The 62,006-nt window shown below is 39.3% G+C and overlaps 1 long non-coding RNA gene across 5 annotated transcripts; it reads left to right on the plus strand.

The window, feature by feature from the left end:
* Nucleotides 1-4,069: 4,069 nt before the first annotated feature.
* On the plus strand, nucleotides 4,070-58,659 carry LOC123568446 (uncharacterized). Of its 5 annotated transcripts, none has more exons than XR_010580612.1 (5): nucleotides 4,070-4,187; nucleotides 22,535-22,605; nucleotides 42,818-43,014; nucleotides 49,329-49,445; nucleotides 55,788-58,659. It is a non-coding gene; the product is annotated as an uncharacterized lncRNA (long non-coding RNA). The 5 variants fall into 5 exon arrangements; XR_006691821.2 differs by lacking the exon at nucleotides 4,070-4,187 and adding an exon at nucleotides 5,902-6,138; XR_012421813.1 differs by lacking the exons at nucleotides 4,070-4,187; nucleotides 55,788-58,659 and adding exons at nucleotides 5,902-6,138; nucleotides 51,186-52,993.
* The last annotated feature ends 3,347 nt before the right edge of the window (nucleotides 58,660-62,006 follow it).

The following is a 62,006-nucleotide window of genomic DNA, read 5'->3' on the forward strand; positions in this document are numbered from 1 at the left end:
GTAAGAGAAATTGGGAATGACAAAATTTGAAAAACATGGAGAGCTGAACCCCGAATAGAAGCCATCTGAAACCGGGCGCGGTGGCTCACGCCTGTAATCCCAGCACTTTGGGAGGCCGAGGCGGGTGGATCACAAGGTCAGGAGATCGAGACCATCCTGGCTAACACGGTGAAACCCCATCTCTACCAAGTATACAAAAAATTAGCCGGGCGTGGTGGGGGACACCTGTAGTCCCAGCTACTCAGGAGGCTGAGGCAGGAGAATGGTGTGAACCCGGGAAGCAGAGATTGCAGTGAGCCCAGATGGAGCCACTGCACTTGCACTCCAGCCTGGAAAACAGAGCGAGACTCCGTCTCAAAAAAAAGGAAAAAAAAAAAAAAAAAAGAAGCCATTTGGTAAGCTACGAAGCAAAGTCTAAATGGATACTCAGAACCAAAAGGCCAGGGGCACGAATCGAGAGGGAGGTCCTGGAGCCAGAATCAGAGCGAGAAGATGAGCCAGAAGGGAGGGACCCGAGCCAGGACCTGGGGCTGCTGCCGTGGCTGGCTTCCGTGTCAGCTGTGGTGCCGTTCCTCAGGAATAGAGCTGGGCTGAGCTTGGAAACAATGCAAAGGGGTCTAATAGGAGATCTAATAGGGCAGCTGGCAATGCCCTTAAACAAACAGACACAGCAGTTGTGACATGGCCTGAGAGCAGATGTGATCTGGTTTGTGATGAATTGGAGCATCTTTGAGACAATCAGGTAAAGCTGCAGGTGACCAATGTGGAATTCAGGAGAGAGGTCAAAACTGCAGACGGGGACATGAGACTCACCACCAGGCAGATGCGATTTAGGTCATAACAAGAAATGAGGTCATTCATTCAACGTTTAGTGAGAAGTTGCTATATATGAAGCACCTGCGCTGTATTCTACAGTCAGAGGCACAAAATGACCACATTCCAAGATGAGTAAATACTATCCCTGCCTTCCAGCAGCTCACAGTCTAAGGCAGCTTTAGGGATAAAGACGGCCCCAAACTTCACTGGGTGGGCAAAAGAAGAGTTTGCTGGTAGAAAAGAAGAGGATCGTGAGTCTATCAGTCACACATCCGTCAGGAAAACAGAAGCCAACAGCTGTGGATGGGACTGAGGGAGCAAAAGGGAGGAACAGTACTTTTGGAGGAGTAGGGAGAGGATCTCTTCTTGCCCAGAGGTTACTAAACTGCTACCAACCCAGGGCTGAAGCCCTCTCCTCTGCACTCGCCCTTCGTGTCTGGAATCACGGCAGCCACCCTGCTGAAGCCGCATCACTTCTGTGGGAGGAACTCAGGAGCCACATCACACTGTTGTTCTGGAAAATGTCACCAAGGCTGCCCGCACTGACATCGGCTACGGCCATGGTTAGAGCCAAGCCATCTGCTACTGTGGCTGCTGAATAGCCGGCCTCAAGCAGAAAAAAAATGCTGTCCTCCATCTTCCTACCCTTCATCCAATATCTCCCACCCTACGTCTTCCCAGAAGCCAGACAGTGTGAGAGTCAGGTCTATAGGTTTCCAGTCCCCCCTCATCTAGAAGGGAGGCCAGGAAAGTGGGAAAGGGCTGGTCCCAGCAGAAGAGCGACCAGTCTGCTCTCATGGCTTCTCCCCATCTACAAACATCGTCGACCCAGAGATGTTCTTCCAGGCATCATCAGTGAGCATGACCTCTTGCCTCTGCCTAACACTGTGCAGCTGTTGCCCACGACCACTGTTCTCTAAAATAAGGAGACATGAGTTTCTACCTGTCAGCATCTCCATCTCTGGGTGGCATGAATTCAAATCAAAATCCCACCTGCATGTTTTCTTTCTTTCTTTCTTTCTTTCTTTCTTTTTTTTTTTTTTTTTTTTTTTTTTTTTTTTTTTGAGATGGAGTCTTGCTCATCGCCCAGGCTGGAGTGCAGTGGCTCTGCTCACTGCAAGCTCCGCCTCCCGGGTTCACACCATTCTCCTGTCTCAGCCTTGCGAGTAGCTGGGACTACAGGCGCCCGCCACCTCGCCTGGCTAATGTTTTGTATTTTTTAGCAGAGACGGGATTTCACTGTGTTGGCCAGGATGGTCTCAATCTCCTGACCTCGTGATCTGCCCGCCTCGGCCTCCCAAAGTGCTAGGATTACAGGCGTGAGCCACCGTGCCCAGCCCATATTTTCTATCGAAAAGTCTCACTTGCAAAGTTAGCCAAATCCGCCAGCCCTTAGATAAAATTGTAGGAGAAGGTGATGAAGGGGAAAGAAACAGAAAGTGATCTGTTAGGATATAACCTATAGGGATATATATGCTTATGAATATAAATATGTAAACACATATACATGCAGATACACATAGGTATATATAAATACATATCTACCTATGTCTATATCTACAGCTATATGTCTATCTAGAAAGCAAAAAAGAAAATATGCATAGGTACAGCAGTCCTCGTTTCAGCAATTCGTCTTGAGGTTGCAATTATTGTATTTGTATTTTCTTTGTTGCATTACCGATTACATTATCTTGTTGCCCTCAGATGGTATTTAACTGGTTGTCGTTCTTTACCCTGGGGGAGGAAAGTGACCTAAACCTTATTTGTAAATAATCCGAGTCCTTACTGTCTTGGTTGTTTTTGACTTGCTGTACATAACTACTTTTCCTGGCAGGTGTGTTTGAGACACTGCAGAGAGTTTATCGAGGTCTATGCATATTCCTCCTTGGCCCCATTGTGGAGCAACAACTCTATTTTTGCTTGATAATTTGGAGAAATCCCCCAGACAACCCATTCTTTGCTGGACTCCTTTCTTTGCTGGACAATTCAAAACTGTGACGAGCCCCAAATGACAATGTGGTTGTGTCAGCTTTCAGCGTGGAGGAATCATTGTTGTTTCCACTTTTGCTCTTGGGAATTGGAATTCCATACCAGGATATCCAGAGATCCAGAGATGCACAGAAAAAAAAATATTTCTAGTAGCTTATTGGGAGTGGTCGTGAGAAGGATCCCTCCAACTTCTTGTCTTTGACTCCACAGATCAAAGCCTGCAGATTCTGTGTTCTGGGTTTGGGAGAGACAGAACCACCTGTTGGTTCCAAGCCTGTACCCCAATCTGTAGGACGGCACCCTGGACTCACAGGGAGCGGTGCCCTATAGCTGTATGTGACTGAGTTTTGTCAAGACATCACATGGTTTCTGCAGGAACTTCTGGGTGATGGAGTGTGTGGTGTTATCTGTGAAAGGGCAGACACCCACTGCTGCTCTATTATGCTGAAGTGGCTTCCCTGGTTAGGAGAAGCGTTGAGTGGGAGGATAGAGTGATAGTTTTTCAGACATTCTGAAGACTGTATTCACTATGAACATGGTGGCACTGGCACTGTGGGTAGGAGTGCTATGAGAAGGTGGCACTGGCACTGTGGACTGGAGCACTATGACAGGGTGGCACTGGCACTGTGGACGGGAGTGCTATGACACGGTGGCATGGGCACTGTGGACAGGAGCGCTATGAGAAGGTGGCACTGTCACTGTGGACAGGAGCGCTATGAGAAGGTGGCACTGTCACTGTGGACTGGAGGGCTATGACACGGTGGCACGGGCACTATTCACTGGAGCACTATCAACACGGTGGCACGGGCACTATTCACTGGAGCACTATCAACACGGTGGCACTGGCAGAGCAGCTGGAATCTGCTACATCTCATCTGGATCCGACTCAAAATGGACAGCCTTAGCGTGGCTCGCAGGGAACCCAAAAGTGGGTCTATTTTGTCTCCCAAATCCAAAGAGACTCTGAAGAGTTTGTGTTTTATTGTGGTAAGTAGTAGCAGGTGCACAAGGTGTCTTCGTCATTCAGGGGATATTCTGACATTTCCCTGAAAGCTAGAACCTAGAAACAGCTGGAAGGTCCAATCCCTTGTTTCCACCGGGCTTGTCACCCATCATCTGACTTGGTCTGTTTTGGTAACGTATAAGTAATTCAGTATGTCTTGAGATATGTATATATGATCTATTTTTACATATATATCCCTATATAGCTGCACAGATAAAGCTGAGTATAAGTCAGAAGATTTATTGTAGACTACACTAAAGAGTTTGCGATGTATCTTGAGAGTAGTGGGAGACGAGAATTTAAAAATGATCAGATTTGCGCTTTAGCGGGACCTTCTGGCCACAGTGTGGAGCATGGATGGAGGGTGTCAAGACCCCAGGTGAGTAACTGGCTTGGCTGTCTGTGTCAGACCTGAGGGGCCACAAGTCCCAGGAGTGTCCATGGGGTGAAGACAAATGGGCAGATTCTGGAGGTGTCACTCAATTATCACTAATTACCAGGCATTATTATTCTAAGTGCTTGGGGACGACATGATGAGAGGGGAGGATAGTATCCTTTTAGAAAGCTTACAGAGGTGGAAGAGACATGAATACAATCACTGCGTAAATTATGGTAAGGAGCTTTGCAGGAGAGGAGCCTCATGCTACAGAAACTCAAAAGGGGGAAGAAGTCTCAGAGAGATAATGCCTGGGGTCTGAGAGGGACTTGCGTTCAGCACATAGGAAGGACTGAAAGAGACCAGGGGCGTAGGGCAAGAAGAGGAGTCAGAGAATCTAGCAAATGAGGCTGGTGAAGGAAAGAGGGTGGGGCCACCCCAAACAATTGAGGACAGGTCAAAGATTTGTTCTTTATCTGAAAGCCAGTTGGAGGCCACTGAAAGATTTCACATAGGAGTATGTCTTAGTTTGCTTTGACAAAGGTGACCATTATTGTCACTGAAAAATGGAAATTGACTGTGGGAGCTAAGGTGCTAGGAGACCAGGTAAGCAGGGGTTCATTCAGTCATTTCTCCAAGGAGAAAGGGGATGGCTCCAGTCTTGGGGTTGATTTTCATACAAGGGAGGAAGTCAGCTTTATGTTGAAGTTTGAGTGTGAGGAGGTGAAGAGCAGCTGTACAGAAAATGGAGATGCAGTCATGGAAGGAGCGTGGTGTGAGGCTGGATCTGGCACAGGAAATGCAGAACAATCTGGGAAGAAAAGCCTGACTTGGGGCCCGGCAGGAGGCACAGCAGAGGGCATAGGATCATCCAGGAGATGTAATTTTGGGTGGTGGTAGAGGAACCCTCTGAGGCTTCACATCTCAGACTGCAAAATATGGCATGGCTTTTATTCGGAGACTGTGGTTTGTTGACTTCCCATGACATTAACAATGACAAAATCAACAGTAAACTGCAAAATGGGTAAAAAGTTACCAAATGAAAGTCATGCATATTGTAGACCTGTGTTAAAGTCACTAGCGTAACCTCGTAAGAATACATATGTTCTATGTTTGTTTCCTTTTTACTGCAAGAAAGAATATCAAGGAATTAAAAAGCTATGATATTTTGAAATGTCAGCTCTAATTCCAGCATTCTAATACTAAGAACAAGTTAATGGGGTCGTTTTGACATTATCATTGCATTATTTATTTATTTTTAATGAATAAACTTGATTTTCAAGAGTAGCTTTAGGTTTACAGAAAAAGTGAGGAGAATAGAGTTCTGGCATGTCCCCCTCTCCACCTCACCCTCACAGTTTCCACAATTGTTAACATGCTGCATTGGTGTGGTGCATTATTACAACAGAGGAACTCATATTGAAACATTATTATTAACTGAAGTCCCTAGTTTGCCTGAGAGTTTACTCTTCTTGTTGTGGAATTCTATGGGTTTTGACAAATGTCATGTAACTACCATTATTATACCATACGGAATAATTCCACTGCCCTAAAAATTCCCTGTTCTCTCCTAGTTCAGCCCTCCCCTCACCAGCCCTTGGCAACCACTGAGCTTTTTACGTCTCCATAGTTTTGTTTTTCCAGAATGTCCTATAGTTGGAATCATACCATATGTAGCCTTTTCAGATTGGTATTCTTTCACTTAGTAATATGCATTTAAGGCTCCTCCATGTCTTTTCATGACGGGATAGCTCATTTCTTTTTAACACTGAATAATATTTCATTGTCTGGATGGACTAGTTTATCCATTCACCTGCTGAAGGACATCTTGGTTGTTTCCAGTTTTGGCAGTTATGAATACGGCTGCTATAAACATCAGTGTGCAGATTTTTGTGTAGATAAGTTTTCAATTCATTTGGGTAAATACCAAGGAATACGAATGCTGGATCATATGGTAAGAGTATATTTAATTTTATAAGAAAATGCCAAACTGTCTTCTAAAGTGGCTGCACCATTTTGCATTCCCAGCAGCATGAATGAGAGTTCCTGTGGCTTCACGTCCTCGCCAGCATATGGCGTTGCCAGTGTGCTGGATTTTACATTTTCTTTGGTGAGGTGTCGGTTGAGACTTTTTGGCCACTTTCTGATTAGGCTGTTGTGTTTTCTTATTGTTGAATCTTAAAGGTTCTTTGTGTAACTTGGATGCCCATGATCAGATATGTGTTTTGCAAAGATTTTCTCCCAGTCTGTGGCTTGCCTTTTCATGTTCTTAACAGTGTCTTTTGCAGAGCAGAAGTTTTTAATTTTAGTGAAGTCCAACTTCTCTTTTTTTCATGGATTGTGCTTTTACATGGAATTTGTCATAGTGCATTTTTATATGGTTTGTTCGATTTGAAAAGAATTTTCTTCAGTGTTATTATCTGAATTTATGTTAATTTGTACAGGGTTGGAAATATACAAATATGCATGTAATTTTTAAAAGTGACAAAGTCATCTCTAATTATACGTTAAAGTTCTTTTGTCGTTTTTATAGATTCATATTATGTTATTTTTGTTGTTATCATTATTATTGTGCTTGTTAGTATTAAGTAGCTATTTTGGCAGAAAGAGCAGTCACACTCTTGTTTTTGCCTTTGCCATCCAATGCCTTGTGTCCTGTGAGCTAAAGAAAAATAACTTGTGTTTAGAAATTATTGATTTGCATCAGTTTTGTGCTTCAGCACAGCTCATTGGTTGAGGACTGGGTTAGTAGTAATATATCAATAAAGTCATAATAAAAATGATGTATTATTTTCTCAGTTTAAACCTGGATTGTATGGCCGTCCTGTGTTTTGGCCTTGAACTGTTACATACTGGGCATTATGTTTTATTATTTACAGCCCCGTGTTGTTTCAAGACCATCACAATCGCTGGTCTCAGCAAACGGAGTTTTGCACAGTGCTTCGCTTACACAGCTGTGGGGCTCCTTGCCTCTTACCCAGATGTCTGCTGAGATACTATAACATACTGTTTCCTGAAAGAACCTTTCCTGAGTAATCAATCATACGTAAAATTCTTCCTGTTTTCCCTCCCTCTGGCCCTTCTCTCTGCTTTTCACCTTTCTTGTCACCTCGGATGCTCAAAAGCCCTATGGTTTTTCTGCCGGCCTGCTTGGTGTCTGACTCTTCTGGGAAACATCTTCTCCGAGAGGGTGGGGAGCGCCTCTGCCTGGGACAGCAGGCTTGCTAGCGCTTGATAAATACTGAGTCACCAGTGTGCAAGCTACTTTGTCAAATTCCTTTTATGGGCTTATCAAGCATGTGTTTGGCACAGGCAATTTCTGTATGTTGGTTTTGGAGAATATTATAGTAATAACAGTACTGAACATTTCTGTTTGATTCTACTACCCACCTTGTGCATTAGGCCTGGCAGGTGGCTCTTTGTTCATTTCATAAATTAGAAAAAATTATTAATTTTTTTCCCCAGCCCAGAAGCTCTTCTTTTTGGTTCATAGTAATTTTCTAATACCATTCTGTCTAAGTTAGTGTAAATTTAAAACAGAGAAAGAAAAAAATCAAGGAAAATCAACACCCCGGTTATCAAAATATGTGATGTGCCCAAGCGGCAGAGACCGGTATTTCCATCACCAGAACAGTCTGACTTGGAGGGTACATTTCAAAAGCAATTGGTGTAGTAAAGGTTCCAAAATGTCCATCTGGGGAAAAACAAAATAACAACAATAACAACAACAACAACAACAAAACCCCAGTCCGACTCTGTTTAAGCCAGGATTTTACAAATTTTTTTGATCTGTTTTACTTAAAAACGTATTAATGTTCCTTGGATCTAGTCTTCCAAGGAATGCTCTTTATAACATGTTACTTTTTGCATTGTTTGTTAATTTGTTTGCTGAGGAAACAGACAGTTTTCCAGGCCGGCTGCAGTTAAAGGTGTAGGCAGTGCTGCTCTGTTATTTGAAGGGAGCAAGACTTCACTGTAACAAGTCTGGTTATGACTCATGGAAAAAACAAAAAACAAACAAAATAAAAACAACAAAAAAATCTCTCTTATATCACCCTAAATAAAAGCAGAGTACAGGGTATAAGGTAAATCACTAATTATTCTTATGATTTCCCCAATTCCAACTGTGAATTGGATCATATCCTAACCAGATGCAGTAATACCTGGGAATGTATTCCGGAAAACATGCAGAATGAGTGGATAACAATTTATTTCTCACCTGTCTGTCATGTGCAAATATCAGTTCTTTGGAGAGGCCTTCTCCCGTCTCTCATCTCAAATAGCCACTTCTCCCCAAGGCACTCTCCAAGCTCTCACCTTATTGTTTCATACTCACAGCATGTGACACTCCAGTAACTTTTAGTTATGCGCTTGCCATTGTCGCCTATCTACTCCAGGATAATTTCCTAGAGCAGTCCCGTTCACTCCTTTGTACTCAGCACCTAGAAAATGACCCAAAGCATGGCAGGGCTGTATAAATAACTGTGGTACACAAACATGAACACTAAGTTCTTGATTCAGGACACAGTTAAGCCACAACTTTACTACATGAATTTAAAATCTAACATGTGTCTTAACTGGGCAGAGCATGGACCGAGTACACCATGCAGATGATCAAACTGTGAAATGAGTAAGTCCTATGTCACTGACGTGAGCCTGTTGGGAACGATGTGTTTAATGTAATTTAAATGATTTTGGTTTTTGAGTTTATCACCTATTACCCCAAGAACCATCACCTTAGTTAGACTTACATTGAGCTGATTAGTTTTGAATAGGTTCATTTAGAAAATTTAGATTCATTTTAATGAACTGTGAGGATGGTTGCCTGTTTCAAGTAGATTCAATGGAATTTAAAAAATCAAATGATTAGTCTCTAATCTAGGTTATCCATTTAAATGAAAGGAGTTAAGACAACAAAATTCCCAAAAATTGTTTTGATTCAATTAGTTAAAAGGAACTTTATCAGACTGTTCACATTTTATCTATTTTGAATCAATCAGGGATGGCAACCATCAAGGAGAAAATCCCTCCCCCACTTATTTATTCCAAGTAGGAAACATTTGACTTGGTGGGCAGGTGTGTATGTAACTTGCTTCTCTTTGTGATAGGGACTGTGTGTGAGAGCATCTCTGTCTGCACGAGACGTGTGTTCGAGGTGGGGGGATATGTATGTGGAGCATTCTTTAAAAAAAAAATGTAATTGAGATATAAGTCACACACCACACAACATACAAATTCACCCATTTAAAGTGTTTATTTCAATGGTTTTTAATATATCCATAGATAGGTGTAACCAGCACCATCATCAATTTTAAAGATTTTCATCACCTCAAGAAAAAAACCCCATATGGCCAGGCGTGGTGGCTCATGCCTGTGATCCCAGCACTTTGGGAGGCTGAGGCGGGCGGATCACGAGGTCAGGAGATCGAGACCATCCTCGCTAATACAGTGAAATCCCGTCTCTATAAAAATACAAAAAATTAGCCAGGCTTGGTGGCAGGTGCCTGTAGTCCCAGCTACTCGGGAGGCTGAGGCAGGAGAACGGCGTGAACCCGGGAGGCGGAGCTTGCAGTGAGCCGAGATCGCGCCACTGCACTCCAGCCTGGGCGACAGAGCGAGACTCGGTCTCCAAAAAAAACAAAAAAACAAAAAAACAAAAAACAATCCCCATACATTTTAACCGTAATTTCCCTATCTTCCAATCTCTAGACTGCCCCGAGCCCTAAGCAAGAATGAATATACTTTGTGTCTATATAGATTTCCTGTTCTGGACAATTGATATGAATGGAATTACACAATATGTGGTCTTGTGTCAAGTTCATCTATGTTGACGCATGTATCAGGACTTCATTCCTTTTTACGGCCAAATAATATTATATTGTGTGGATATTCCATATTTTTTCTTCATTTGTCAAATGATGACCTTTTGGACTGTGTACACTTGTTAACTTTTATGAACAATGCTACTATAAACATTTGTGTTCAACTTTATGTATAGACATATATTTTCGTTTCTCTTAGGTATATATCTAGGAACAGAATTGCTGGATCACAAGGCAACTCTATGTTGAATCATTTGAGGCACCGCCAGCCTGGTTTTCAAAGCAGCTGGACCATTTCCACCAGTAGTGTGTGAGAATTCTAACTTCTCGTGTATTATACTTACCAGCACTTGCTATTAGTCAACTTTTTAATTCCAGACATCCTATTGGATGGCGGTGGTATCTCATTACACTTTGATTGGCTTTAATTTAATCTGATGACTAGAAAGTTCAGCATCTTTACATGTGCATATTGGCCACTTGTATACCTTCTTGGCAGAAATGTGTATTATAATCTTCTGTCAACTTTTTAGCTGGGTTATTTATTTTCTTATTATTGAGTTGCAAGTATTCTTTATATATTCTTACACCAGTGCCTCATCTAATACATGATCAGTAAAAGCTTTCTTTCATCCCGTGGGCTGTCTTTTCTCTTTCTTCATGGCTCTTTAAAGTGTAGATTTTAATTTTGATAAAGTCCAATGTATCTATATTTTCTTTTGTTGTTTGTGATTTTAATGTCACATGTAAGAATTATTTGCCAAATACAGAGTTATGGAGATTTACTCCTATGTTTTTGCCTAATAATTTTATATTTCTTGCATGTAGACCTTTGATCCATACTGAGTTAATTTTTGTTTATGGTATAAGGTAAGAGTCCAGTTCCATTCTTTTGCATGTGGCTGTCCAGTTGTCCCAGCCTCAGTTGTTGAGAGGACTATTCTTTCCCAATCAAATGGTCTTGGCACCCTGGTTGAAGTCTAGTTGGCCATAGATAAAGGTTTATTTCTAGGTTCTCAATTTGATTCCATTGATCTACACTGCTGTCCTTCTACAGTATCCCACTGTCTTCATCACTATTACTTTGTAATAAGTTTTCAAACCATGAAGTGTTCATTCTACTTTGTTCCTCTTTTTCAAAAATATTTTGGCCATTCTAGGATCCTTGGAATTTCTTGTAAATTTTATAATCAACTTGTTGGTTTCTACCAAAAAATCCACTGCAATTCTGGTCAGGTTTGTGCTTCTATTGACATTTCCTTAAGCTCAGAGGCTCCCTCCAGACAAGTCCAGTCTGCTAGCGAGTCCACCAAAGGCATTCTTCATTTGTTGCAGTGTTTTTGATTTCTAGCATTTCTTTCTTACTCTTTCTTAGATCTCTCTACTTAGATTACCTGTGTTTTTGCATGTTGTCAACGTTTTCCACTAGAGCACTTAGCATATTAATCATGATTATTTTAAATTCCTGGTCTGATCATTCCAACATTCTTGCTGCATCTGACTCTGGTTTCGATGTTCACACTGTTCACTTTTTCTCTATTTTTTTGCCTTTTAGTGTGCCTTGTAATTTTCTGTTGAAAGCTGGACATGACATACTTGGTGAAAGGAAATGCTTTACATCAATCTTTAGTGAAGTGGAGGTGAGGTGTGGTGGAGGGAAGCGTCTCACCGGCCTCAGAGCTGGTCTTGGTGTTTGCTGATTCTGTGACCTGGACTATGACATTCACCTGTGCTTCTCGTCCCCTCTCCTCAGGTGTGATGTGATGGCTATAGATGCCTGGAATTGGCTATTTGCCTTCTCCCAGGCCCAGGCCTGCTAGGTTCTGATAAAACCCTGATAGTTAGGAGGCCAGGCGCAGTGGCTCAAGCCTGTAATCCTAGCACTTTGGGAGGCCGAGACGGGCGGATCACGAGGTCAGGAGATCGAGACCATCCTGGCTAACATGGTGAAACCCCGTCTCTACTAAAATACAAAAAAAATTAGCTGGGCGTGGTGGTGGGCGCCTGTAGTCCCAGCTACTTGGGGAGGCTGAGGCAGGAGAATGGCGTGAACCTGGGAGGCGGAGCTTGCAGTGAGCTGAGACCACGCCACTGCACTCCAGCCTGGGTGACAGAGCGAGAATCCATCTCAAAAAAAAAAAAAAACAAAACCCTGATAGTTTAGGTGCTGGTAAAATAGTTTCCCTGAGGCAGCCCCTGTGAAGACCAGAGGGCTCTGACATATTCCAAGAGGCTGCTTTCCACTTCCCCTTGTTGGGAGCCGAGGGATTTGTCTCTGACAATCCCTGTGAAGGCCTGGTAGGCTCCCAGAGATAAAGCTCACAAAAGTGTGGGGGCCCCCGCGACTGCATCCCCCTGTGTTTCTAACTATCAGACTTGTCCACACTGTTGTAGAAATCTGTGAATTATGGCTCAGGTTATCCCAATCTGTACTAGTTTTCTTTGAGATTCTGCTCACAGGTTTGTCCTCCAGTGAGCTTTAATTCTGTGTCCCCTTTTCTGTCTTTCCAGTTTTGGGGGCAGAAGGCTGTCCTGTGATACTAGCATTAAAAAAAAAAAAAAAAAAAAAAAACCCACTAACTAAAATACTTGATGGAGAATAAAAGCATGTTAGACGTTTAAGCCAAAGAGTATTAGAGGACGGTAGCTGAATATTGGACTAGGTTTTACATCACCAAATACCTCGGCTTCCTTCAACATGGATAAGTCCCTGTCAAACTCTATGGAATTTTCACAACCCAGGGAAAAAATTCGTCTGTCATTGTGTTCTTACTTCTTTGTTCTCTCTCGATCAATTCATCAACACATATTTAGGAAGAATAGGTCTCTGGCTAGACGTCTTTGTACTCCTAGGATGACTTTGGTAATGGGCCTTCCTCCTCCTCATGAGTTGATAGGAAGAAACTCCGAGAAAGTCTTAATTACACCCATCAGCCTGACTGTGTAGCAAAATCACTAACCTCAGGACCACATCTCCAAAGAAAGCAGCTATTAATTAGAATTTGTTGGTGCAGACAGATAGGGAGCTACAATTCTCAGGTGTGCAACACTCCTATTGCTCTAGGTTAGTTTTCTCATGTTTGAAAGTTATGATCTTAAGAAGAAATAGGTGTAGATTACACTTCTAGTAAATCAAATAAAAGATGAAGGCTAAATACTGTCTTGTAAGAGGCTATACAGTGGTCTGAGGACAAATCAGAAGAATTTTAAATTATGTGTGCTGAAACTCTTCTTTAATAAAGAGTTTAACTAGAGATATGAAAGACGAAAACCTAAATTGTGTGGAAATGTACATACTGACCCCAATTTAAAAGGCCAGGGTTGGAAAGGCTACACCCTGAAAGTAATGAGCCTGCTGCACCAATAGGCCTTGAAACCCCAAAAAATAAATTAGTGAAGGGAGTTTGCCAAGTGCGGAATCTGTTGAGAACTTCTTAAGAAGATTAGTATATAGCACAACCATAATTAGTGAAAAACTTCTTGGTGTTTATGTTTATCAAATTTTCTCATTAAATTAGTATTAATGAGAAGCTTTAATTTTCAGCTATTCTTAATGCTTTTTAAAAGGAAAAAAATTGTAAGGTATGTTATATGCTTTTTTCTTGAAGATTACACATATTTTCATTTTTAGACATTACATCTGCCATAGTTTGGACATGGTTTGTTCCCACCAATTCTCATGTTAAAATCTAATCCTTGATGGTGGCTGGCAAGATGGCCGAATAGGAACAGCTCCAGTCTGCAGCTCCCAGAGAGATCAACACAGAAGGCGGGTGATTTCTACATTTCCAACGGAGGCACCCAGCTCATCTTGCTGAGACTGGTTAGACAGTGGGTGCAGCCCACGAAGGGCGAGCAGAATCAGGGTGGGGCGTTCCCTCACTCAGGAAGTGCACGGGGTGGGAAACTCCCTCCCCTGGCCAAGGGGAGCTGTGAGGGACTGTGCCCTGAGGAACGGTGCATTACCGACCCAGACACTACATTTTCCCATGGTCTTTGCAATCCGCAGACCAGGAGATTCCCTCAGGTACAGACACCACCAGGACCCTGGGTTTCAAGCACAAAACGGGGCGGCTGTTTGGGCAGACACAGAGCGAGCTGCAGGAGGTTTTTTTCATACTCCAGTGGTGCCTGGAACACCAGTGAGACAGAACCATTTACTCCCCTGGAAAGGAGGCTGAAGCCAGGGAGCCAAGTGGTCTAGCTCAGCAGATCCCACCCCTCGGAGCCCAGCCTTGAAATTCTTGCTGCCAGCACAGCGGTCTGAAGTCGACCTGGGACACTCAAGCTTGGTTGGGGGAGGGGCCTCTGCCATTACTGAGGCTTGAGTAGGCAGTTTCCCCCTCACGGTGTAAACAAAGCCACCCAGAAGTTCAAACTGGGCAGAGCCCATCGCAGCTCTGCAAAGCTGCTGCAGCCAGACTGCCTCTCTAGATCCCTCTTCTCTGGGCAGGGCATCTCTGAAAGAAAGGCAGCAGTCCCAGTCAGGTGCTTATAGATAAAACCCCCATCCGTCTTGGAAAGGGCACCTGGGGAAGGGGCGGTTGTGGGGACAGCTTCGGTTGACTTACATGTTCCTGCCTGCTGGTTCTGAAAAGAGCAGCAGATTTCCTAGCCCAGCAATGGAGCTCTGCTAAGGGATAGACTGCCTTTTCAAGTGGGTCCTTGACACCTGTGCCTCCTGACTGGGTGACACCTTCCACCAGGGGCCGACAGACACCTTACACAGGAGAACTCTGGCTGGCATCTGGCGGGTGCCCCTCTGGAACGAAATTTCCAGAGGAAGGAACAGGCAGCAAACTTTGCTGTTCTGCAGCCTCCACTGGTGATACCCAGGCAAACAGGGTCTGGAGTGGACCTCTAGCAAACTCCAGCAGACCTGCAGCAGAGGGGCCTGACTGTTAGAAGGAAAACTAACAAACAGGAAGGAATAGCATCAATATCAACAAAAACGACGTCCACACAAAAACCCCATCTGAAGGTCACCAACGTGAAAGACAAAAGATAGATAAATCCAGGAAGATGAGGAAAAATTAGGGCAAAAAGCCTGAAAATTCCGAAAACCAGAACACCTCTTCTCCTCCAAAGGACCACAACTCCCCACCAGCAAGGGAACAACACTGGACAGAGAATGAGTGTGACAATGGAGAGAAGTGGGCTTCAGAAAGTGGGTAATAACAAACTCCTCCAAGCTAAAGGAGCATGTTCTGACCCAATGCCAGGAAGCTAAGAACCTTGAAGAAAGGTTAGAGGAATTGCTAACTAGAATAACCAGTCTAGAGAAGAATACAAATGACCTGGTGGAGTTGAAAAACACAGCACGCGAACTTTGTGAAGCATACACAGGTATCAAGCTGAATTGATCATGCAGAAGAAAGGATATCAGAGATTAAAGATCAACGTGATGAAATAAAGCATGAAGACAAGATTAGAGAAAAAAGAATAAAAAGGAATAAACAAAGCCTCCAAGAAATATGGGACTATGTGAAAAGAACAAACTACATTTAATGGGTGTACCTGAAAATGACAGGGAGAATGGGACCAAGATGGAAAACACTCTTTAGGATATTATCCAGGATAGCTTCCCCATCCTAGCAAGACAGGCCAACATTCAAATTCAGAAAATATAGAGAACCCCACAAAGATAGTCCTCAAGAAGAGCAACCTCAAGACACATAATCATCAAGCATATGACTAAAACACCAAAAGCAAAGGCAACAAAAGCTATATTTGAAAAATGGTATCTAATTAAACTAAAGAGCTTCTGCACAGCAAAAGGAACTATCATTAGAGTGAACAGGCAACCTACAGAATAGGAGAAAATTTTTGCAATCTATCCATCTGACAAAGGACTAATATCCAGAATCTACAAGGAACTTAAACAAATTTACAAGAAAAAAAAACCCCGTCAAAAAATGGGTGAAGGATATGAACAGACACTTCTCAAGGAAGACATTTATGTGGCCAAAAAACATGAAAAAAAGCTCATCATCACTCGTCATTGGAGAAATGCAAATAAAAACCATAATGAGATATCATCTCATGCCAGTTAGAATGGTGATCATTAAAAGTCAGAAAACAACAGATGCTGGAGAGGATGTGGAGAAATAGGAACGCTCTTACACTGTTGGTGGGAGTGTAAATTAGTTCGACCATCGTGGAAGACAGTGTAGCAATTCCTCAAGGATCTAGATCCAGAAATACCATTTGACCCAGCCATCTCATTACAGAGTATATACCCAAAGGATTATAAAACATTCTACTATAAAGACACATGCACATGTATGTTTACTGCAGCACTATTCACAATAACAAAGACTTGGAACCAACCCAAATGTCCCTCAATGACAGACTGGATAAAGAAAATATGACACATATACACCATAGAATATGATGCAGCCATAAAAAAGGATGAGTTCATGTCCTTTGCAGAGACATGAATGAAGCTAGAAACCATCATTCTCAGCAAACTAACACGGGAACAGAAAACCAAACACCCCATATTCTCACTCATAAGTGGGAGTTGAACAATGAGAACGCATGGACACAGGAAGGAGAACATCACACACTGGGGCCTGTTGTGGGGTGGGGGGCAAGGGGAGGGATGGCATTAGCAGAAATACCTAAATTAGATGATGGGTTGATAGGTGCAGCAAACCACCATGGCAGGTGTATATCTATGTAACAAACCTGCACATTCTGTACATGTATCCCAAAACTTAAAGTATAACAATAATAATTTAAAAATCTGATCCTCAACCTTGGAGGTGGTGCTTAATGGGAAGCATTTGGGTCAGGGGGGCGGATTTGTCAAAAATAGATTTACACCTTTACTGGAGGGTGAGTGAGTTCTCCCTCCATTGGTTCCCAGGAGACCTGGTTGTTAAAATGAGCCTGGTACTCCCACCTGCTTCCTCTCACCCTGTGATCTCTGCACACTGGCTCCCCTGCACTCTGCCGGAACTGTAAGCCACTTGAGATCCTCAGCAGATGCCCAGTCTTGAGCCCTTCCATCAAGCAGAATTGCAAACCAAATAAACCTCTTTGATTTATAAACTACCCAGTCTTAAGTATTCCTTTATAGCAACACTCAATGGACTATGATAATACTTATTTTGGGGAAAAAATGGAATAAATGAAACACTAATACAGTCCTACCTGGTGTGAGTACAACCACTTTGAACAGTTCTTTAGCATTATGGACTTATATTGTTCCTATCTGTCTGTCTGTCTATCTATCTATAATCTATCTATATCATAATCGACAATTTTATTCTTACATTTATGTCCAACAGAAATACACTAAAAGACATGCACAACAATGTCTATTGCTCCATAATTCATAACCCCAAACTGGAAGCGTCCAAGTGTCCATCAACACTAGAATGGACAGGTGCCTTGCTGCGTATCCATGTGCATGGCATGACGTGATTATATGACATAATGTATGACATGCCCTGATATTATGTGATATGAATGCTGTAACATGTCACACTCCAGCTCCATTTACATGGAAGAATCTCAAAAGCATGATGTTCAGCAACAGAAACCAGATACAAAGGAGCACACACTGTTTTACTTATATAAAGTTCAAAACTGGGCACCACAAGACTGTGAATGAGAAAGCAGCAAAGTTATTTCCTCTTGCAGTCATTGGGCACGGACACACAGGAATGCTGGCAATGTTAGATTTCATGACTTGGACGACTGTTTCCAGGAGAGGTCATTTATGATTATTCCTTTAACTCACCAAGCTGTACATTTATGATCTGTTCACTTCTACTTATGGCTTATGATATACTCACTTCGGTTTAACAATGTTTAAAAAAATGAATGAGATAATTAATAGAAAAGGTTACAGTGAGACCAGGGCACAGAGGTTCAGAAGGATCCAGGTACGATGAGCCATTTGGAGAACTTTTGCTTTTTGCTCTGAGAAAAATGGGAGCCATTGGAGAGCCTTGATTAGAGGAGAGACATGCTCTGATTTATATTTGTTATAATGATCATGCTGGCTGATGTGATAAAAATATACTGTGGGTTGGGATGAGAGAATAGGGTAAGGTGAAGAGTGTGTGCATTTCAAATTTTGATGCATATTGCTAAACTGCTGTTCCTAGAATCTGCAACTTCTCCACATCATCCTCTGCACAATGGGCTCTCCAGATGTTAAATATTTGTTCATTTGATGAGGAAAAGCAATAGCTGAAGGCAGTTTTAATTTACATTTCTTGTATTAGGGGTAGGATTTATCTTCTTTTCACATATTTGAGAGCCATCTGCAGATCCTTCTCCATCAACTGTCTGCATACCCATGCCCATTTTTTTTCTATTGATTCATCAATATGTTTTCCTTACATATTTGGGCATGCCCATTGCATATTAAGGGAATTAAACATGGTCTGTGATTTTAGCTATAGCTACATTTTTTCTGGGACTAAACTTAAGAAGGGCTTTCCCACTCAAAGATCATTATTAAAAATAATACCAATAATAACTTGAAAACACAATGTTTTCCTGTAGTACTCTTGCAATTTGTTCTTCCTTAAAACTTAAATCATTGTTTTATTTATAATGTATTTTTGGTATAAAGTTTTGAGAAAACAATCTGAGTTTTTTTCCCAAGATCAGCAGAGTATTAAGGAACATAATGCATTTTGGAAATCCATTGCCTGGTTTGAATTCTAACTCTGCCAATCTCTAGCTCTGGAGCTCTAGGCCATCACTTAACGGCTCTGTGCTTCTTGTTAACTGGAAAGTGGGGATAATAATAGTATCTACTTTTGAGGGTTGTTTTAATGATTAAATTAGTTCACGTACATCAGTTCAGATACACAGAACAGTGCCCAGGCATATAAACATTCAATGAACATTAACTAATATTTCTATTAATTGAGTTAATGAGTTAATTGTGTTATCCATCTCTCCCCACTTAATTTGTTGTGCTATTAATAGCAAATAATAGCTTTATATTAAGTTTTGGACTTTTTAGTCTCTTTTATTGATCATGATCACTAGTCATGAACTGGTATCACATTATTTAACTTATTGTAGCTTTGAAGTGAACTCTACATTGATCATAACAAGTAACTCCCTCCCCCATTGTTTTCTTCTGCAAAACGCTCATGGACATTGCTACTTGTCTATTTTTCCACATCCTTTAAAACAAGCCTGCTAACAAAAAACAAATCCTGATGCTATGTTATTAAATCCTGTTGTTTTTGAATTAACATGGGAAAAATTGAAATGTTTCTGACAATGATAATTTCTGGCCAAGTATGTGCTATATCTTCCACAGTCTCTCAAGAGGGCTTTCTAGATTTCCACATATTGAAATTGTATTGGCCACCTGAATTTCATTCCTCGACGTTACAGTTTCCTGTTACCAAGAGAAGCAGAGTGTGCATCGTGATGGCTGCCCAGTGCCTTTCTGCGCACTGCTCTGTGGGCCAGCCTAACCTCCCACCCCTCCTGGCCCTCCCCAGGGCTCTGTCACCTGCCTTCCTCACGGCCTGGTTTGTATTTGGCTTTGCATAAGGAGGAGTGTCACTGACAGGTGACTGCGGGTCCCTGTATTTCCCCTGCAGTGACCTGGTGCGAAGATTAGGGAAGTGACTGAGCACGGCTGTGACTAGAGCTCCCTGCTGGGCAGCCCTTTTCCTTGACCCACGCTCCAAGGACATTCTCTCCTCCTGCTCCCTCGGGTCCAGGGTGGAACAACTTCTCCTTCTTATATCTTAATGTTCCTTGTTGGTTTATTTTTGCTCTCTGAATCACTCCTTCATTACATTCTCTCTGAAACCTCAGCTGATGTGTCCTCTGCTTCTTGTTAGTACCCTGAAAGTCACAGAGTTTTTTTATACATTGTCTGAACAATTGTTTGAATACATAAAGTATATTCATATCTGTAAGCTAACTTTTTATTTAGCCCCCTTGACATTTCTCATTATTTAAAACATTTGTCCTATTGGTCTCTAGTTTTTCTGATAAGATCATTATCAAATAAACATAATCTTTCTTCTTTCTTTCACTTTTATCTTTTTTTGGTTTATTTTTTAAGTCCCTCCCCTCAATTCCAATTAGATTGGCTAATATCTTCACATAAAATCACGTAATATCGTCACATAAAAATCCCAGCTGGCGAGTAGCTGGGATTACAGGCATGTGCCACCACGCCTGGCTAATTTTGTATTTTTTAGTAGAGACGGGGTTTCTCCATGTTGGTCAGGCTGGTCTCGAACTCCCGACCTCAGAATAGACTAGAAGGGATAGTGTCCATTCTTGCTTTTGATTTTACTAAACGTGCTTCCAGTGTCTTCCCATTAGAAAGACCGTGGGTATGGCAGCTTGGATCACCCAATGCCAGCCCAGATGCAGGAAGCCTTTCACAGAGTGCTGCTGGGATCAACGCCTAGGGAAGGAAGACGAAGGCAGTGGCACTGAGCCAAGAAAAACCCAAAGACCAGCACTAGCCAACTTTATGGGGGCATATTCTGGAGCGACCATGGGTCCTCAGAGTTGGTTCCCATTGAGGCAAAATGGTTGGGCTTTTGCAGCAATCATTCCATGGGAGCCACTGCAGAAGCCATGGCTGGGCGGGTGTCTCTCTGCCACTGCAGGTGGCACCTGCCTGATGGACTAAGAGCTGTCAGCCTCCTGCAGCTGGAAACAAGAGCTTCCTGGGTGCAGCTCTGAAGAGCATCCTCATGCCCCACAGTCCACTCCTTCCCCTGTTTGGATCCCTTTTTCACACACATTCAGGAGTAGCTCCTCTGCAATCCTGGTGGGCCACTTTTCCTGGGAAAACACATGTCATGACAATTAGTAGGATGGCACCAAGCACCTGCCCCTGCAGCTGGCCTTGAGGCTGCCACGGATGCTCAATATGTCCCTGCCCCACCACCTGTTCTGGATCCCCCCTCACCTGCAGCCAGCACTTCTTCTGGTCCTAGTGACTTTCCTGGGAGAATGAGCAGATCTTCAGTCCTGAGAATATGAACACTTGGTCACTCTGCTCTTCTGAGCCTGGGACTGGTGTAACTGTCTATTTTATCATTGCTATCAGGCCAGGGAGAACCAGGAAGCACAAGTATGGGTCACCTGGATTTTAACCACATCCTATCTCACCAATGGAGCAGTTGAATCCCCTCCTGATGATCAGGAGCAATTGCCCTGGATGGGATGGCAAATCCTCTTTTAGGCTGCTGGTCCCTGGAAATGAAGAACCAGACCTAAAGTGCCCAGAGAGCAGCCATCACTTATATGAGTTCAGTGGAATGTTTACTCTTCCCTTCTTGGATGTAATCTTCCTTTGGAACCAGGATCTTTATTCATGCACAGCTCGGAGCGAGAAAATGGTAACATGCCTCTCCAGTGCGGGTCTTGGGAGTAATGATAAATAGGGTTGTTCCTGTTCCAGAACCCCGGAGGCCTACTTTATTTTACTATGGTGTTAGCCATGAAATTAACATGGTGTCTGCTCCCACTTCTAATTTTTTTTTTTTTTTTTTTGAGACAGAGTTTCGCTCTTGTTGCCCAGGCTGGAGTGCAATGGCACGATCTTGGCTCAAGGCAACCTCTGCCTCCCAGGTTCAAGTAATTCTCCTGCCTCAGCCTCCCGAGTAGCTGGGATTACAGGCATGTGCCACCACGCCTGGCTAATTTTGTATTTTTTAGTAGAGATGGGGTTTCTCCATGTTGGTCAGGCTGGTCTCGAACTCCCGGCCTCAGGTGATCCACCCACCTCAGCCTCCCAAAGTGCTGAGATTACAGGCATGAGCCACCACACCTGGCTCCCACTTCTAATATTTCTAATACTGTTTAGTCTGTTGGATAATCTGGCCCAAGTCTCGACTGCACCATAGCCTGAACCACTGCAGTACCTTTTCATTTTGCGGCCCCACTAGAAGCAGGAATCCTTTTGCATTGCCTGAAATGTGAGCTGAAGGAGTATTCTCAAGTACAGCACATGCTGTTTCAAAAGATAAACAGGTCTGCCAGGTGGTGCACTTTCTTATCGTAGAAAAATGAGATGCCACAACTTGTCCTTTATTTTGGATAACATGTCCTGACCCCTAGACTCCTAAAAGTTTCACTAAAGTGGCATGCCTCTGGATTTATCTAGGGCTTGTCTGCCACACTCTGGAGTGTGTGTGGATTCCCAAGGCATCCAACACTGTAGTCTCTTCGTGTTGGCCTGATTAACACAATGTCATAGAGAGCTGACCTTTACGATGTCCAGATGGCCCAGATCTCTTCTGTCCAGAAGGCAGAAGACATAATATTGCCCTGAGAAGAAACTGTAAATATGTGCTATTGTCAGTTTCATGTGCATGCAAACTTTCTGATTGCTATGGTTTCCACATTTGTCCCCTCCAAAACCCATGTTGAAATTCAATTGGCCATTGTGATGGTATGAAGAGGTTATTATGCTGTGAGGGCTCTGCCCTCATGGGTGGAATTGGTGCTGTTCTACAAGGGCAAGTCTGGCCACCACTTGCTCTCTCTTACCCTCTTGTCTTCCTCCAGGTGATAATGCAGCAAGAAGGCCCTCACCAGATGCCCACCCCTCAACCTTTGACTTCTCAGCCTCCAGAATTGTGAGCCAATAAAATTCTGTTCATTATGAATTATCTAGTCTCAAATACTCTGTTAAAGTAACATAAAATGGACTAAGACACTGATCTAGTTTTCTGATCAAGATGGGAATGATCTTTTAGATCATTAGATGGATGATCTTTTATGATGCACCTGCAGCCATGTTAACCTGCTTGGGTATGGGCAGGGCACAGCACTTGGGGTCATACTGCATTAAGCTTGCAAGGTACTACTATTGTCTTTCCAAAATAATCTGAATTTTCTTTAGGCCCAGAAAGCTAAGTAAACACAGACAAGGTAGGATCACTACCGTGGCATTTAACTCCTTAAATGTGCTGCTAATTCCTGCCATCCTTGGGTGAGATATATTTATATCTATATCTATAGATATAGATACAGATATTGATAGATAGATAAATATATCCCAATTATATAAATTTATATCTTGTCTGAGATGAGGGTGGAGTAGTTTTACAGTCTCCCATTTGGCTTTTCTGCTATTATATCTCTGACCATACATGCAAAAGACCCAATGTGGGGTTTGCACCAGTGGTCTAGTATGTCTTTCCCAAATATATACTAGGCACTTAGTGGGTCTGTAGAATCAATGAATCTATTTCAAGCAGGACATCAGCCAAAATTCTATTCATCACTGATCCCATAGATTCGAACTCTAACAGAGGAGTGAAAATGACTCTGCAGGGCTCCAGGTGTTACTGTCAACTCTAAATCTCTGTCCAACAATCCTAGAAACACTTGGATATTTTTCTTTCCCTTGTGTACAGTGACCCAAGGAAATTACATACATCATTTTGTGGAAGGGCTGGGGAAATCATTGCCATGCATACTTTCCATGGTGTTTCACGGTCCTTCCTCCTGGGAACATGGTCTCTTCTTCAATCAATAGGTCTTAGGTCCAAACACTGGCTCAACTTCAAAACTGCACCAGGAAGCTACTGCTCTCAGCCTCTTGATCATCATCCTTGATTTTTTCTGATGATGTGAGCAGTGCCCTGATTGGCTGCCTGTCCATTTTGCCCCCAGGGTGCTGTGTTCTACAAACCCTCTTCATACTTCTGAAGGTCAGGCCCTGTTGGCGGCCACTCCAACCTTGCCAGTCATAATGACAATTGCATCCACTTGGCTTCTCATCTTGAAGTACTGCCACCTGGTCTGTATTTCTGCAGAGTTCTGTCATCCTGTATTTATAGCAAGCCTAATTCTGTAAAGGTGTCTCCCACCATTGGCCCTGCCTCTACAGGAGAGCAAATGCCAACAGTCTTTGGGAGGCTGGTCCTTCTTTTCTTTTCTTGTGCACTCCTTCTTCTTCTAGGAAATAGAGTCTGCCAGAACCCCCTGTCTCTGTGAACCTTCTAGTGGGTCTGCTGGCCTTACGTAGTGCAACCATCCCAGCATGCCCACCTCCCTGAGTCTCCCCATGCCCCCTTCCACTGTCTGCCATGCAATCCTGGCATTCCAGCTCACTTAGTATGGACCATTGAGTTTTTCCATTCTTCAGGAAGCATCATGGTAGCAATTTTACCCCATCTCCAAAGGCTTTGTCAGGATGCTAAATCCTGTATCTCCAAATTGCTTCCAAAGCAATAAACTCTCCTTTTTGTGCAGAGCCCTTTGCTGAAGAATTCTCAAAATCCAATCCTGTATGTACTTCTCTGGTTCTGCCAGTGCACATTGGCTGGATCTTGTAACTATTTATCAGACCCAGGTCATCCCAGCTGTGACATAAGCTTAATTATGTTCTAACAGCTAGGAGATGTCTTATGGGGGGCAGCCTCTTCATTTTAAGTAAGAGAGAGTGCTTGCTCTTAACAGGGAGGGGTGAAACAATTCTGGAAAACAAGACATGTGGGAACATGGAACTTCAAGATTTTGAGACACGCCAATCAAAGTGTCTGCATCCCATGTATCATGGTTCTATTCTTTTGTAAACAGAATTGTGCATTGCAGAGCTGCCTTGGTGAGAAGCTTGACCTTCTTCTGGGTTTGGCTACCTTGAATATTAAGTCTAGTGCCTGTGTGGCAGGCAGAATAATGCCTCCTTCTCCCCACACAGAGATCCGTATCCTGATCCAGAACCTGTGAATATGTTGGGTTCCACGCTAAAGAGAAATTAAGGCTACAATCGAATCAAGGTTGTTAACCAACTGACCTTAAAGTAAGGAGATTATCTTGAATTTTGTAGTGCTCCTGATATAATCGCAGGGTCCTTAAAATTGAAAGAGGGAGGCAGAACAGGAGAGTCAGAGAGAGATGTGACTATGGAAGGTTGATCAGAGATACAATGCTGCTGGCTTTGAAGGAGGAGGAAGTGGTCAAGGAGACCCAGAATGTGGGTGGCCTCTAGAATAAGGCCTCTGGACAAGGTAAAGGACCTGGTTTCTCCACCAGAGCCTCCAGAACGAACAAAGCAGATGGTTTTCACTCAGTGAGGCCCATTTTGTAGTTCTGACCACCAGATCCATAAGATAATAATCTGTACTGTTTAAGCCAGCAAGTCTGTGTGTATTTGTTACAGCATCCATAAAAAACTAATACAGTCTCTATCTCAGCTTTCTCAGCCTTCACCTACAGAGCAGAAGAGCTTCTGTGTATGATTCCCTCTGTGTTTCATCCCTGGCTCTTAGCTTCCTGTCGATGGATCTCAGTCTCTGTTTACCTAATGCTTTCACTGGCTTAAACAGTGACTCCCAAGTCCATTGTCCTGATTGTTACATTTCTCCCTCATTTGTAAAATGCCTGAACCCTGCCACTGGCTACTGGATCATTTCAGGGGTACCCATCCCAATTCACCATCAGGGAGAGTTTCAGTAATTGGGCTTCGACCTTGTTCTTGGAGGTTGTCTTTAATCCATCTATAACCAGTGATGGAGTCCTCATTACCCCATGCAAAGATAATTCCGCTCCCAGACTCCCTCTAAACTTATCTGTTCTTTGTAATTATTTCTGGAATCAAAGTGCCAAGGTCGGGTTCCTGGTAGGCAGCCTGTGAGATGGAGTTCCACAAGCATGAAGGTTTACTGAGTAACCTTGGGAGGGGTGCCAGAAGGGAGGGAAGGAACAAGGACTGGCCAAGGCCAAAGTCAAGGCACAATTCAGCCTGAACAGACTCAGCCAACACTATGGGGGGGCATGAAGTTGACCCGTGTTGGTCTGGAAAAGCCTTTGTGGTCCTATATTACCACCTGAACTAGCTATGGATTAGGCCTCCTCTTCTCCTACCCTTCCCAGGGGGGTGACCTAGGCCAGTGTGGCTCTCTGCTGCACAGGAAACCTCTGGGAGGGCCTGACTAGCAATGGGTATCTGCCCACAGCTCAGTATTGGGGACAGAAGAGGCGCCTGTCTGTGTCCATCGTGCTGCATCTAAGACTGAATGTTTTGTTATTATAAGGAATTTTCCATCTACAAAGATGGGGTTATGCAAAGGTCTTTTTAATCAACCTCATTAGCAAGATCTAGACTTCTGAATACAATGGGAGAATATGTTCAAAATACTAGGAAAAATTACTATTGACTTTAAACTTTCATCATTCAGAAGTAAAAATGCATTAAAGGCTTTTTTTACATAAATATCAACAGAAGTTGCTTCTCAAGGATATAATTTGAAAAGAAGAAGAAAATTTTGAACCCTTGAGGAAAGAGTAGGCGGAAAGGAGCAGTGATGAACAAACAAATGACTAAACAATGAATTTTTTATTTTATAAGTTTTAGGAGTAAAAGTTGATGTTTTGAGATGCATATTTATGGTGCAATGCTTATTACGAGTAGGCAATTTAACATATTCATCATCTTCAATAGTTACCTTTTCAATGTTTTTGTGGTGAGAGCACCTAAAATTTACTCTTTCAGCATATTTTCAATATGCAATACAATATTAACTACCGTCCCCCTGCTGGACTTTCTATAGACTTATACAGCCTGTGTGACTGCAAGTTTACACCCTTCCTATACCTTCCCATTTCCTCTCCCTCCCTACCCTGCTGACCCCTGTTCTACCCTCTGTTCCTATGTATTCAACCATTTTTTCCGTTTGAAATTCCATATATAAATGAGATGATGAGATACTTGTCTTTCTGTGCCTGGCTTATTTCACTGAGCACGTTGCTCTCCAGGTGTAGCCATGTTGTCACAAATGGCAGCACAGCAGCACCTCCTCTTTTGCGTAAGGCTGAATAATATCATAGTGTGTATCTGTGTGTGTGTGTGATGTACACACATATTTGACATTTTCTCGTTTATTCTACAACGGACACAGATTGTTTTTATAACTTAGCTGTTGTGAATAATGATGCAATCAACAATGGGAGTGCAGACATTTCTTTGGGACATTAATTTCCTTTCCTTTGGACATATATACTCAGCAACAGAATGGCTGGATTATATAGTAGCTCAATTTTTAAAATTTTTAAAGGAAGCTCCATATTGTTTCCATAATGGCTGTTTCCATTTACATTGCCACCAACAGTATACAATGTATGAGTTCTCCATACCTTCAGCAGTACTTGTTATCACTTGTCTTTTTTAATAACCATCCTGAATATATGAGATATACAGTGAGGTAAATCTCATTGTAATTTTGTCTTGCATTTCTCTGATAATTAGTATTTTGAGCACTTTTCACATATCTGTTGGCCATTTGCATGTCTTCTTTTGAGAAATATCTGTTTAGATACTTTGTACATTTTAAAAATCAGGTTGTTTTGTGTGATGCTGCTGTTGCTATTGAGTTGTATGAATTCTTTGTATATTTTGGACATTAACTCCTTGTCAGATACATGATTTTCTAATATTTTCTCCCAGTATGTAGATTGCCTTTTCTCTTCGTTGTCTGTTTAATTTGCTAGGCAGAGGTTTTTTTTTTTTTTTTTTTTTTTTTTTTTTTTTTTTTTTTTCCCCCTTGATGTGGTCCCATTTGTTTATTTCTGTTTTTGTTGCCTGAGTTTTTGGTGTGACATTCAAACAGTCATTGCCAAGGTCAATATTAAGAAGCTTTCTCTGTGTCTTTTTTCTAGTATTTTCACAGTTTTAGATGTTATGCTTGTTAATCCATTTTGAGTTGATTTTTGTGTATGGTGTAAAATAAGGGTCCAGTTTCATTATTTTGCTAAATAGTAAGTTAGTCAAATAGAAGACAAATATTTGAAAGTTCAAAAACACTTTTACAAAGTATTGAAAATTTTTTAAAATGGAAGGAGCGGTAAACAGGTTTAAAACGAAATAGTTCAAAAGTAACTCTTTTCCTTGGTAAGGAGACTGAGATGTCTCCTATGTTTTGACTCTGTTAACTATGCAATAAATATTTAATGAAGAGAACTATAAAGTATAGAAGTAGAATGTTTAATAAACCCACAAAATTTTAAAAGCAGAAATAAAAATAGAACAATCTCTGTCTATATAGAAGAAACCAAGGAGAAAAGTGAAATAATAATAATAATAATAATAATAATAATAATAATTAGAAAATAAAGTGGTAAAAATATACCAAAATATATTAAATATCAAGATAAATATATTTTAAATTTTTCTGTTAATCAAAATAGATTTTAAGAAATTTATTTTTAGCATTCTCTTTTCTTCACATCTTCTATGTTTAAATAGAAGTGTCCATCTAATACATTTTGGTTTCTGTTTCTTGAAGCACATAAAAACCTACTTTCTCCAAATAGTATTCCAACATTTGAATTTAATCCCTTCCCCATTCCCTATCACTTTTTTAAACCTCATATGTATCTATCTGAAAATAAGACTTTTTGACAATTGCCTATTTTTGACATATTATACAATATTAATATCTAATAACTTGACATTCTATATCTAAAGAGTTTGAAGATAAATTTTAAAAATATTTGCTATGTGTGTTTTATAAGAGACACACCTAAAACTTTTAACAGAAATGTTAAAAGTAAGGAGATAGAAAAAGGTATGCACAGCAAATATAAACAAGGAAAACAAGTACAGTAATATCAGAGAAAAGTAGAACCCATGACACAAATCCAGCTCCATTAAGTATGAAAATAGCTGTAAAAAGTCATGAAAAGCTTAAACTTATATATTCCTAACCATATAAACTCAAAAATTCTTTTTAAAAAAGTAGACAAATATGTCGGTAAAGTGGAAAAAATTTAGAACCTTAGCTAGATATTCTTATTATATTATTCTTAGAAAGAAATAGATCTGGCAAACTGGGAAAAAATGTTTTGTGCAAATTTAATAAGCTTAATCTGACATTGGCCTCATGGATATACTCGACACTAAAAGAACACACATCCATTCTAAGGACGCATGGAACAGTCATCTAAAAATATTTAACTACAAAGAAAGTTTTAACGAATACCCAAGAAATTAATATTATTGACCACATTCATGCACCAAAATCTAATGAAATTGGAGATCAATTGCAAAAAAAAAATAGTTAAAATTCTTCCCATGCATTTGTAAATTTTAAAACACATGTAAAAGCATTTATAAATCAAATAAAAATTATAATAAAAATGAGAAAAAATGTGAACAGCAGACACACTCCATCGTGTTGTGTAGTGTAGAGACGAAGGGCACCTCTCATTACAGCCACAGCCTTCTAAAATGACCCCCAGCCACAATCTCAATTACCACAAGCCCAAACATAAAAGTGATTTTACTCTGGCTTATATGGTTGTATTTGAGGAACTCTTTGCACGCTCCTCCTCCACTTTTTCCAATATCCCTGCAATCTCACTGACCCACCTGGAATCCCTCAAAGGGGTCACTTTCCTCCCTTTGTTCCCTCCAGCAATGCTCTCCTCTTCTCTCTGCTCCAGAGTCAACCTTTAGCTTCAGCCTGGACTCCAGTTCCGTCCTCTGGGAACCCTTCTCTGACCTCTTTCAAGAGTCAGAGGTCCTTCAACTCCACAAACCCTGCCTCTCATTCACTGGCCCATTTGCAGCACCTCCACAGGGCCTGGTACACATACTGGGCATCAAATTCATGTTTGCTGAGTGAACATGTGAATCTGAAAGGAGGTGCTGGATCTAGAATGCAGCTATGAGCCTTAGAGGCCCCCCAAATCACTCGAGCAGCCTGATTGTAGCCTGCAAGGATGCAGCATAGCGGTGAACAGGCAGACGGCTCCCCGGGCCAGCTTCAGGGCTCCGAGTTTTACCTGAGAATGCTTCGCTGGACCTTGCATCTGACAAGGACGGTCACTGTACAACCCTCACCGGCCTCAGACCCTGGAATAGGGGGGCAGCTCAAACCACCTTGCTGCTGAAACCCTCCCTGGATACCAGATGCAAGGGGAGGTCAGGGCGGACTCTGCGGAGGTTCACATTCCCTTTTGTCCATTAGACGCCACTGGGACCCATAGTGAGCCCTTTGGGTTTGATTCAAGGCAGGCTTGCGCTTGGTCTAAAGGGTCTGGAAAACCAGTTCACAGGGTTTCAAGATGACTGTCCTTTCCTGTTTGACAACTTCCGTTTCATTGGTTGAAGAAGGGAGGTTCTAAGCAAGATGACCAGGAGAAAGGCTCTAAGTATACCGCGTCACACAGCAGTCCCAAAGATGTCTGTCCTACTAAAGACCTAGTGGCAGAGGACCGGGCAGGCTGGTCTGCTGTCTGCACAGGCCCAGTGATTTCCTTTGACATCGGAAACCGAGACACAGGGATGGCTGGTGGGAGCACTGTGGGCTGTAGGCGACTGTAGCCAGGAGAGCAGACCAGGCTGGGTGTGGCGAGGACCTGCAAGCCCCCATCTTCTCGGTCAGGCCATCCCCTCACAGTGCCCCTCACCACAGCAAAGAGCTACAAGGCGACAACAGTAATGAGTCACTGTCATCCTTGCTGGACTGTTCATGGGGGAGGGCAGAGGCATCAGAAGTGGCCAGTGGAGCACCACCTTGATGCTTTTAGGGCATTCCTTTTCTTCACACAAGAGCACTTCCTGACCGTTGTTTCCTCTTAATTCACATTTGAAATCCTTACACTCCAGTGTTCACGTTTAAAACATAGCTGGGAAAACGTGACACTTTATTATTTCCAGTAATGTGTTGGCTCAGTGAAAGACTTTTTGTGTTTTAATGTTCTTTGTTGAGATTCTTATATTTTATTCTCTTTCCCTTTCCTTAAAACGGTTGGTGCTACTGTTTTCTTTGAAGGTTCTTATATTTTGGGGCCATTGTTACTTTTCTGTTCCCCAACTCATCTTTCACTAAATCAAATAAACTCTCTAGTTGATTCAAATAACAATATCAAGTATTTATTGAAAACCAATACATGCTAAGTGTCTCATATAATTTGTTTATTGATCACATTATTTCTAAAATATGCAATATTCTTATATGTGCTAATGGTCATTTTGTTCTGTCTTTTTTATGCCTTTTCTAAGTTAGGTTACTAACATGATTATTTTGCTCTTTAGATACACCTGGCGCCTGGAGGCTCTTGATCTAATTCTTTAAGAAATTACAGATTGTAGGCTTTCAATAAATATTTGTTGGATTTAATTTTGGCACACAAAAAGTGCATAAGAGAAAACTGACACTTCAGATTTACAAGCGAACTTAGGAACCATGTAAAATGGGCTTTTTATTTATTTAAGAGGAAATACTGACCTGGGGGGTAAGGAGAAAGGACAGACAGTGGTTCCTGGCCTTCACATTGAGTCATTGGCAGCCTCTACGCGTTACATTATGGTCCTCTCCACCCAAGAAGAAGACGTGTTAAACTCCTAACCCCCAGTGCCTGAGGAGGGCACCTTACTTGGAAATAGAGCAGTCGCGGATGTAATTAGTTAAGATGAGTTCATACCGGACTGGGATGGATCCCTACTTTGGTGTTACTGGTGTCCTTTAAGGAGAGGAAAGAGACATATGGGCAGACGCACAGGCGACAGTGGAGATGAGATTGGAACAACGATACAGCTCAAGAATGCCAAGGATTCTCATTTGCCACCAGAAGCTGCAGGAGGCAAAAAAGGATCCTCCCCTACAGATTTCAGAGGAAGCAGCCTCTGCTGGTAACAGGGTGATTGACTTCCCAGACTCTAGAACTGAGAGACAGTGGATTTCTGTTGTTTTAAGTCACCTAGTTCATGGTACTTTGTTATGGCCACCCTAGGAATCTAATATGAGTACTCCATGGTGTAGCTGATTAAATCTGAGGGACATAGCTGGTCCTGGGAGGAACCGTGAGGTACATGCCTCTTACTCTTTGAAAAGGTGAGCCTGGCTACTCCCTTTTACTCTCTATACTTCCTTTTATTTTTATTTTATTTTGTTTTATTTTATTTATTTATTTATTGGGACAGAGTCTGTCTCCGTCGCCCAGGCTGGAATGCAGTGGTGCGATCTCGGCTCACTGCAACCTCCACCTCTTGGGTTCAAGCAATTCTCCTGCCTCAGCCTCCCGAGTAGAGTAGCTGGGACTACAGGTGCACGCACCATGCCCAGCTGATTTTTGTGTTTTTAGTAGAGACAGAGTTTCACCAAGTTGTCCAGACTGGTCTCAAACTCCTGACCTCAAGTGTTCCGCCTGCCTCAGCCTCCCAAAGTGCTGGGATTACAGGTGTGAGCCACCGCACTCAGTCCCTTTGCTTTTAGAAAGACCTTTTCACCATTTACTCATTAGTCTCTAATATTTTTTGATCTCTATTTCTTGAAGCATATAAAAATCTACTTTCTCCAGTAGCATTCCAACATTTGAATTTAATCCCTTCCCCTTTCCCTATCACATGTTTAACCTCATATGTATCTATCTGAAAAACAGGACTTTTTGACAATTGCATTCTTTCAACATACTATGCAATATTAGTATCTAATAACTTGGCATTTTATAGATTAAGACAATTTAACTAGTTAATGTTGATGAATTAAATTCCATAAAGCATATTAAGAGCCAATGTTAGTACCACATGCTTCCACCCTGGACCAGCCACCAAATAAAAATAAAAATAATTTTATTTTATTTTAAAATAATATTCTAGCAGAATAATATCTGAAACTAAGTGAGTTAGTATTAATTGCTTAATGTCAACCTTTGGCTTCAAGGATGTCAGTTGATAAAAAAATAATTGGATAAACCCCTATTCAGCAACAGTGCTGGAATCAAAGTATTTAGGTGACAATTCATGACCTAATAGTGCTATCCTGCTATCCTAGATTGCAACTTCAGAGTCTACATAAGGTTTGTTGAGAGAGATGCGTGCGTGCGCACGCAGACACACACACACACACACACACACACACACACACACACACAATGATTAGCAGTTCTCAAAGACGGGATGATCTACTTTCTGACTTGGGGACCCTGGTAATGACAGATAATGCACACAAAGTCTAGAAGGTAAAATAGAGTAGACTTTTTCATACATAAATCTGAGAGATAAGATGTTGTCTAAATCCCAAACTTCTAATCCTAGATTCTGTTCTATTAATAATTACTGGTGTTACCACTTCTGTAGTCTTCTGGGTCTGCCTTACATGCCTAAGAGGGATAGGAAAAGTCTTAACCTAGTACTTAGCTACGTATGCAGAGACAAACACACTTGATTTTAACCCACATTTTCTCCAGCTATGGTCACTACTGCGTAATGTTCACTTTGGAGGTCTAGGGATGAGGAGACTCTGCTCACAGTATTTTATCTTTGATTTTAAGGCACAGGATTGGTTAAATTAAATTAAAAGCAATGTGATTTTTATGAAAAGAAATTCTAGGAATTTTTCTTTCCTATCTGGAGATGTTTAAACTTGGAATAAAATGTTAAACTATATGTAGTCTTCTTTGTTAATGGAGGAGGCATAGTGCAATCTATATCACATCTGTATATTACTTTTTGTTATGGAATATTAAAATACTGATTTTTTAATATTAAGACGTTACTTTGCCATTAAAGTTTGTGAATTAAAGTACATTTTTACCCTTGGATGCTGATCTTGTTGGCACATTTTGTTTGTTAGGTAATTTAAGCTTTTATTTTTCTTCTTTGATTAACCTAAAAATGTAACCTTTGTCTGAGTTTCTCAGGGTTCTTACACTTATTGATCTTATAGGACGAAAAAAGGATAAAGGTGGAGATTGGATTAGGATGGAAACATTACTTCCTTCCTCACTTACTTCAAATCTTGAAAAACTATAAAAATAATGTTGAACGCCTATGCCTGGAAGACCTGGGACTAGCAAGCTCATCCATCCTGACTACAGGGTGTTTTGTTCTGCCTCTTCAATCATAAAATGCCAGTAATGATAAAGACAAACTCCATAGACAGAGGAACAGGGAATTAGGAAGATAATCTAAGCAAAAAACAAGATCGCCAAGCATTTCATAAAAGTTAGCAACAGAAGTTAGCAAGCAACACAAAGTAAACACACAGCAAAACATACCCCTGAGATGACAGGGTGGAAAATATAGGGACAGGAGAAGACATTGCATCCATAACACAAGAATAGGGTATAATAATTTTTACAAAACAGAGCTCTTGAAGAAATTAGAAACATGATTATCAAGATAGGACAGCCTATAGATAAAATTAGAATCATTGCAGCTGGAGAACAAAATCATAAACAACAGATTAAGCTGAAGAATTATTTAAGAGCACATTTTCAGAATCTGAACATTTCTTAACACCACAGGGCAAGACATAAGCCTCGAGAAATCGTAAAGGCAGAAAGTATATAAGGAGCTTTTTATTCTAATACCAAATAAAACATTATACCACTACCATACTGCTTAATTACAGTAGTGTTGTAATGTAGGTTGGAATCAGGAAGTGTGATGACTACAGCGCTGTTCTTCTTTCTCAAAAATGCTTTTGCTCTTTGGAGTCCTTTCAGGTTCCATATGAATTTTGGTATTTTTTTTTCTATTTTTGTTAAAACTGTTAGTGGGATTTCAATAGAAATTATATTAAATCTGTAGATTGCTTTAGGTAGTAGAAACATTTTCACAATATTAAGTCTTCCTATTCATGAACATGGGATGTTTTTCTATTTATTTGTGTGTATGTTAATTTAATTAATCAATGTCTGTAGTTTTCAGAATACAAGTTTTTTCATCTTCTTAGGTAAGATTGTTTCTGAGAATTTTATTCTTTTTAATTGTACAATAAATGGGGTTGGGTTCTAAATTTAATTTTCAACTTGTTCACTGTTAGTCTTCAGAAATACACTGCTTTTTATATGCTGATTTTAAGTTCTTTATTTGCTGTTTCCAACTGAATTAGCAGTTGCCCCTCTGGAAGCTAGACACTTTCCTACTCCTAGGAGTACAAGTTCTCTGTCTCTAAAATTAAATTATTAAAACTGTTTTTTTTCTGTTATACTTCTTAAATGTGACATATCTCCAAAGTAAAAGAATTATTAGTATACTTTTGTATATTTTTGACCACACCCAAAACATTGCCTTATGGCGGTGTCCAGTGCATTTTACCCGATTAAATTTTTAGTCCAGCCAGCCTGCTCTTCCTCCAGCTGCTTCTCCTGCAGCCTTGCCCACATAACCTCTATTCTTGGTTTTCTCTGCTTTCTGTTCCACCCTAGTCCCTTCCAGCATGAACTATACATTCATTTTCATGAGGTAGGACAAAAGTAGAGATAGTGCCTCAATAAAAATATAAGCATACATTAAATACAATGTAAAATCAAAAGTGTTAAAACTCAGTAAATTCAATCAATAAAATCAAAACCATATTTTCTTAAAATTATTAAAAATAGAGAAATATTTTACAAATCTAATTTTTAAAAAGGTTTAGAAAAATAACTAGAAAATATTAAGAATACCATCAAAGAAATTAGAACTATAATTATGGAATTGATACATACTTATAAAAATAAAATACATACCTTAATGACAACTTAACAATTTAGAAGAGAAAAATGATTTTATGAGAAAAGATACATTGCCAAAACTAACTCAAGAATGAGTGACAAATACGAGTAAATTATGTATCATGGGGAAAAATAAAATTGTAAGTGAATCATCACCATCATCATCATCATCGTCATCTGAATCACTATCCTAACCTGAAAATTTCTAGGCTGAAATAATTTTTCAGAACTTCAAAGACCAGAAAATGTATATTCTATGTAAACTATTCTGGAGAATAAGAAAACCAAAAACCTTCAAAAGTAATTTAAGGAACTAAAAATCTTGATGCCAAAACTAGACAGTGATAAAACGGGTAAATTATAGGACATTTCCACTTACGGACATTGGCACAAAATATGAAATAAAATATTTGCAAAAAGACTACAAAAGTGTACTAATAGAATATGACATTGTAACTGTAATGTTTGTTTTGATATTAAAGGAGCTTCAAATTTAAAAAATCACCTTTTGTTCAATACTAGAAAATCTATCTCAGGAAATTAATGGATTAAAACAATACAATTATCTTAATGTTATAAACATTTGATACAATTCAACACTGTAATAAAAGCTCTTATGAAACTAAGGTATAAAAAATGTCTTTAACTTGATAAAGGATATGTACCAGAAATCGAAGTCAACATTATAAAAAGTAGTAGAATAATAGGAGCATTCTCATTAACATTAGGAATAAAATCAGGCTTTCATTGGTTGATTCAATCTTATACATTTTTCCTTATCAATGCTGTATAGTAGTCCATTGTGGAACTATTTCACAATTCATTCATTCATTCCATTATTGGTGGGTATGTGGTTACTTTCCAGTTTAGGGCTACTAGAAATATTTCTGTTATGAATAACAATTTATTTATTGGTGAACAAATGTATACATTTTTGTTGAGTATATATCTACAAGTGGAATTGCACATGCTGTTTTAGTAATATTGCCAAAATATTTTCCAAAGTTTGGTAGGTTGCACCAATTTACATTCCCACCAGCAGCACATGATGGTTCCAATTTCTCACCAATACTTAATATTTTAAATTTCATTTTAGATCTTCTGGTAGGTGTGTAGATTATCTTATTTTCATTTGCTTTCCATAACTGATGATGTTTGTAATTGATATTCCCTTTTATAAATTTATAGCTTTCAACCTACATAGAGTTTATATGTTTGTTGAATAATAAGAAATAGTTTCTCCAGGCATTGAGCTTTAAAAAAAATAGTATAATACTCTGCATTCTTTCGTGGTTGGTTTCTTTTACTCAGTTTCTGTTTCTGTTGTTAATGTGATGTGCATTAGTTGTGATCCATTGTGGCTTAAAACTTTTGGTGGACATTTGGATTATTTCTGATTTGGGGCCATTATGAGCAATGCTGCTACAGACCTCATTCGTACATGTATTCTAGGATGCATGCATATGACTTTATACTGGAGTATGTATTTTTTATATGTTTCTAAATAATAGAGAATTCAATTATTATTAAGTTATCCTGCTTATCTCCTAATGCAAGATACCTCAGTCACTTTTGTATTTACTGACCCAGCCAGACTTTCCTTTAACATTTCAATTATACACATATATAGTTCAATGCTTTTATTTTCAATAGCCGTGTATTCCTGAGTTATAAATATTTCTCATAAACATCATATAGTTTTTAATTCATTATTCTAAACTTTTTAATTAAATATTTAGCCTTTTTAAAGGTAATTTTAATGACTGATTATACTTTTGCTTTCAACCATGTCTTTATATCTGTTTTCTCCTTTTGAAACTTCTATAAAACTGGTTAATTTTTATCACTCTAACTTCTGCCAGTTTGAAAGTTAAACACTCTGTCTTCTTCATTTGGAAGGATTTATTGGCCCTTTTTGTATATCCTCTTGTGTAAAGTGTCTGTTCAAATATTTTACTCATTTTTCTTATTGGCATGTAGAATTTCTTTATACATACCGAATACATGTCCTTTGTAGGATATATATGTGGCAGTATTTCCCGCTTTTCTGAAGTTGCTTCTTCACTTTAATAGTACCTTTTGATGATCAAAGTTTTTAATCTTAGTATTGCTCACTATTATTTTTTGTCTATTTTAAGGATATACAAAAAATTAAAAACTTCAATGCCTTTGAAGATATGTTCTTCTAAATCTTTATGGTTTACCTGTCATATGTAGACCTGCACTGTATCTGAAGTTAATTTTTGTAAATACTTTAAAGTAAGGATGCAAACTGGTTTTATGTATAGAAAATCCAAGGAGCCCAGCACCACTTACTGAAATGGCCCCCTAGTAAGTATGATCTCTGTCATTACTCGGGTTCATGTATGTGTATGTATGAGTCTATTTCTGGACACTGTTCCACTGTTAAACATTCATCTTGTTTACCAAAGCACATTGTAATGATTTCTATTACCCTTATAGGTCCCAATATGTGAATTGTAAGTCCTCTAGCTTTGTTCTTCAATATTATCTTAGCTCTTCTTAGCAAACTGCATGGCCATATCCACTTTGGAATCAGCTTGTGGATATGCACACTAAAAAACTCACTCACACAAACATAAATCCTGCAGGGGGTGAAACAGTACTGAATTAATAGATACATTTTAGGGGATTGACTTATCTAAAATATTGATCTTGCAACCCTCTAATATGATACAGATAGCCATTTTTAGGTTTCTTTATTTTTTCTCAATAATGGTGATATGGTTTGGCTCTGTGTCCCCACCCAAATCTCATTTTGTAGCTCCCATAATTCCCACGTGTTGTGGAAGGACCTGGTGGGAGGTGATTGAGTCATGGGGTTGGTCTTTCCCCATGCTGTTCTAGTGACAGTGAATGGGTCTCACGAGATCTGATGGTTTTGCAAACCGGAGTTTCCCTGCACAAGCTCTCTTTTTTTTGCCTGCTGCCATCCACATAAGATGTGACTCGCTCCTCCTTGCCTTCTGCCATGAGGACTCCCCAGTCACGTGGAACTGTAAGCCCAATAAACCTCTTTCTTTTGTAAATTGCCCAGTCTCAAGTATGTCTTTATCACCAGCATGAAAACGGGCTAATATAAATGGTTTGTATTTATCAGTACAGAAGTCTTGTATCCCTTTTGTTAAACTTATTTCTTGGCATCGGATATTTATGAATGCTATTTTAAGTAGCATTTTACTGTTAATTTCTTACTTGTTTGTGGCTGATATGCAAATATACAGTTCATTGAATTTATATTGATATTGGATCCCATCTTTATTAAATTCAGTTATTAATTCTAAAAATTTGCCTTTGATTAATTTAGATTTCCTAGCTATATAATCATGTCATTTGAAAATAGTACTTATTCATTTCCATTCTTATGCCTTTTTAATTTTTCTTGCTTGATTGTTCAGGTACAGTATTGGATCGGTCTAACTTTGAATGGAAATGCTATGAGTAGCCATCCTTGTCCTGAAAAGGGAAACACTTTCTGTATTTTACCACTGATCATTTTACTGCAAGTTCTGTTCTGTTTTTTGTTTGATATTCTTTATCAGATTAAGAAGATATCCTTCTATCCATATTTGCTGAGAATTTTTATTTAAAATGCTTCTAATGAGTATATTGAAGTAATGATACATGTTATTCCTTTTCCTGTTACTGACATAAATGAATTTTGTTAAAATTTTATAATATGATCAATATATTCACATATATATTTCACATCTATATTCACCTCTATATAAACATATAGATGAAATATATAAACATATATTATCATATATAAACCCATATAGCATATGTATATATAATCATACATAAACACATATATGTGAAATATATACATTACCATCATACATACAGTTGGTAGGTTTCATATATAAATTTATAAAATATATATGAAATTTATTTACATATGAACTAGATCAACTTTATATGTACAATAACGTTATCATCATTAATTATAATAATAATCATATGATTATAATTATATTCATCATTAATGATAATATGTCATTGATAACACTGGGTTCGACTTGTTAATGTAAATCACTGGGTTCAACTTGTTAATAATTCGTTTAAAATTTTTGTTTTTCCAACTGTAATAGATTGCTTAAAATGTTTGCATCACATTCGTAAGAGATGAAGGTACTTACCTTAACATCAGCAGCAATTTTTTAAATATAAAATTTAGGTAGGCTTCATTGAACACAAACTACTTAAGAAATATTTTATACATTTTTATCTGAAAATTTTTGAATGTTTAGTGTTATTTCTTTTACAAATTGTTTTAAAAATTCTCCTATAAAGCCATGTGGGCTTGGAGGCTTCTTTGTTAAAAAATATATTTAATTTTTTAATTATTAAAATTATTCTGATAATCCATTATTTTCTTCATTCAGTTTGGCAAATCTTATTGTGAGGAATTTTTACGTTTTGCTCAAAGTTTTGGTTTTCTAACAAAGTGTATAACCCTATCTCTACAAAAAATGCAAGATTTATCCAGGCGTGGTGGTGAGAGCCTGTAGTCCCAGCCACTCAGGAGGCTGAGGTGGGAGGATCGCCTGAATCCAATTGGTTGATGCTGCCGTGAGCCGTGATCGCACAACTGCATTCCGGCCTGGATGACACAGTGAGATCCCGACTCAAAAAAATAAAATAATATAAAATAAATAAACAAAAAGTATCCAAAATGTACCCAACTAAAACTTCTGGCTTGCAATTTTTAGCGTATAATACTCCACTTTTAACACAAAACTTGGAGACTACAGATAAATAAAGGTACTTGTCTTTATTTTCCCCCACAAATAAAATGAAGACATGGCCATTGTAAATTATAATTAAATGCTGGATGCTTCTAGGATATTTTTAAAAACTTTTCCTCTATGTTGATATTTATCTATGCTGTAACCATAGGGACCTCAATTAAGAAAGTTAAGTGAATTCTGCAGGCCTTGATATTTTTAGCAAGTGAAACGGGTAATCAAATTTCACAGACACACTCACAACCAGCATGACCCCCGGATAGACCCCCTGGAATATATTTCAATGAATACAACCTCAAAATGTATTACTAGTGGGATAGTAGTATATAGTACTGTGTTTAGTAGAGTACTTCAAGCTTATGGGGAAAGATCCATTTTCGAAAACCTCTTATGTTCATATGTTTTTCATGCTGTTTTGAGTATAGCAGAATAAAATATTAAATGGTTGGTTTAAAATTTTTGAATGCACTTTGCAATGTCTACTGATCTTTCACATAGTAAACATGCAATAACTCTTCATTGTTTATGTTCATAAATTTATATTCTTTGTCTCAAGAGGAGACATTTATTAGCCAAGATATTGGACACATGTCAGTCCCACCACCGGCTAAATCTGTGTTTTCATGTGCAATTTACCATATATCTCACTGGCTTTGTCTGGCGTTTAAAAAATTAAAATAAAGAGATAAAGACATACAAATAAGTGTTTTTAGTTACTTTTGGGTAAAACAAAGTATAAGGTCATTCCTGTTCACTTATTTGTGTGCTCAAAAATATTTATTTAGCACCTATTATGTTCCAGACCTTAGATTATTTACAGTGTCATAATAACAGCAATGTTATTTGTTACTGTCTCCCCTCCTTACCTCCCAATCCACTCTTCAACTCATTCCTGTCTTCCTTACCCATCACTCCATTGATACTTTCTTAAAAAAGTCTCTGATGATTTGCATGTCTCCCAATTCAGTGGTGATTTTTCTGTTTCAGTCTTGCTCACCTTTTTAGTCTGTTCTTAGCTGAAATTTTTTGAAACACTTTTTTTTGTTTCCTGACACCAGCTGTCTTGGATGTCTTTCTACTCAGTTGACTAATTTCTATTTTTCTTTGCTGCTCTTCCTTTCCATCCAAACCTACCTCTTAAAATCACTGAGGATTTGAACTTGGACTCTGTGTTTACCTCTCCATGCACTCTTCTCCTAGATATTGCATCCATTCTAATATGCTTTTCATGTCATTTTTATGCTGACGACTTTCAAATTTATATTGCCCACTCAGACATCTCCTTGGAGAATCACATTTATATACATCCAGCTGCTTACCTGACATTTCACTGATAACTTCCTTCTATGTCTGAATTTAAACATGCTCAGAACAGTGTTCTCCATGTGCTCTGCAAATCTGCTTCTTCCCTGGCTTCTTCTCAGCACCACTGTCCACCCAGCTGTTCAGACCAGAAGCCTGCGTCTCACCTGCATAGGCTGTCAAATAGCACTTAACATAGATTCTCCTTTAAAATAATGTATCTTGATGCTTTCACTGCCATCACAGTGGTTCATTCCCCATCACATCTTGCCCGGCTTTCTGCATCAGGCTTCTTTTCATTCCCGTGCTCCTAGTCGATTGGAAACATATGCAACATGGGAAGCATAATCACAACACCAACACCCACGAACCCAGCACCAAACCTCATATTATTACTAATATTGAAGAATGTAGCTGAGCAACCCTTCCCTAAACTCCTTCTGTAGCCTTCCCCACACAGTAAACACCATTCTCAATTGTCTCCTCTTGTAGCCTTCCCCACACAGTAAATGCCGTCTAAATTATATCCTTTTCTGAATTTTAAGGAGTTGTTTTATGACTAGGTAATATACCTAAACTATACATCAATTTGATTGATTTTGTAGATGTTTTATTGAATTATAACATACATAAGAAAAGGATGTTATAACCATAAGTGTACAGCTCAAAAACATTTCACAAATGAGCACAGCTTTGTGTCTACAACCCAGATCGGTCCGAGAAACAAAGCATCAGTCATGCCTAGAAGCATCTGTGAAGCCCCTTTTCATCATCCGGTCCCCAAGGGGAGCCATTATCTGAACTTCTAGCACCACAGACTACTCTCATTTACTGAGTGTGCACTCTCTGCGCCTTAGTTATGTCATTCAACACTCTGTTTGTGAGATCTCTCCATGTTGTTTCATGTGGTCGCGCACACACTCTCATCGTTACACAAGATTCCATTGTGGGAATATGGCATGCTATACTTCTCCATTCTGGTGTTGGTCATCATTTGATGAGACTCCAGTTCTGGGAACCTGTTTGTACACGCCATTTGGTGACCAGATGCACATGTTTCTCTCGGTGATGTGCCCAGGAGAGGAATTCTGGGATGTGAATTTCTGGAAGATGAATGTTTACCTTTGGTAAATACTACTAATGTGCTTTCCACAGTTCCTGCATCAATCTATACTCCCGTAAGTAGGGTGAGCAAATTCAGTTCTTCTGTATCATCACCAACACTTAATATTTCATTCTCTTGTCCTGTCTCTATTTTTAATCGATTTAGCAAAGGAATGTAAATAATATTGGGTTGTATTTTTTTTGTGTGTTTTCCTAGTGAAAAATTACATTGAAGGAAAGTGGTGGGGCAAGATAATGGACTAGAAGTCTCCACCAATTACCACCTCCCCTCCACAAGGATACCAATTCAAGAACTATTTACATGAAAAAAGAACCTCTGTAAGAGCTTGAAATCAGGCGAGGACTCACAGGATCTGGTTTTTACTTCGTTTCACTGAACGAGGCACTGAAGAGGTAGGAAAAGCAGTCTTGAGTCACTGATGCCACCACTCCTCCTTACCCTGGAAGCAGCCTCATGGTGCAGAGAGTGTTTCTGTGCCCTGGGAAGAGGGAGAGCCAGCAATTGTGAGGCATAGAGCTCAGTGCTGCCCTTGTTATAGCACAAAGCAAAACTGGGTCAAACTCAACTGACACCCACCCATGGAAAGAGCTTTTAAACCAGCCCTAGCCAGAAGGGAGTCACCACCTCCAGCTGTCAGAACTTGAGTTCCCACAAGCCTCGCCACCATGGGCTAAAGTGCTCTGGGGCTCCAAAGAAAGGTATTGTAGGCCACAAGGACTTCAATACCTAGGTGAGTCCTAGGGCTCAACTGGGCCCAGAGACAGTAGACTACGAGGGCATGCGACCCACAGAGACACCAGCCAGGGTGGCTAAGAAAGTGCTGGCACCCTTCCTCTAACCACAGGCTATACAGCTTGTGGCTCCAAAAGAGACACTTCCTTCCACTTGAGAAGAGAGGGAAGAGTAGGGAGCACTTTGTCTTGCATCTTGGATACCAGCTCAGCCACAGCAGGATAGGGCACCAGTCAGAGTTATGAGGCCCCCTTTCCAGGCCTTAGCACCCCCCCACCCCCGACATTTTTTCCTAGCCCCCAGACATTTTTTTTTTTTTTTGAGACGGAGTTTTGCTCTTATTACCCAGGCTGGAGTGCAGTGGTGCGATCTCGGTTTACCTCAACCTCTGCTTCCCGGGTTCAAGCAATTCTCCTGCCTCAGCCTCCCGAGTAGCTAGAATTACAGGCATGCACCACCATGCCTGGCTAATTTTGTATTCTTAGTAGAGACGAAGTTTCTCCATGTTGGTTAGGGCCCCCAGACATTTTTAGATACACGGTGGGCTGGAAGGAAACCAACTGTCTTGAAACGAATGACCCAGTCCTGGAAGGATTCATTACCTGCTAACTAAAGAGCCCTTAAGCCCTAAATAATCAGCAGCAATACCCAGGTACTATGCTGATACTTGCTGGCTTCAGGTGAGACTCAGCACATTCCCAGCCATGATGGCTAAGGGGCAAGACTCCTTTTGCTTGTTAAAAGTGGAGGGAAAAGTAAAGGGGACTTTGTCTTGCACCTTAGGTACTACCTCAGCCACAGTGGGGTAGAGCACAAGGCGAGATTTTGGAGTCCTCGATTCCAGGACTTGGCTCTTGGATGGCCTTTCTGAACCTGCCCTGGGCTGGCATGGGGAGCACTCCCCTGAGGGGTGAGTTCAGGGCCAGACAGCATTCACCACAAGCAGACTGAAGAGCCCTTGGGCCTTAAGGGAACCTTGGGAGAGTACTCCTTGTGGGCCTGAGGTGGCAGTGGCCCTAGGGTGACACTCCTCTGCCTTTGCAAAGGGGAGGGAAGAGTGGAAAGGATTGTGTCTTGTGATTTGATTGCCAGCGGAGCCACAGGACAATAGAACACAAGGTGGACTTCCAACTTTTTAACTCTAGTCCCTGGCCCCTGGATGGCAACTCTGTATCCACCAAAGGCCTGGAGAAACTTGCCATCATGAAGGGAAGGCCATAGGCCTCCCTGAGTCTGTCACCTGCTGATTGTTGAGCCCCAGGGCTTTGGGCAAACAAAGGTGGTAGCCAGGGAGTGATTACAGCAGGCCTTGGGTGAGACCCGTGCTGTCCTGGCTTCAGGTCTGATGCAGCACCGTCCTAGGGTTGGTGGCCTCAGGGTTCCTTGTGTCACCCCACCCCTAGCTCCAGGAGGCTCAGTGCAGGCAGAGACAGAGACTTTGTTTGTTTGGGCAAAAACAAGAGTGGAAGACAAATGTCTGTGCCGGGGAATCCAGATAATTAGTTCTTCCGAACCTTGTCCGAGACCGTCGCAGTGGTACCTCTAAGGGTCTGTAAGAACCACAGCACTACTGGAGTTAGGATTCCCTCTGAGGCAGATATGGCGTAGATCACAACACCCGAGTCTTTTCGAATATTTGGAAAGCCTTTTCAAGAAGGACGATACAAACAAGTCCAGACTTCAAAGGCTACAATAAATACTTAACTCTTCAATGCCCCAATACAGACAAACATCTGTGAGTATCAAGACAGACCAGGAAAACATGACCTCACCAAACGAACTAAATAAGGTACCAGGAACCTATCCTGGAGAAACGGAGATATGTGACCTTTCAGAGAATTCAAAAGAGCTGCTATGAGGAAACTGAAATTCAAGATAACACAGAGAAGGAATTCAGGATTGTTTCAGATAAATTTAACAAAAGATTCTAAAATAATTAAAAATAATCAAGCAGAAACTTTAGAGTTGGAAAATGCAACTGAGACTTTTTGGTTTTTGTTTTGTTTTTGTTTTTGAGACAGAATTTCACTCTTGTTGCCTAGGCTGGAGTGCAGTGGCACGATCTTGGCTCATTGTAACCTCCGCCTCTTGGGGTTCAAGCAATTCTCCTGCCTCAGCCTCCTGAGTATCTGGGATTACAGGTGCCTGCCACCATGCCCAGCTAATTTTGTTTGTTTGTTTGTATTTTCAGTAGACACAGCATGTTGGCCAGGCTATTTGCTGTTCACAAACTCCTGGCCTCAGGTGATCCACCTGCCCTGGCCTCCCAAAGTTCTGGGATTACAAGTGTGAGCCACCGTGCCCGGCCCATTGGAGACTTTAAGTAGCAAAATTAATCAAGTAGAAGAAAGGGTTAGTAAGCTTGAAGACAGCCTATTTGAAAATACAAAATCAGAGGGAATTAAGAAAATAATAAAAAACAACAAGCACACCTACAAGATCCAGAAAACTGCCTCAAATGGCAAATGTAAGAGTTTTGGCATCAAAGAGGAAGTAGAGAGACAGAAATAGAGAGTTTATTCAACAGGATACTAACAAAGAACTCCTGAAATTTAGAGAAAGGGATCAACATCCAAGTACAAAATCATCATAGAACATCAAGTAGATTTACCCAAGGAAGATGACCTCAAGACATTTAATAATCAAACTCCCAAAGGTGAATGGTAAAGAAAGAATCCTAAAAGCAGCAAGAGAAAAGAAACAAACAACATGCAATGGAGCTCCAATACATCTAGCAGCAGACTTTTCAGTGAACACCTTAAAGGCCAGAAGAGAGTGGTATGATAGATCGAAAGGGCAGGAGGAAAAAAACTGTTACCTCAAGGTAGTGTATTTGGTGAAAATGTACTTCAACATGAAGGCAAAATAAAGACTTTCCCAGACAAACAAAAGCTGAAGGATTTTATCAACACCAGACCTTTCCTACAAGAAATGCTAAAGGGAGTACTTCAATCAGAATGAAAAGGACATTAATGCACAATTAAGAAAACAATCATCTAAAGGTACAAAACTCACTGGTAATACTAAGTACACAGAAAAACAGAATATTATCACACTGTAACTGTGGTATGTAAATTACTCTTACTTAAGTAGAAAAACTAAATGAACAAGTCAAAAATATTAACTACAGCAACTTTTTAAGACGTAGGTAGCACAATAAGAGAAATAGCAACAACAAACTGCTAAAAAAGGGGGGGAAATTAAGGCATAGAGTCTTTATCAGTTTTCTTATTGCTTATTTGTTTGTTTATGCAAACAGTGCTATGTTGTTATCAGTTTAAAATAATGGGTTATAGGATAGTATGTGCAAGCCTCATGGTATCCTCAAACAAACAAACAAAAAACATGCAAAGGATAGACAAAAGATAAAAAGCAAGAAAGTAAATTATATCATCAGAGAAAATCACCTTTACTAAAAAGAAGACAGGAAGGAAAGGAAGAGAAGACCACAAAACAATCAGAAAACAAATAACAAAATCATAGGAGTAAGTCCTTACTTATCAATAATAATATTGAATGTAAATGGACTAAACTCTCCAATGAAAATCATAAACTGGCTGAATGGATTGAAACAAAGGACCATTAACCTATTGCCTACAAGAAACACACTTCACCTATAAAGACACACATAGAATGAAAATAAAAGGATGTAAAAAGATATTCCATACCAACAGAAACCAAAAAACAGCAGGAGTAGCTATACATACATGAGACAAAATAGAGTAGATTTCAAGAGAAAAACTATGAGAAGAAACAAAGAAAGTCACTATGTAATGATAAAGGGGTGAATTCAGCAAGACAATAAAACAATTTTAAATATATATGCACCCAACACTGGAGTAGCCAGATATATAAGCCAATATTGTTGGGGCTCAAGAAAGATATAGACTCCAATACAATAATAGCTCGAGACTTCAACACTCCACTTTCAGCATTGAACAGATCTTTCAGACAGAAAATCAGCAAAGAAATATCAGACTTAATCTGCACTATAGACCAATGGATCTAATGAGACCACTAAAGAGGAAATAGATCTAAGAAACATCAGACTTCATCTGTACTATAGACCAAATGGATCTAATGAGACCACTATAGACCAAATGGATCTAATGAGACCACTATAGACCAAATGGATCGAAGAAACATCAAACTTCCACACTGTAGATGAAATGGATCTAGATGTTACAGAACATTTCATCCAATGGCCACAGGATACACATTCTTTTCCTCAGCGCATGAATCATTCTCAAGGATACAGCATATGTTAGGTAACAAAATTAGTCTTAAAACACTCAAAAAGATTGAAATAATGTCAAGCATCCTCTCTGACCACAATGGAATAGAACTAGAATTAAACAACCAGAGGAATTTTAGGAACTATGAAAATTCATAGAGGCATAGTTTCTTTCATGATATGATTATTACACATTGCATGCCTATATCAAAATATCTCAAATACCCCATAAATATGTACACCTACTATGTACCCACAAAGTGTTTTTTAAGTTAAAAAACTTACCTTGAAAACCTTTAGAAATATTTATTGGCTGTTTTTGCCAAAGCAGCTAGTCAAGTATTTTGCTTTTTATTTGAATTATTTGTCTTGTTCTTGTTGATTTTTCTTATTGATTTTTTTGAAATTCTTTTTATATTCTGGATAGAACTTTTCTGTCAAGACATAAATCATATGTATGTATGTGTATGTACATATTTACAATGTGATGATTAGAAGCTCTTCTATTCCAATTAACCAATTTTTCTTTTATAATTGGCATTTGTAAATTTGTCTATTTTTCTTTATTTCACCTTTTTTGTATTAAATTATCTATTTTGTATATATGTGTGTACTATATATATGTGTAAAATATGCACACATACATACACATATACATACACACACACACACACACACACAAAATCCAGCTTTACCCAAGATATTGTCTTAGTTAAGTTGCCAACACATGGTGTCATATGCTGGGTGGCTTACAAGCAACAGCAGTTTCTTTCTTACAGTTCTGGAGGCTGAGAAGTCCAAGATCAAAGAACCAGCAGACTCAGGGTCTGGTGAGGGTCCTCCTCCAGGTTGCAGGCTATCCTCTTCTCCCTGCGTCCTCACAGGGTGAAAGGGGAAAGGGGTTTCCCTGGGGACTCTTTAATAAGAGCACTAAATCCATTCATGAGGACTCTGCCTTCATGACCTACATACCCTGCAGAGGCTCCATTTCCTAACGCTGTAACACTGGGGGTTTGATTTTCAACATATACATTTTGTGGGGACAAAAAAAACTAGTCCATAGCAGATACAATTTATATCATGCAATGTATTCATTTAAAACATGCAATTTCATTTATTTCTTTCAAATACACAGAGTTGCACAACCATCACCACAGTTAATTTTTTTTTTTTTGAGACGGAGTCTCGCTGTGTCGCCCAGGCTGGGGTGCAGTGGTGCGATCTCGGCTCACTGCAAGCTCTGCCTCCTGGGTTCACGCCATTCTCCTGCCTCAGCCTCCGAGTAGATGGGACTACAGGCGCCCGCCACCACGCCCAGCTAGTTTTTTGTATTTTTAGTAGAGACGGGGTTTCACCATGTTAGCCACGGATGGTCTCGATCTCCTGACCTCGTGATCCACCCGCCTCGGCCTCCCAAAGTGCTGGGATTACAGGCTTGAGCCACCGCGCCCGGCCACAGTTAATTTTAAGTCACTCCTCACTCTCCTCAGTGTCGCCAGCCTTAGTCTGCCACTGATGCTTTTTTGTGTGTGACTGGCTTCTTTGATTCTATGTGATGTTTAAAATACATCTACTAAACAATATTCCATGTGGAATCAAGTGCATATACGACATTTTATCTATCTATGAAACAATGTATTGACACTTGAATTGTTTCTATTCATTTGTTTTTACAAACACAGTTTATATGGACATTCATGTACAGACTTTTGTGTAAAAATGTGTTTTCATTTCTCTTAGGTATGTCCCAAGGAGTTCAAAAGCAGGGTCATATGGCATCTCTGTGTTTAACCTTCTGTAGAACGGCCAAGTTGTTTACAAGGTGGCTGCACCTTTCTACATTCCTTCCAATAATGGGTGAGGGTTCTGATTTCTCTGTATTTTTGTCAACCTTTGTTATCATAGTTTTGATACTAGCCATCCTAGTGGATGTGAAGCTTTATTTCATTACGGTTTTGATTTGCACTTCCTGATGACTAATGATGTTGAGCATGTTTTCTTGTATTTCTTGGCTATTTGTATATCTTATTTGGGGAATGTTTATTCATATGTATTTTCCCATTTTTAATTGTGTTATTTTATTTCTATTACTTTTTATACAATCGACCCTTGAACAATATGGTTTAAACTGTATGGGTTCACTTATACATGAATTTTCTTCTACCTCTGCAACCCCTGAGACAGCAAGACCAACCCGTCCCCTTACTCCTCCTCCTCAGCCTACTCAGCGTGAAGATGAGGGAGATGAACGCCTTTATGAAGATCCAATTCCACTTGATAAATAATATTCTCTCTTAATAAGTTCAACTTAATAAATAATAAATAATATTATCTCTTAGGAATTTCTAAACATTTTCTTTTCTCTAGGTTACTTTATTGTGAAAATACAGTACATAATGTATAACATATAAAATAGTGTTAATTGACTCTATCAGTAAGGCTGTCAGTCAACAGTAGGATATTAATAGTTAAGTTTTTGGGGAGTCAAAGATTTTATGCAGATTTTTGACTGTGTAGGGGCATTGTTAAAGGGTTAATTATGTTAGTCCCTAAGATATGGTTTCCTAATATTTTCTTTCATTCTGTGGTTGTCTCTTATTTTCTTAATGGATTCTTCAAAGCACACAAATTTTTAATATTGAAGAAGTCTGTTTCATCATTTTCTTTCTTTGTTTGTTTGCATTTTTAGTGTCATATCTAAGAAACTGTAGTCTATTTCAGGATCTCAAAGAAAGGCACTGGTTTTCTTCTAAGAGTTTTATAGTTTTAGCTCTTATAGTCAGGGCTTTGATACACTTTTAGTTAACTTTTTATATATAGTTTGAGGTGAATATGCAATTATTCCAGCATCAGTGGTTGAGAAGACTGTTCCCTCCCCTATTTAATTGTTGTGGCACTGTTGTCAAAAACGAATTGACAATTAATGTGAAGATTTACTTATGGGCGCTGAGTTGGATTCTATTAATCTGTGTGTCTCTCCTTACACCAGTGCCAACTGCCAGTGCCATGCTTTTGTGATTACTGCAGCTGTGTAGGCAGCTTTGACATTGGGAAGCCCGCGTCCTTCAGCTCTGTTCTTCTGTTTTAAGATGGTTTTGACTATTCTGGATCCCTTGAATTCCATATTAATTTTTGTCTTGTCAGTTTCTGCAAAACTAATGGCTGGGATCATGACGAATATTGTGTTGAATCTTTAGATCAATTTGGGAAATATCATCTCAATAATACTAAATCTTCATATCTTAGTTCAAATGATATATTTTTATTTATTTAAATCTTGTTAAAATTTTTCAACAATATTTTATGGTTTTCAGAGTAAAGCTTTACATTTATTTTGTTAAATTAATTTTGATTTGATTAATTTCGTTTTGTCAAATCGTTTTATTCATGTTGATGCTTTTGCAAATGGAATGGTTTTTTATTTAATTTTTGGGCTTTTCATTGCTAGGGCAAAAAATACGATTGATTTTGGATGTTGATGTTCACAAAATTCTTTATTAGCTCTAACAGTTTTCAGAAGTTTCCTCAGGATTTTACATACATAAGATGATGTTGTCTACAAATAAAGGTAGTTTTACTCCTTTCTTTCCAATCTAGATGCTTTCTATTTCTCTATCCTGCCTAACTGCCCTGGCCAGAACCTCCAGCACCATGGTAAATGGAGCGGCTGAAAGCGGAAATCACTGAGTTGTTCCTGATGTTAGGGGAAAGTGTTTAATTTTTTCACAGCACAATCTGATGTGTGCTGTGGGGTTTCCATGGCTGCCCCCTTCACCAAGTTAAGTTTTCTTCTACTCTTAGTTTTACAGGTTTTTTAAAGTTATTATTAAGGGGTAGTAGATTTTGTCATTTGTTTTATTCTTCATCTATTGAGATAATACCATATTTTTGTTATTTATTCTATTAACATGATGAATTACATCATTAGATTTTCACATGGTTAAAACAATCTTTTATTCTTGGGATAAATCCCACTTGCCCATTGCATATAATCCTTTTTTAAATGTTTCTAGATTTAGTTTTCTATTATTCTGTTGATGATTTTTGCATCTATAGTGTAGATAGGATTTGTTTTTATTCTATAATTGATGCAAAGGGAGACTTCCGGAAGTTCAGCACATTTCCAAGCTCATGCAGGTAGAAAATGAAGGAGCAAGATTCAAGCCTGAGATTAGTTGCAATGACGACTTTCAGTTTAGGTGACATATTTAGCTACTAAAACTAGGAATTCCAGATTAGAAGAAGAACGCTGTTTATTATTGTGACCTCATGAGGATTTAGTACTCCCCCAAAGAAAGACCATTTTCTCAACTGCCTTCCTTAAAAAAGAAAAAAGTCAGATTGTTTAAAAAACAAAAAAGCTCTAAATGCTAAAAATATCAATCAAGCCTTCTGCCTAGCTCTCCATAGGTGAAAATGACAAAGCTATATAAGAAAATAAATTAAATAATTATCTGTACCATAATAAAGAGGGATCTACCCCATAGTCTTATAGAGAATTCTTTTTGGAGTTTTTCAGGTTTAATTTCAGATTCCCAGTGGACAATTAACAATTTGAGATGTGCAAGTTACATAGGCATGTCACTCAGGACCGATAGATGTTTAAGTCTTGCAAATAAAATAAATGTTTCTACATTTTAAAAAGGACACTTTGATTTCATGAATTATCATATATCTGTTACCTTTGGGTTTACAAATAGTGCCAATGTACAGCATGGTGACTGTAGTTAGTAATACTGTATTATGTATTGAAATTTGCTAAGAAAGTAGATTTTATGTGTTTCTTACTCCACACACAGACACACCCACAAAATGGTAACTGTGTGAGGTGATAAACATGTTGACTAGCTTGATTGTGTAATCATTTCACAATGTATACATATAGCAACACCCCACTTGTACATCTTCAATATATGTGATTTTTAATTTGTCATTTATGCCTTAATAAAGCTGGGGGAAAAAACAGTGCCGTGGAGCCACATATCAAAATATCTTTCTTTCTTATCTATTGAGTATCAAGCTAGTATGTGAAGAGTGGATGGAATACGTTATAGCATTACTGATATTCGGCTTTAATTAAAACTTCTTGATAAAACTTCTGTTTGGCATTATTTCAGTTAGCCAAGCCACTTTTCTATTTCTCTTAAATTCCCTCAGCATCTGGTACAATGCTGGGTATATGTTAATCTGATTAAAATTAAAGAATGAATATAAAATTACTTCTATAACTTATAAAATACCATACAAATATGAGATGTCAATAATTAAGAATATAGTGATAAGAATGCAGTAAATATGTATTAAATTTAATGGCATTATAGTTCTAGATTATCTTATAATCAAAGTCATGTTAGTACACACAATATAATATAAAATTGGGTTCTTAATCATCTTTTGAAGATCATGATGAAGTCTAAACAAGACATTTAAATGTCCGTTGATCTAGAAATACCAGGTAACAGGTAAAAGCACAAGTAGAATGTATTTTTATTTATTTATTTATTTATTGAGGCAAGGTTTATCTGTGTTACCCAAGCTGCAGTGTGATTATGGCTCAGGGCACCTTGACCTCACTTGATCAACAAGTAATGTTCCCACCTTAGCCTCCTCAGTAGCTAGAACTCTAGACACATGCCACCATGCCTGGCTAATTTTTTTGGTTTTTATTTTTTGTTGAGATGGGGTCCCACTACGTTGCCCAGGCTGGTCTCAAACTCCTGTGCTCAAGCAGTCCTCCCACTTTGGTCTCCCAGATTTCTGTGATTACAAGCCATGAGCCACTGCATGTAGACATAATTGATATAGAATATTAGCGACAGTGAAGACTCATATCGTCAGTGAGACTTTTTATGTACTTGTTCTGAGGAGAAACACTATGCTCTATGAGCCCTATTCAGAACAAGTTTGAAATGAAGTGTGAAATTAACAAAAAACACTACTCAGGTTGAGTGTAGAGAGTAATACAAGCACCTCATAGACTTAAGGACATTAAAGTTCGAGTTGCTCAGGGAAACAAAGTAAGTGGTGGTGATTGAACCACTTGAAATGTTCCTTCCTTTGTGCAAACAATGGTGGATTGCCAATTTTCCTGATTTGCTAATATACAGTTGCTAAGTGTACTATTTCCTTTGGAAAAGAAGATGGTGTACCTTCTGTGGCAAATAAAAAGTTATTTTATTAGTTTGATGTTTTTACTGCAAGCAAATACAAACCCCAACACAAAGCAACTTAAACATTATTTTCACAAATCCAGAGGTAGGATGGTTATGTCAATGTTCCAACCATATCATTAGAACCTGGGTTTCCACATGTCTACTTGGCCTTCCCCAGGCACCGGCCTCCCACTGAGTTTACCTGTCTTCTTTATTGGAAACACCCATCAGGCCATCTGATTGGCCAGGATTGTGTCAGATGCTCCAGCCTAAACCCATCACTACCAAGGGGACTGAGAACTCTCATGAGTGCCTTAACTGGAGGAGGTAGAGACATGCTTAGCGACATCAGGGCTCTGCTCGCAGGAAAGAAGGGGAAGGATGTCGGGCAGACATCTGCAGTAATGTTACGGTTCTCTGCTTAAATGAATGTCTTTTTCTTTTCTCCCAAACGATAAATAGTGATGTAATATTTTCAATGTGTTTTCTTCTTACCTGTAAGTTTAACTTTGATTTAGGATTTTTCTGACCCTTGGAGATAAGGATGACAGAAGCCTTGGGGAGAATAATGGCGGCACCATAACGAACTGGAGCTTTGTAATCAGAGTAATTTCATCTCTGGATTCGATTCTCAGTTAACGTGTGTGACTGCTATCTAAACTCCTCTTTCCACACGTCCCCCCTGGGGCCTTTTCTGATTGCAGCAGTTGTTTTTCGTATTATGCCTGCATTAAACATGAAATTTCAGCTGCCGGAATTGAGCTTGCCTTTTTCTGACAAGATTGCAAACAGCTTAGCTGCAGCCATTAGGATCAACATAAACAGTCTCGTGAAATGGGTAAATGAGTTCATGTGCGCAGGGCGGAAACCTCTTCAAATAAGGAGGCCACTACAAGAGGAGAAGTTAGTAGAGTGCCATCACTGTATACAAGAAAGGATGCAAGAAGTATGCCTGGGTCTTGTTCAGAGAGACTGGAACATGTCCATCGAAACACCAGTCATATCGTTGGGCTGACATTATTCCCCACCCCCTTCTCAAGGGTTAGGACTGGCTTAGATGGAGCAATGAGGATGGGAAATAGTTTTGGTGACCCCATCAGTGAGGTCTTCTTGATCCTCTCTCAAATCTGTCTCAATACGACGTCACAGCTGCAAAGACTCAAATTTGACTTCCAAACACTTGAAAAGTAATACGCCTTAAGTAGTGAATTGGCAGAAAAAATAACATTGACTAACATGAAAGACTTCATTCAGATCCTCTTTGGAAAGCCCTGTCTTGTTCCGGTCTGTGTTAGCTGCTCCAATCTCACTCTGCTGGCAAGCAGTTAAAACCTGTAAGGACCTAGCCCACCACCTGCTGTTTGCTGAAAGCTCACCATCTCCTCACTCTCTCCCCACTTGCCCCTGCAATCCTCCAGTCTGGGTTTCTCAACATGAGTGCTGCTGACACGTGTCACCAGAGAATTCTTCATTGTCAGGGGCTGTCTTCATTGTAGAAGGGTAATGAGCTTCTATGGCCTTTACCCACTACACACAAATAACATTTACCAAAAGTGCAGGCAAAATGCAGACCCAAAAAGTCCAGGGTATATTGCCAAATTCTCTGAAATTGCCAAATTCTCAGAATCCTCTGGTGACACGTGTCAGCAGCACTCATGTTGAGAAACCCAGACTGGAGAATTGCAGGGGCAAGTGGGGAGAGAGTGAGGAGATGGTGAACTTTCAGCAAACAGCAGGTGGTGGGCTAGGTCCTTATAGGCTTTAATTGCTTGCCAGCAGAGTGAGATTGGAGTAGCTGCCACACAGACTGGTACAAGATAGGGGTTTCCAAAGAGGATCTGAGGACAAATCACCCCTGATTAAGAACCACAGCTGTAAGTAGTCTGTGCCTTCTTCGGGTTTCTGGATCTATCCTTTTCTGTAACCTCTCCCATTTATTTTTCCATCTCCCACATCCTCCAAGCAAAACAAACAAAAATAAATAATCAGAACACATCCTATTTAGAAGGTCATCAATTAAAGGTTATTTTTCTCCTTTTCCATGTAGAGTCAAATGGAAATCAAGACAAGAATTCCAGTGTGAATACCAGGGGAGCAGTATGTTTGGATTTCCAAAACAAGGGGCCAGAAGAAGAATATCAGGTGCAAAGCAGGAGATAAGGAGTCCAGGAAAGTAGAAAAGTGGAAGCAGAGAGCAAGATGGAATGAAACAGAAGATTCAGGTCTAAGATCTGAAGCAACAAATGAATTGTGCCAGCTGCTGATTCTTTGTGAATGCTCCCCACAAGAAGTAGGGGCGCTGGGTCATTCTGGAGGGAACTAGGGTGGGACAGAAAGCAGAGAAGACCGAGAATAAAGGTTATGTGGGCAAGGCTACAGGAGAAGCAGCGGGAGGAAGAACAGACGGGCTGGACTAAAAACGGAATTAGGTAAACCACATTGGACACCATCCTAAGGCAACGTTTCAGGTGTGGTCAAAAACATACAAAAGTACACTAATAAATTTTTATACTTTGTCAACGTGTTACACTTAGGAAGTGTAACATTAAGAAAAAACCTTTTACTAATTTAATTTTAGAGAAAGAAACTTATACTCATGGGAGGAGGAAAATGTCTAGCTTCAGTTGGAAACAGCAAAGAACTTAAACATTAAAAATAAAATCAAAGAATATCACAAGTCAATAAATGGCTTACAGCAACAACAGAGAAAGAGGAGTATGAGGAGTATGGTTCTAAGGGAAATGGTGGTCACCAGCTGGCTTGGTGTGTCAGTGGCCTAGAGGACGAGGGAGGCGTCGGCTGAGCACCTGTGCTATATCAGGTTCTTGCTCAGCACATCGCATTGGATAGCTCACTCAACACCCACAAAAGCCCCAGGAAAGATTATCTGCCCCATGTTACAGACGAGGAAACTGACGACTCCTACTTGACTGAGGGGTTGCAATATCAAGCAGCAGAACCAAGATGCAAATCTTCATCCCATTCTTCAAAGGAACACTCTATCCTTAACCACACTTTTTCCTTTCAGGAGGTTTTGTTGTTTACAAATATACCTGTATTTATTTTTCTGTATTTGTTTATTTATTTTGAGACAGGATCTCACTCTATTGTCCAGGCCTCAATTTCCAGGGCTCAAGTGATCCACCTCAGCCTCCTGAGTAGCTGGGACTGCCAGCATGCACCACCATGCCCAACTAATTTTTGTATTTTTAGTAGAGTTGGGGTTTCCCCATATTACCCAGGCTGGCCTCGAACTCCTGGCCTCAAGTGATGCTCTCACCTTGGCCTCCCCAAATGCTGGGATTACAGATGTGAGCCACTGCACTCAGCCTCTCTGTATTTATCTATTGCATAAAACTCTTCTCTTTTGGGATGACAGAGAAGAAGTATTGATTAATCACACTATTTTGAACTTCAGTTTAATATACTTCTGTAAAAAGTAGACAACTCCTAAGTACACAATTCAAGAAATAATATCCAAGTTATTACACGCACTAAACTACCACCAAGGTCAAGAAATAGAACATTATTAGTACACCAAAATCTCCCATATTGTCTTATTTCCCGTCTCCTAGAAAGTACCCACTATTCTAACTTCTAAAATCATAGATGATATTTCTTTTAAAAAATTTTAAGTATATATAGAATGATACAGCATCAATTATTTTCTTTTGGTTTGGCTTCATTTGCTAAAAATTTTGTTTGTAAGATTTATCCATGATCCTACGTATATTCACCAGACAGTCCTCTGTTGTGTCAGCATGCCACAATTTATATGTCTGCTCGATTTTGGAAGGACATTTCATAAAATGAGTTGGGGCTTAATACATTCAGTCCTCCTATGAGCATTCTATGTTTTTCCTTTTATAAATCCACTTGCCCATTTCTGTTGGGAAGTAAAATTGCTGAATATGTACATGCACAGTTTAAAGTAGAGATTGCTAATTTTCAAAGAGTTTTCAAACTACACCAATGTAATGGTAGTTTATTTTATTTGTTGTACAGTTTTTTATCATATAATATTCCATGGATATATTAGGTTGGTGCAAAAGCAATTGCGTTTTTTGCCATTACCTAGTATCTATGAATTCTACTTTTCATGTTTTTTGTGCCCATGTACAATCATTTTATACAAACACACACACGCACATACACAAATTTAATAGATCACACCAACAGTATTCTAGAATAGCTGTACAACCCTGTGTATGAGAGTGTTCAATTGTCCCTTACAAACTTTCTTGGAGACAATTTATTTTCAATCCATTGTCACAGATCTTCAACAATTGTCTTAGATGCAGCCTACTGTTGTGGTTACCATGATAGACTTTGGGCCTAGAGTACTTGAGTTGAATTCAAGTTTTGCCACTTACCATAGGATCCAGCAATCTCACGATGGAGTTTATATCCCCCAAAAATGAAACCAGTATGCAAATAAATACTGAATACCGAATACTAAATACTATAGTATTGCAGCACTATTCACAATTGTCAAGATATGGAATCAACTGACGTGCCCGTGAGTGGATGAGTGAATAAAGAAAATGTAGCACAGAAGAGAATGAAATCCTGTCCTTCACAACAGCATGATGAGCCTGGAGGACATTATGTAGAGTGAAATAAGCCAGGACCAGAAAGATAAACACTGTATGTTCTCACTCATATGTGGAATCACTTAGTTTTTTAGCACTTCCCTCTGTCTCTCCATATGAAAAATGGAAATGATGATAACAAAAATACCTTATAGAATTACTAAATCAACAAATGAATTAATACCTGTAAGACATTTAGAATACTACTTGGCATATTATAAATTGTATGTTAAATATGAAGTTAAATGTTCTATTTTTCTGATATGTGTCTCTATATAAATATAGTGGACATTATAAAGATGCATAATAAATGCTTACTTAATATGATTATACTGCTTTCTTAATTTATCAAGTTCAGTCATTATCTACAAAATGTATTTTATAATAGATAAAGATGTAGCAGTTTTACATCCCACGTATCTCTGCCAGCATGGTTATGTCATAATCTTTGTTTAAATTAATAAATATTAATTACATCATGTATTTGTTTTTCTAGGGATATTTGCTGTAGCAAAGTACCACAAACTGCATGGCTTCAAGCAACAGAAATGTATTAACTCATAATTCTGGGGGCTACAGTTCCAAAATCAAGTCATCAGCAGGGCGGTGCTCTGTCTAAGATCTCTTACACACTGCTTGATTACTGGCAATCCTTGGCATTTCTTGGCTTGCAGTTATGTAACTCCAATCACTGCGTTCTTCATCACATGGTGTTCTCTCTGTGTCTGTCTTTCCACTCGTTTTGTAAAGACACCCATCACATTGGATTAGGGCCCATCCTCATGACCTTATCTTCACATGATTATAGCTCTAAAGACCCTGTTTCCAAATACAGTCACATTCTGATGTATTTTCAAGGTTAGGATTTTAACATATCTTTTGTGAGGAGATAATTCAATTCATGACACGGTATTATGTAAATAGTGTTCATGGCAATATCAGTAGAAATCTTTGCCTATATCACTCTACATATTTTTAAAAATCGTTTTTCCAGTGATCCATCAGATATGCAGTACTTTTAATCACTTTACTCCAAATAATCCATTGTAGCAAATAATCGGTCACTTCATGTCCTGAATACTTCCTTTCCAGAGCTTTGTATTCTTTTCCAATTTTTACTTTTTTTTTGTCTAGACCTACTATATAGCTGTCATACAGAAACTTAGTTCACAATTCTTTTGTGTTAGAGTTAATGTTTCCTGTTTTCTATATCTTGCTCTTTCATAACTTACTTTCACCTTTCATTGAAATGTATTCTTCCTTATATTACTAAGAAACAAGACATGATGGTCAAATTTTCTGAATCCTTAAATTTTTAAAAATTCTCCTATTATTCTATTTCCATAGTCATTGTATAGCTTAGCTAGGTATAAAATTGCAAATATTTTTTCTTCAAAATTTGAAGGTAAGGCTTTGTTTATTATCTAGCATAATATATCTTCCTTAAAAAGGCCAATGTCTTTCTAATTCTTGATCTCTTGGATGGAATTGAATGCTTTCCTCTCTGTCTTTATGGTAGTCTTAAAAGTTAATCCTCTTATACTGTTCCCATTCATAGACATAGGTATTTAATATATATGTAATTGACTTTCTATATTCCTAATTTTAATGTTTTTTCTTGTCTCCTGATTGTTCTATTTTCATAACATACTGCTCTTATTTTATAGATACAATGTCTTTTCTTAGTATTCTAAACTTTATAACCTTAAAAATTTTCTTTTCCTTAATGCATTATCTCTGTTCTCTTCATACCCGCTCATTGCACTTGTCTTAACTGCATTTTTTGTGTGTGTGTGTTGAAAACTGATTGCAAGTGTAAAGAGATATCTGACTGTTTAGATTTGCACATAGTATAGTGACAAGCTGATTAGGAGCTCTGAATATGTGGGTAAGACTTATTCATTGCTTAGCATCATTGCAGATTGATCAGCCTGCAAGGCAAGCATTTACTTTTAGGACTCTGAATGTACTTGGGTAAAATCGGGACTATTTAGTTTCTCCAGAGAATAATTATCTAATCTCTTGTTTGGATATTATGACTGGGGGTATATGTTCTAGGAGCTGAATTGTTAATTCTTTTAGGGGCTGTCTTTAAAATCATATTTAAAAGACCACTATTTTCTCAGCCCCACATTTTACTTTCTTTTTCTATAAAATAAACCTACATTCAATTTTCTAGCTGTGTGCATGGGGATTACATGGAGGCTGATTAGTATTATTCTGAATACACACAGTCAGGAAAATGTGGCATCTCCATTCACAGATGTGCAGTTGGTGCACCTGTTTCCATCTCTACACATCATCTCCTCACTTCACTGATACCGATACCAACAATTTCTGAGATTTTTCACATGATTTGCTTGGCAAATCAGTTTTCTCCTCTTTGATATCAGCCTATACAGATATTTTATTTGTAGCTTCATCCTCCCTCCTTAAAAAATGTGACTTCTCCATCCATATTTTGTATCATTTTGGTTGCTATAGATTTAAGTATTTTTTTTAAATTCCCCACTATTATAGAAAGAAAATACGTAAATATATGTGGTCAATCTGTCGTCATTGACCAGAAGACAATTTAGGGTTTTAATCTTGATGTTCCTCAAGAATTTTCTGTAAATGATTTAACACAACTGGAATGTGTTTTAGTGAATGGTGTGAGAGAAGGACTTATGTATTGTTCAATAACTCCAATTTTACCAGCAGCAATTATTGAATAACACTTATTCAATAACAATTATTGAATACTTTTCCAAAGATATGTGAGGCTTCTCTTGAGTTCTTAAAATATATGTTGAGTTCTGTTACAGAGCTTTCTCTGTTTCCTTTTTAATAGCATTGTTTTCTTTGATATTAAAATTATACTTATTCATTTTAGAAAATTTGCAAAATATATAAAACTACAACATGAATATACAAACTACCATCTCCCCCTGCACTGTTTATTTCTTCAAGTATTATAAAGCATTGTGCATAATTTAAGCTTAAAATAGGAGCTTGTTTATGTTATTAGGCAACCTTCTTCAGTCACTTAACATTATATAGTGAACAGTTTCTTATTGCATTAACTTTTTGTAGTATGATTTGTAATTGCTTAACAGTATTTAATCGTATAGATATATCAAAATTTATTTCTTTATATAGTTTGCCAGCACTGGATATTATGCAAACTTTAAGCTTTCTATTTCCAGTTCTAAAACCATTCCTCCTCTTAGCTTGTGGTTCTTGGATACTTGTGAAATAACTTTTTTCCCTCTCTGTTTACTAGGAAAGAAAAACAATATATTGTTGGTTTTTTCTTTCTAAGATCTAAAGTCTTTCTAACTAACTGACCACTACATTCTATGTCAGAAATACTGATTTGATTTCGGAGCTGTATACAATTTCTACCAGCATCTTTTAAGCAGCTGTTACTATGGGTCCCCTTGCTATTTGTAGAACCTGAGCCACAATCTCTGGCCTTTGGAATGGCTGTTTTCTCCACCAGCACACTGACCCTCCAGACACCCTCACCGTGGAGTCCCACCATCCCCTTCCCCCATCTTTGCTCACACATCACCATCCAGACGAAGTCTACCCCAGCCACTCCAACCTCTGGCTCAGTGCTCTTACCCTCCTTCTGCCCTGCTTGACTTGTCTTTTTCCATAGCAGTCATCATATTCAAATGCATGATATA

Source organism: Macaca fascicularis, chromosome 13, assembly GCF_037993035.2.
Source record: "Macaca fascicularis isolate 582-1 chromosome 13, T2T-MFA8v1.1".
Classification (NCBI taxonomy): Eukaryota; Metazoa; Chordata; class Mammalia; order Primates; family Cercopithecidae; genus Macaca; species Macaca fascicularis.